Here is a 54,753-nt window from a genome sequence, read left to right on the forward strand (position 1 = left end):
TCTTCTGACACAGCCGACTGCGGTCATGGCCCTACCAAAGCCCTGTTGGCACCGAGCAGAGCCTGAGCGTGTGCGAGCACCCTGACCCCTGAACCCGCCCTGTACCCCACGGCCTCAGGATGCCCCGAGCCCCGTGTGGCCCTGCACCCCACTCCATTCCTGACCTCTGCCCTCCTGTGCCCCGGTGTGGCCTGGATTTGTGGCTGTGCTCACTCACCCATCAACTAGATGGGCCACATCGGCCCGCGCCGAGGACGGTTCCCTCCCAGCCACCACCCACTGCTCGAGATGCAGGGCACAGTCCGTGGAGGACACACCTTCAGCAGGTGACACGGGAGCTCACTGGGCAGAGGGCGACTCCTGGTGGGCAGATGTTGGGCGAGACTGCCGAGGGCCTGGCACACCCTGCTTGGGGCCCTGCATCCCCAAGAACAAAGCATGAACCCTGGTGCTGCAGTGAAGAGGCAGTTCCCTGGGCAGAGCCGGGGTAGGGCGGCGGTGGGGGGGGGGGGGGGGCAGGGCAGTGGTGCCGGCAGGGAGACGGGGGACCGCAGGTCTAGTCCCAGGCCCGGCCCAGCCACCTGCCTCCACCAGGCTGCCTCTCTGGTCATTCAAGGAACTCAGCAGCCACTGCCCTCAGCTCTCTCCCCTCAATCTGGGGGTTCAAGGCTGTGGGGACACTGAGTGAGTACAGGTTGGGCCCTGGACAGGAAGTTGGGGACAGTCCTGAGCAAGGGACAGGGCAGCAAGGTAGCTCCCCCCCCCCCCCCCCCCCCAATAACCTTAGCCCCGACCAGCCTGGGCCCTGCCTCCCTGCCTTCAGGCCCACAGAGAGGCTCCAAGGAGGCAGGTCTGAATCCACCAGGCGCCTGCTGCTCCCGGCCAGGCCCACGGGGCTTGTGGAATTGTCTTCCAGCAAAAACAACCCCAGGGAGCGCTGAGCCAGGCCAGCTGCGAGCTCTTTAGGGCTTTCCGCTCTGGCGGCCAGCGCTCCCGCGTCAAAAGAGCCATCTGGTGTGCTGGGCCAGCGCCCGGCCCCCGGAGGAGGGCCTCCGACCCCATGACCAGCACTGCTCCCCCGCTGCCCCGCAGCCTCTCCCCCGGCACCCGGAATTCAGGCCAGCCTGGGTCACGGGCACTGAGCCTGGTTGCCTGGCCTAGTGGCCCTGACAGGAAGGCATCAGCCCAGCAGTGTCCCCAACCCTCAGACCTGGGCACCGCGGCCAGAGCAGTCGTCAGCTCTGCCGCTGCACCCCGATCTCCCACCCGATCGCCCGCCACCTGCTGCTCGCTGCCGTCCTCTGCAGACCAGCGGGTGTCCCTGCCAGCGTTGCTAGACCAGCACCCTCAGCAGCTGCACCCCAGCAGCCAGTGCGTCTCCTGTTTATGAACACGAGCATCCATCACCTTCTCTCCCACACGGGCGCAGACACGGTTCTTTTGTTGTTGTTAATCCTCATCCAAGGATATTTTTTCCGTTGGTTTTTCAGAGAGAGTAGAAGGGAGGGCGGGAGGGTAAGAGAGAGAAACAACGATGGGAGAGACACAGCAACTGGTTGCCTCTGGCACGCACCCCGACCAGGGCCGGGATCCAACTTGAAACGCGGGCACTTTCCTGGAAATCGCGCCGGAGGCCCTCTGGTGCCCCAGCCCACACTAGCTCCTGGGCCACACCGGCCGGCCTCGTTCTGTCTTTACTCCCAGTGCCCTGGTGATGTCAGCACCTGGTGTCCGCAGGAGGCTGCCGTGGCCACCCCACTCCTCACCGGCCGGGTCCTCCTGTGCCTGCCCACCTGCTTTTACAGGGGCTCAGCCTGGGGCTTGCCCTTGGGCCAATCGGGGGCACAGCTCCCCACAGTGAGCTGCAGGGGTTCACAGCCGCAGCTGGGAGAGTGTTCTCCATACAGCACCCAGGCCCCGAGCCATACGCCGTGTGACTCACATCCGTGTGGGGGTGGAACGGCTCCTCTGGGCCAGCTCACATGCTGTCTCCTCATCCCAGTGGAACTGCACTGCCACGTCCCGTGTCCCATGAGTTACCTGTTCTATTTCCTATTTGGGAACCTATGGCTGGACTTTCTCTTACTGGTTTTTAAGAGCTCTGTACGAGACCTTTAACCTATAATGAGTTGTAAATGCAACTCTTCCCTTGCTGTTTACTTCATTGTTTGCTTACACACTTACCATCCCTCTCTGCCCCAATGGCCAGCCCTGGACGGCAGGGACTAACCACTGTCCAAACACAGTGTCCCCTCTCCCAGGAGCCTGCTCCAAGTTCCTCGTCCCCACGCACCCTGAAGCCCCTCCCACCCGAAGCCCCTCCCCACCGACTCAGTGGGGGCCCTGCCTTGCCCACACCTCTGAACACCCGAGTCCCTCGGGGTGGAGGCTCCCTCCTTGCTCTGTTAAGGGCCAGGGGACTCTGGTCCATGGCAGCTCATGTCTGAGGTCTCACTGGGCCCAGCAGCTAACCCCCCGGGGAGGCTGAGGCTGATGAGGGCCTGTGTGGGGCTCATGCGGCTCCGGCTCCAGGAGCAGAGCAATCCCACGTGGAGGCCAGGCCCAGGGCAGTGGCCCCTCTCTGTCCGTGAGGGTCTAGGGCGTTGTTCTCAGCTAATCACACATCCTGGGCACTGCCACTCCCCCTCAGCAGCAGGCCCTCACCTGCTCTGTCCCTCCTGGTTGTTCCAGCGTACCCCCCAGGCCCCTATACACACAGCTCCCGTCCCCACACAGCAGGGGAAGGTCCCCCTCCCTGGCTGTCTCTGGGGAGGCCCTGCTCCAGGAAGTGGCCTTCCCAGCTCCTCCCCTCGCCTGCCCCCTGACCTGCACATCTGGTATGAGCTGGGCCTCTGTCCCCTGGGGGCTGCAGCTTGGTGGGGCCAGAACAGAATGGGCCCTGCCCCCTCTGCCCAGGCCCAGGGAGGAGGGGGCGCTGGGAGGGCAGGGCAAGAGGAGGTCCTGGGGCAGGGCCAGCCCAGCTTGGGGAGAGGCCTGGGCAGGCTGAGTGGAGGCCAGGGAGAGGCCACCTCCATCTCCGTGGGAGTCGGGGCTTCCGGCCTTAGCGTCCCCATCTGAGCGGCTGGTCATGCCTCCCTGGCTTGGCCGTCTGCCCTGGGCACAGTCCCCTGCAGCACCTTGAGGTCTTGTCACCAGGACGGGGCAGCCCAGCTCAGGGCTGGGCGCCAGCTTTCCAGTCAAAGTGATGAGTGTCTCAGCAAATGGAAGGGCCTAGAAGCCGCAGGGGAAACCAGCCCTGGGCAGCCAGGCGCAGAGATGACGTGATGGTGGGAGCAGCGGCTCTCGGCTCCTGGGTCACAAAGAGGGTGCTTAGCTGGCCTGGGTGGGCTGGTCGGACCAGGCTGCGCCCTCACCTGCCCCTACCGGCCCTCTCGCTTGTCTCCTCACCGGCCTCTCCCTTCCCCTCCACCAGTGGCTGCAGACACCGCTCTCACCGCCATACCCACAGGTGGGCTTGGGTGGGTTTGACCTTCTGTGCTCCTAGTGGGGTGCTTAAACCACAGCCCTCAGGGGGCTCCCCAGCTATTCTGAGCCTTGACTGAGACCCCCCCCCCAGGACAAGGCCTGCTCCCCCTCAAGGAGCCCCTACAACTCTCTCCCAGAGGTGGGTCAAGTGCTGGGCCTGGGGGAGTCTCCTACTTGGAGGTGCTGTGAGTGCCTGCTGGGCATTGCTGTGTCTGGGCATCGGGGCACCCCTACCCCAGCAGGTGGCCAGGGCTCATGTCCCACTGAACCCCCTGTCCCCTGAGCAGACCCAGCCTCCAGTGCGCTGCTGTGGGTCCCGCCCCCACGGCCCTGTCACCCCACCCACTTCTCTCCACAGTGGCCCACATCCTCCCTGCTCTCATCAGCTGGACTCTGACCCCAGGACATCGTCCCCATGGGAGGGTGAGAACTTTGTGTGGTCAACACTGTGGTCACTCTGGTGGCAAGAGTGAATGGACAGAGTGCCCAGCAGTCAGGGGGTGGAGTGGCCGTGTAACCCCATGGCCTGGTGACCGTGGCTGTTGGCTCCCTGCCCTGGCAGAGCTGTGGCAGCTCCTGTGGGCCCTGTGTTCAGCCCAAGGGCGCTGGGGCCTGGTTGGGTTTGTGCACTGGGGGATGGGGGAGGAAGAACTCACAGGAGGAGCCATCACACCCACAATGAGAACCACATGCTGGGCTGGCCATTCCTCAAGCCCAGGCTGGTCAGTAGGATGGGGCTCCCATTCCCCACTCTTGCCTAGCCCCTTCCCAGTGGGGCTGGGGGAGGCAGAGGTCAGTGCAGGTCTCCATGTCCACTTGGTGCTTCCAGGAGAGCTCAAGGCTGGGGGTCAGGGAAGAGGTTGGTTCCTGCTGCCCCGTCCCTGGAGCCCCAAGGACCCCAATCCCTATTGGCTGCTGAGTGCTGAGCCTCCACACCCAGTTAAGTCTGTCGGCTTCAGAGGGGGCTGCCCAGGCAGGGCCCACTGGGTGGGAGCCTCGCATGGGGGCCTGGGCAGTGGCAGGCAGCCCAGGCATTTCTGGCTGGGGCGTCCGGGTGAGCGAGGACAGGTGTGTGGGGAGGCGCCTGGTGCATTGCAACTGATCAGCAACAGATGACGCCCAGCCCCCTGAAGCCACCGGCCCTGAGGCTGTGGTCCTTGAAGGGGCCACTGGTGACACATTGGGGATCTTGGCCAGGTGAGATGAGCCCAGCAGGCTCCCCTGGGGCTCTGGGGACAGTGGATGCTGGGCTGAGGTGTGGCTCCACTGACGGATTTTCAACCTCTCGTCTGTGGCTCTAAACCAGCCGTGGGCAAACTACGGCCCATGGGCCGGATTCGGCCCGTTTGAAATGAATAAAACTAAAAAAAAAAAAAAAAGACCATACCCTTTTATGTAATGATGTTTACTTTGAATTTATATTAGTTCACACAAACACTCCATCCATGCTTTTGTTCCGGCCCTCCGGTCCAGTTTAAGAACCCATTGTGGCCCTCGAGTCAAAAAGTTTGCCCACCCCTACTCTAAACTCTAATGCTCGAGCCCCACGTCCCCACCCCGGTCAGGGACTGTGCTCTCAGCCACACGGGCACAACCAGTTCCATGGAGACATGGACGGGAAAAGCAGGGTCCCGGGTATTCGCCCCGTGCAGCTGCTGAGAAGGGGCCTGGCCTGGAGGACCTCTCAGGGCGATGCCAGCACGGCCTTCTGTGCCCAGGTGCTCCAGCCTCACTCCGACTCCGTGTGCCTCCAGCCAGGACGGGGCACAGGGGCAGGATGGTCTCCACTGGCCAGGAGCCAGAAAGAGTCCAGGACACCCTGCCTCCGCCCGTAACCACGAGCAGCCCCAGGAAGGCCCCCCCACAATGCGGGCACCACAGGAGAATGCGGAGGCAGCTGTGCACAGCGAGTGCTCACCAGGAAGAGATGAGAAAGAAGGCACCGTGCACACTCGTGTGCCAGGTGCGTGCGGAAGCCCTGAGGGTGCCGAGGAGGGCAGGCTGTGACACAGGCAGGCCTGGCCTCTTCAAGGTGCCAGCTCGGCCTGAGCGTGTTGAAGTGCCACCCACCAACCACAAGCACCGAAGAGTCTCTCTATCCCTCGACGAGAAGGTCACCATCGAAAACAAACCAGGGCAGCCAAGGACATTCTGGAGCAGAAGACCCGCGAGGGAGCCACGGCCTGATGTCCACGTGCCTCCTCGGGCCACATCGCAGCCCGGAGTGGGCAGGTGTGTGAGCGGACGGGCCGCTGCCCGACAGGGCCAGGCAGAGCTCAATACACAAGCAGCAGCATCTGGGCGAGGGGCCCTGCCATCGGTGGGACCAGTGATGAGGTACACGGTGCCAGGCCACCCTCAGGTGCCCACCCTACAGCGTGTCCTCCAGCCGGTGGAGGTCACGGAACTACTCTTGGCCAAGGACAGAGCAGCAGGCATGTCTGTCACTTGCCGAGCAGGCGGCTAAAAATCGTTAGAACGCAACCACGAGTTAAAGGGACAGAGACACCGAGCAGACCTCTCTCCAGAGGACACACGGCAACAGACACATGGAAAGATGCTCCACATCACCCGTCAGACGCCAATCAAACGAGTGAGCATCCCCCCACGGGAGGGCCAGAGCCAAGAACCAGATGCCAGGTGCCGGTGCAGGCGCGGGCGGACGGCCCCCTCACTCGGCGGCGGGGGCGCATTGGGCAGACCTCACCAGGCGGGAGGCAGGGCACAGCCATCACGACCAAGGCAGGGCTCAGCCCTGGGCTTGTGCAGAAGGAAACCAAAGCCAAGGGAGCTGGGCAGGGACCAGGCCCTGAGCTGGACGGGAAGTCTCCTGTGGGGCTGGGCCAGGCCTTACAGGAGGGTCTGAACCATCCAGAATGTTCCGGCCTGTAGACCATGACTGGTGGGATCCACAGAGAGCTGGGATGCTTCGGCCAGTGGTCTAAAGGGCGGTCCATCCACCTGGATTTGGGTGCCCAAGACTACGCAGCAGGGGTGTAGGCCCCCTGACCTGGGGCCGAAGGTCCTCAATAGTCACCAGCACCTCTCCCGCTCCACCAGCCGGTGATGCCCACGGGGGGGGGGGGGGGGGGGGGATGTGCTCACCCAGCCTCCTCCTGCTCGCTGCCCTGTCTGTCTGCCCACAGGCCTGCCCTCTGCAGCTGGTCCCAGGCAGGGGTGATGGTTTTGGGGATTTGGGGATGTTCACACCTGGCCTGCAGTTAGCAGCCTTGGCTTCCTGCTGGAAAACGAGGGGCAGCCAGACCCAGGAGCCCTGATGGGGAGCAGCTGCCCGCGGCAGGCAGCCAGCGGAAACCACGTTCTCCAAGCAGTGAGCTCACGGCGGACACATTCTCAGCAGACTGAGTAGGTCATGCGGCTGGAGGCCTCCAGCTCTTCACCCAGCTCTCCTCTCCTAGCACCCCTGCCTCGGCCCCAGGCCCCCAGCTGTTTCTGAAGGACCTCCTGGCCACCATCTTCCCCAGTTCCTCATTCAGAGGCCTCTTACGTGTTCCGGACTCTATTCCGGGCGCTGGCCGATTCACCCTCCATGTCAACAGTGCACAAGTTGGACCTGCAAAGAGCACGAAGGCAGGCTGAGCTGACTCAGCTCACCAGACGCCAGCTGCGGTGGCAGGCACTGCTCATGCATCCAACTCAGTCACCCACACAACCGCCCCATCTGACAAATGTGGAAACTGAGGCACAGGGAGGCTCAGTCAGTACCAAGGTCCACAGCTGGCCACTGGCAGAGTCAGGATTTGGACAGGCCCTGACCCTCTTCTTTTTAGTTTTAATTTTAAAAAATGTAAGGATTTGAGAGAGCATGGGACAGAAACATCAATTTGTTTTTCACTTAGTTATGCATTGATTGATTTTTTTAAAAAAAGTTGGCTTTCATTTATTTATTTTTGCATTTCCCTCTTCTTTTTTTAATATATATTTTTAAATATATTTTATTGATTTTTTACAGAGAAGAAGGGAGAGAGATAAGAGAGTTAGAAACATCAATGAGAGAGGATCATGGATCAGCTGCCTCCTGCATGCCCCCTACTGGGGATTGAACCTGCAACCCAGGCATGTGCCCTTGTCCGGAATCGAACCCGGGACCCTCAGTCCCCAGGCCGACGCTCTATCCACTGAGCCAAACCAGCCAGGGCAGAATCCCAACTTTTCAAAGTGGATGCAGCAACCTTCAAATTGCTGTGGAAGAACAGTGCCTGGCACCTGAAAGGGAAAAAGAGGGGTGCCCCGGCCGGGAGTGCAGTCCATGAGAGTGTCACCCCAATGTGCCAAGATGGTGGGCTCCATCCCCTGTCAGGGCACATACAAGAACCAATCAATTGCCCAGCCGGTGTTGCTCAGTGATTGCGGGTCAACCCATGAACAGTTCGATTCCCAGTCAGGGCACATGCCCAGGTTGCAGGCTTGATACCTAGTAGGGGGTGGGCTTGAAGCAGCCGATCAATGATTCTCTTTCATCAATGTTTCTATCTCTCTCCCTCTCCCTTCCTGTCTCTAAAATAAAAATATATTGCCCTGATTGGTTTGGCTCAGTGGATAGAGCATCGGCCTGTGGACTGAAAGGTCCCAAGTTCGATTCCGGTCAAGGGCATGTACCTTGGTTGCGGGCACATCCCCAGTGGGAGGTGTGCAGGAGGCAGCTGACTGATGTTTCTCTCTCATCGATGTTTCTAACTCTCTCTCTCCCTTCTTCTCTGTAAAAAAATCAATAAAATATATTTTAAAATATATATTAAAAAAAGAAGAGGGAAATGCAAAAATAAATAAATGAAAGCCGGACCCCAGGTCCCAAAGGCCCCCTTTCCAGGTACTTCCTGGGCTGACAGGGCAGCAGAGGCTCAGGGGCTGTGGGCCCCCCTCCTCTCCTCAGCGAAGCCGGGCTGAGGGTTCCACATAGGCCCTTCCAGGCCCCATGTCCTCACCCTGCACGTCCACGCCCTCGCGAGGCTTCGGTTTTCCCTCGGCAGAGTGTGGGATGGGATGGGCTCACCAGATGGCTCAGCTGCTCCGTCCCCCACATGCCTCAGTGGCGAGATAATCCCTTCCCGCGTGACCACAGGCAGCCAAGCAGCGTTGCTGCTCTGAGTCAGCCGGCGGTCTTGGCAGCCCTTACCAGCCGGGAGGCTGACGGTGGGCCCTGGGAACGGGACTGGAGTTGGGGGCTTGTGCTCTGGTTTCGCAGTTTCTTCCTCCCCATGGACTTTCCCTCTACTGCTCCAATGACCACGAGGGCACGGGCTGCGTCTCCACAGGAAAACGTCTTTCACAGGACACATGGCGGCCGGAAGGGCCGGCCTCAGTCAGACGGAGCAGAGGGGCACACGGAAGAGGGGTCAGGCTTCCAGGTAGAGCCGGAAGCACCAGCACCCCCACCGCCAGCTCAGCCCTGGCGGCTCTGTCGTCCCACGCCCAGCAGGGCCGGCCCCCGGGAGGACCAGGGAAAGGCCTTCCTTCCCCCACAGGACCCACCCTGAGCCTGGAAAGTCTGCGCAGGTGCTGGCAGCCCATAGCCTGTGGCGGGACGGCCTGGCTCCAGCCTCCTGTGGCCGACTTCTCGCCGGCACCGTGGAAATGTGGGTCAGCGTTTGTTCACCTGGCCCGGGGCCAGAGCCAGGGAAGGAAGCACACCCAGCTGGGGCTGTCTGGGGGCCCAGCCCAACCCCAGCAGCGACCCCGTCCCCACTTCCTAATGCTCGGCCAGAGGGAGGGCCTGGCACACGCGGCTCACATGATCTCCAGAGCCCCGCCTGGGTCTCTCCTGCTGTGACTCGCCTGTGCCCTTCCTGCTGTGACTCCATGGGGTACGAGGTCGGGCTGGCTCGTCACCAAAGGCAGCACCCCACTCTCCCTGGCCCACTTCGCCCCACAAGCCTCACCCGGCTGGGCTGACCTGGAGGGCCCCTCATCCATAGCACGCAAGCCCGGTGCCTTTGCCCCCCAGGGTGTCTGCACCCTCAGCTGCCTGGGCACCTGATGCCCAGAGCTCCACTCTCCAAGGGCCAGGTGCCCTGGAGTTGCCCCTGCTCAGCCCCTGCTGCAGGTCACGGAGAGCAGAGCCTGGGGCGTGGAGCCGGGGCCCTTTGCCAGTGCCCACGCCTCCTTCTAGGAACTCCCAAAGGCTGTCTTACAGCAAAGGAAGGAGAGGCCTTGCTCACAAGGATTTAAAGCAGCGGTGGCCAATTTAAAGGACTTGGTGACCGCTGGTTTAAAGGAAGGATCAGCTCTCCCCAACCACCCAAAAGTGAGAGGGAAGAAGGAGGGAGCCCCAGCATGTCTCATCTGGGGGGTGAAGCAGTGGGGCAGGGCTGTGGAGTCCACCTCGGGGTCCTGGAGGCCTGTGTTGGGACCAAAGGGGTGGGGGGGTGGGGCATCTTCCCTCTGGTGACCAGGCAAACTCTGTGTCTTCTGCTTAGAGCTTGGGGGACAGGGGTCAGGGCTCCCGCAGGCAGATCACATAAGCCTTGCCTCCCACCAATTCTACTGCCAAGACACTTTTTTTTAAAAAAGAACACACACCTATTTCTGAAATAATTTTAGACGTACAGAAAAGTTGCAAAAATGGTGCTGTCCCCATACCCTCCGCCCAGCTTCCTCTAACGCGATGGCTTTATCCCCGCACAGCGCTGACACCTGTTGCTCCCAGTTGCAGACCTCGTCCATCCTTCAGCAGCCTTCCCACTCGTGACCCCCCCCCCCACTACACTGCAGCCAGGTCTCCTTAGAACCAGTCCTGGAGGTTTGAGGGGCTGGTCAGTTCTGTATTGGGTCTGCCTGCCAGTCCCCTGCCTGGAGTGAGGCTGGTTTGGGCAGGAATCCTAAGGGAAGAAGGGATGTCTGTCCTTCTTTTTCAGGGGTCAGGTCAGGGAATGTGCCCATTGCCAGCATGTTTTTTATTGATTTCAGAGAGGGAGAGGGAGAGGGAGAGGGAGAGGGAAAGGGAGAGGGAGAGGGAGAGGGAGAGGGAAAGGGAGAGGGAGAGGGAGAGGGAAACAGAAACATCAATGATGAGAGAGAATCATTGATCAGCTGCCTCCTGCACGCTCCCCACTGGGGATCGAGCCCACAACCCGGGCATGTGCCCCTAACCGGAATCGAACCCTGGACCCTTCAGTCCACAGGACGATGCTCTATCCACTGAGCCACACGAGCGAGGGTGATTGCCGGCATGTTAATCGCTGTGTGAAGCCCGGTGATGAGCCCTCAAGGTCGGCCACGGGGACTAGCTGGCTGGGGCCACACTCCCCACCCCACTGGGCACAGGCCCTGTGGGTGCAGATCTGACATGTGGGTGGATGGGTGGCTCTGGCCACCTTGTGCAATGAGCAAGGCCCAGTTCCCCTGGTCCTCTGCAGGTGACACTGTCAGGCTTGGCAATCAGAACATCTGATACCTGGGCACCTGTGACCACAGCCATTGGCTGGCACCATGGCTCTGGCTGTGACAAGTGGTGAGGGTTCTGGCTCAGCCAACTAGGGGCTGTGCGAGGTGCAGCCGCCCTGGGGGAGCAGTGATGGGCGGCAGAGGTGCCAGATCCAGCAGGGCCTGGCAGGGCTGCCCTCCACTCCATCGCTGAAGGCAGCACGCTTCCCCTGTGCTGTGTGATTGGAAATCTGGGGGAAGCCTCCTGTGTAGGAGGTTCAGGAGCCTGAGGCTGCCCACCCTCCAGCTTGCCTGTCACCCTCCGCCTTCTCAACTCCAGACCGTGAAGCCGCACCTGGAAGGGAGCCTGGTACCCAGCAAGGGCTCAGCGAGGGCTGCCCAGGGAAGCGTAGTCTTCTATTGGGTGCACCCCACAGGAGGCCACGAGCTCAGGGTCAGGAGGCCAGGAGATTTAGGCTCCTAACTTGCCAGCTGTGTGGCCTCAGGAGCTACCCAGCTTCTCTGGGCCTGGCTCCGCCCCATCTGAGAGCAAGAGTCTAAGGCAGCAGTGGGCAAACTACGGCCCGTTTGAAATGAATAAAACTAAAAAAAAAAAAAAAGACTGTACCCTTTTATGTAATGATGTTTACTTTGAATTTATATTAGTTCACACAAACACTCCATCCATGCTTTTGTTCCGGCCCTCCGGTCCAGTTTAAGAACCCATTGTGGCCTTCGAGTCAAAAAGTTTGCCCACCCCTGGTCTAAGGCCTGAGCTCTGTCGCCACCTCTCATGTCTGCGGTGACACCGGAAAGTGGCCACGGGCTAACAGACGAGAAGGTGCGTGGCTGTGTCCCAACACAGCATTACTGACCCCATGCGCCCAGAGAGCCCGAGGGAGGTTCTGAAAGTGGCGAAACCGTGAGTGCTGGCAGAGGGCTCGTGGGTGCTGCTGCCATGATCACAGCCACTGTGGCCATGCCCTCCAATGGGCCTCGCTCTCTCCTCTCCTCTCCTCTCCTCACCTCACCTCACCAACCCACGGCCCTCCGGGCACAGCAGGCCAGGGAGAGCTATGCGCCTGCCGACAAAAGAGTATGTGACTCCAGGGAGAAAACACCACCACCAAGGCCTGCAGCTCGTGCCTGCAGCCTGGACAGAGGACGTGGGTGACATCCGTGGGTGCGGAGGGAGGAGGACTCTGCCCCAGACGGCCGGCCCGGAAGGCCTGTGAGCACGGGAGAATTAGTCATCCCGCACCCCGTGCAAGGGAACACCCGGAGACTAGCAAAGTGGCCATGAGTCAGACAGAGGCTGCAGGACCGATGCCAAGATGGGACGACATGGACGGAGCAGGAGGGCGAGGAGCCGGTGCGTAAGCACCACCCTGGTCTGGTCACAGTGATGTACGCCAGGAAGGTCTACATGCCAGACAACGCGGACGCTGCGCACAGGCCAAGGGACAGGTAAAGGGCCCGCGCACACAGGCAGGCCAGCTCGCGGGTCTCCTCACATCCAGCTCCTGGCAACTGAGACACCAGCAGATACCGATCGTCACAGCCTCAGAGAGAAAACAGCACTTGCTCAAGGCCACGGTGTTCTGTACTCGTCTGAAGAAAGTATGTTAATCAAAATGATCTTATTGTAATCCAATAAAACTTAAAATAACAAAAGTGTCACGCACATACCCTCAGTATTAACAGTCGGAAACTAAGAGACACGCCTCTAGGTAGCTCTCAGTGGTTCTCAACCTTCTGGCCCTTTCAATACAGTTCCTCATGTTGTGACCCAACCATAAAATTCTTTTCGTTGCTACTTCATCACTGTCATGTTGCTACTGTTACGAATCATAATGTAAATATATAATAGGCAGAATGGTATGAGGCGACCCCTGTGAAAGGGTCGTTCGACCACCAAAGGGGTTGCGACCCACAGGTTGAGAACCGCTGCCTTAGATACAACAGGACATCAAATCCCAACACGCAAGCTGTCGGGAAAGCCACAGAAAGTAAATACGTCTCAGCAGAGCCAGGGGCTCAACTGACACGGAGCTCAGATGCTGGGGGAAAGGTCACAGCGAGGAACTGGGTGCCCATCTCAGGAAACCAGAATGAGGACCATAAGGAAGGGGATAAGGAAGATAAAACCAGAAATTAAGTAGAAAACAAGTACGTAAAAAGGAGAAATGATGGTGTTCTTGCTAAAACAATGAAGCAGATGTCCCGTCCCAGGGAGGCTGCTGTGTGCTGGAATCTGGAGACCCCTCTGACCAGGGAGGAGGAAGGGCCCACGGAGGGGAGGGCTGGGGCGTGCTGCAGTGCCACCATCGCATATCTGAGCCGCTGTTTGACAATCTGGGCAAACAGGCCATTTTCTAGTGAATGTAAATTACCACAATGACTTAAAACAGGGGAACATCTGAATTGCAGAACACAAGAACCTGGGAAGGTGGTTAAAGGTGAAAGAATAAAGGAGAGATCTGGGGACAGATGCTCACAGCTGAGGATGATCTGACCTTAGCTTGGAAGAGAAGTTATTCTAGTATTATTTTAACTTTCCCAAGACAAAAAAGACAAAAACTCTGCAATTCATCTCATGAAACCAGTATAATTTAATACACAAACCTGATGTGATACAAAGGAAACGACAGACAAATGTCACTTATAAATGAAGATGAGAAAAAAATTAAATAAGAGATGAGCAAAGAGAACCCAGGAAGAAACTGCAGGCCCGTCCATCAGGACTCAGCAGGTCTGCACAGGCTCCAGGGTGGCTCAGAGGAGGATGGACGTAATTTCATTAACAGCTAGCACGGAAAATTCAGAGAACCCGATCAGTAAGTACTGACGAGAAATGTGGCGAAATCCAGCAACCATTGTTAATGACACTAATTAAAACAGAAGAAGAAATCAAAGACTTAGCACACAACAGAGGCCACGCTCATTCTACACAGGAACACAAAACCGGCCCAAGACCTGCAGGCGCCTGGTGGTGCTGGCCGTTGCCATGGTTACTCAGCGTTTTCTTGGAGGGTCTAGCAAACACAATAGAATAAGAAAATCAAATAAGTGACATAAACTTTAAGAAAAATAGATAAAACCATTTGTGCTGATGACGTGATTGCAAACCTAGAGACTTCCCTTTACTTTAGTTTAAAAAATTAAAAATCGGTAAGAAAAAGTGACACAGGATGACTATACGAAAGTGAGAAACGTTCACTCCTCTAGCAACAAGCACCCAGAAGTACAAGCAGTGAAGACACCTGTCCACAGCAGTGACTGCAGTGAAGGCGAAGGTGCTGGGACCAGCGACCTGACAACAGGTGAGAACGCCAAAGGGCTCACTGCTCCTGCACCCAAGGGCCCTCTGCTCCCACAGCCCAGGGGCAGTGCCCTCCACCCGCCTCCCCTCTGCCTCCAGGGGTTTGGAAACAGCCCCTCCAGCTGCAGGAGGTGAAGAGCTGGAGGAAGTGGCCCACGCCCAGGCTTCGTTCTCTTGGGGAAAAGCTTTCATGCTGGGCGAGCTCTGAATCGAGTCAATACAGGCAGCCGTGCAGCGGGGTCTTCCCAGAAGCCACGGGCAGGTCGGGGTGGCAGCTTTCCGGGAATGCCTCTGGAACGCGTTCCCGCCCAGCCCTTTCCGTCCGGGACAGACGGGCTATTATTGGTTTCCACCACGAATGCTGCACTGAGCTGGACAGTGGGGTGAGCCTGGGTAAATTCAGCCACCTCACAGCGGCCGAGGAAGGGGAGAAATGGGAACCCTGTTCGCTGTTGGTGGGAATGCAAAATGGTACAATCACTGAGGTTCCTCAAAAAAGGAAAAGTAAAACCACCACATGACCCAGCAGCTCCACTTGCGGGCACGTCCCCAGAAGCACTGAGCAGGGTCTGGAAGAGATCTTCGTGGCGCCGGGGGACACACATGGGAGAACCCACGTGCCGGTGGGCGAATGACTGATAAGCAAGCGTGGCCCATCCGAGCAGTGGGTGTTGTTCAGCCTCGGAGAGGACACGGCACAGCTACCACACGGTGCGCCTTGAGAACACCCCTCAGCCTTCGGGTCCGAAGGGCGCACACCCTGCAATGCCCCCTCACACGAGTTCATCAGGTAGGAAGGCGGGTGCCCAGGGCTGGGCAGAGGGGGAGTGAGTGCTGAACAGGGACAGCTCCAGGTTCACAGGTGGAAAGAGTTCTGGGATGGGGTGGTGACAGCTGCCCAACAGTGTGACTGACCTAAGACCACTGAGCTGGGCACTGAAGATGGTAAAGACAAACACACACCTTACGATTCAGCCCATTTTCTAGATAAAACCCACAACCTGCTGCAAGCCTTTGACTGCCCCCACAGGCTGCTGGTCCTGCGTCCCTTGAAGATGCTCAGGAGCCTCGCCCTGACTCAGCCACCAGCCTGGGGCACAACTGCCTTTGTTTCCTGCTTTGCTTAAAGGCGCAGAACCTGTCGAGGCCAGTGGGCACTTGATGCTACTGAAAAAAGGCTTGCTCTGACCTTTCTTGCCTGTTTTCTCTTATGAAGGACGGGCATTTTCAGAAATCCCCACTTCGCCATGTTTGCTGAAGTCCTGACTTCCAGATTTGAATGAGACGCCGTGGTAAATGCAGCCGGGCACAGACAGACCTGTGTTCCCGGGAGGCGGACAAACCTGTGTTCACAGCCAGGACAGCACACCACCCAGCTCTGCGGCCCCAGAGTGTGGCCTGGCCTCCTCAGAAAAGTGGAGCTGGAGGTCACGGCCATGCTTGGCCAGAGCCCTGGGTTCCTCGACCCCCTGCACGGTCAGAGGGGGCATGGTTACTGAGCGAGGCTACAGGCACGGCCCCCGCTGGGATAGCCGTGGGGCTCCCTGGCTCGGCACCTCCCAGACCCTGAACTGCAAAGGGTGTATCAGCCCGGGACCTGGGATTCCCCGCGGGTCAGGTGCTCAGAGAAACCTGGGTCCAGAGTGGAGCTGAACGGGAGGGGGCGGCAGAGTCCCAGGCAGGGGGGCGAGGAGCAGCTGGTGGCTTCCAGGCTCAGCCCTGGCTGTCCAGCCTTAGCAACTGTGTACGCGGCTCACACCTGAGGCAAACCCTCTGCCCACACTAGGCCAGCTCCTGGCCGTGACCTGAGGGGACGCCTGGAAGACTCCTGGGACTGCCCTGGCCCAGACGGGTGCAGGGAAGATGCGGAGAGGAGGGGCTGGGTGGGGGCCGGGAAGGCTCGGCCTGCAGGACGGGAGCCGCCCTGGGGAAGCTGTGTGCGGTCTGTGGTGGCTGGCAGGAGCGGCCCCTGGTAGAATTCTGCTGAGTGGGTGAGTGAGCAGACAAACGTGTGCCTGTGTGACTGGCACTTGGTCCCCCCAGGAAGCCAGACACAGGCCTGAGTCTATGCCGAGGAGAAGCCGGGCTGTCCCCCACCCTCACCCCACCCAAGTCGGGCTTGTGCCACGCCCAGGGAGGGCCCTGAAACAGCCTGGTCAGGCCAGAGCGAGAGGGCCCCTGGGCCAGAATCCACATGACAGGGTGGCCAAGGTCATCCGGGTCCAGCTGGAGGCAGAGCACCCTGAGGGCATCCTGGGTCTGGGCTCCATGGCAGGGCCACAGCTGGGGACAGGATGACGACACAGCTTACCCAGCGCTCCCCGTATGCCAGCCTGTCCTCAGCAACTCACAAACTCAGGCTCCTGGAAACCCACACCCTCCGAGGCCATCTGAGCAGCACAAACCCACCGCCCCACGCGGGAAGGCCTGCACAACTGCCCAACGCCCACTGTTAGCAACACCCTGGGGTTAGACGCCTTTAAAAACTGCAAACATCCTCTGAAGTGAGTCTGCAGTGTCCACTCTGTAGTTACACTCATCTGAGCTACGGCAGGCGCTGAGGTCGGGGGCAGGGGATAGGGATGTCCCCTGTAGCCGTCAGAGTCACAGGGGAGGGGAGCAGACAGGGAGTGTGGGGGTGCACAGTCCTGGCCTACAGCCACACCCTGGGCCTCATTTCTCTGAAACCACCTCAGGGGTGACTGAGCACAGTGACTTACAGGAAGGGACCCTGAATCAGTGTCAACCGTTACCCAAGCACTCATTGAATAACAGAATCCCTCTAAAAAGTATCTTTTCCGTCCGCTCCAGCCCCTCCTCCTGAAGCCTTGGGGAGCAGGCTTCTATCTATTGAGGTCACTTCTGTGTCCCCACCACCAAGGCCCAGAAAGTACTCAACACTTAGTCCTCGGCAGGAGACAAGATACAGCGTCCTGTTTGTAGAAGAGGAGCCTGAGGGTCAGAGTGGTTTGCAGCAGAATCCAGGACTCACAAAGTCAGCCTCATCCCTACTCACTGGGCTCCCCACCTGAGGCCCAGCCAAGATACAGGGCCACAGGTCACATGTCCCTGGATCTCTCCTGGATGTCCCTGCCCCTCTCTGAGCACAGCAAATAATTGGGCCTGTTCCCCATCCCATGTGTCCTAAGAACTTCCTCAGGCAGATCTTGAAGAGGGGCCTCTACCACCAAAGGAAGTGCCTTCCTGGCCACCCTCCTCCCAGCCCCCACCCTGGACTAGGCCGGGCCCTGTCTCCTGGCCCCTGGTCCCCAGCAGCACATCCCAGGCGGGGACCCCGAGGGTTGTGGAGCTCTTCTGATGGGTGCGGGGGGCTGGGGAAGCAGCCCCCTGATGACGCTGGGCTGCCTCTTGGCCATCCTGGGCCTACTGTCAAGTGGGGTGAGCCCCGAGGCCCCCGGTGGCCGGTGAACAGGGGTGAGAACCGGACGATGCCTGAGTGAACAGGGGAGAGCAGACGCGATATCCCAGGCATGTCCTGCCTCTGTCCTCCAACCCGGTTGCTGCTTCTCCAAGGGGAACCAGGAGCCAGGAGCTGGAAGATGCATCTGCTCGCGCTCCCTGGAGGGTGCGGCTTTCCCAGAGCTGACGGCAGGTCCACACAGATCCCCGAGGCCATGAGAGCACTGCCCTTCTCCAGCGCGGGCCACACAGAAGCTGACCACGACACCTGTCCGCAGGCGCAGGAGCCAGACAGGAAAGATGGGCCTGAAGGCAGAGCCAGGCACTTTCTCACAAAGGTTTTTTTGAAAAATGTAGTTGCTTTCATAAAACACCGTGCTAATTCTGTGAGCGGGGGTAGGTTTGCCCGGTTATTTTTAAGTGAGTGAAGTAGCCTGGTGCCTCTCCATCGCCCATGCACAGGAGCTCTTTGGGTGTGAGGGTCCCGAGTCCACGTCTGAGCTGTGGGTCCTGCCGTCTCCACACGGTGCTCGCAGCCACTTCCCTGGGCCCGTTATTGCTTTGAAATGCAGGTGGCCACATGGCTTGTTTTTGTTTCCATTCTGTTCTTATTGATTCTTTTTCTCTCCTTTTTTTGAACACGTGAAACATCCTAAAACCAGCATGCTTTCTGCTCACGCATAAGACCTCCCAGGGCTCGTAGGAGCGAGACCACCCTGCCCTCTCTTCCAGTTCCCAGGCCTGTGACTCAGTCCTGGAAACATTCTCCTGACAGTGAGCAGAGACAGATCAGAATCTGATGGCGGTGTCCTGCGTGCCAAGCACCCCTGACCTTTGTCCCTCGAGGGATGTGGGTCAGGGACGGGCGCCTCCTGTCCCGAGGGACCTGGCAGCCCTGAGGGAGGGCCCTGGGTGGGAGGTTCTCCTCCCTGAGCACGCCCCCCACCCCCCTGTGGTTCTGATTCCCTGGAGGGGCGCCCGCCCAGCTCTGGGCGTTCTAAGCAAGCCGAGCCCTGAGGCCCCTCTTGCAGCCTGGCTCCAGCACTCCCACCAGCACAGGCTGCGGCTGTGGCTGCGGTTGGGGCTGTGGCTATAACACGCTGGCTTTGGCACCACCTCCAGGGAGACACTGGGAAGGCCTGTTGGGAAAGCAGAGAGCAGTAGGGAGAGGAAAGGGCGGGGAGGCCGGGAGGGAGGGAAAGACAAAGAAAGGGGTGCGGCAACTGGCAGGCACCCGACCAGAGCAAGAGTGACCTCAGCGCTGGAGAAGCCTCTCAGCCTCAGAGCCAGGCGGCCAGGGCAGCTGTGGGGCACTGAGTCCCTTTCTCGTCTGCTCTCTGCCGGCCGCAGTGGGGGACCTGGGCCTCGCTGGCCAGCCGGGTGCCATCCTCAGCATAAATTGGAGCTCTGGGCTCTTGCTGGGACCATCCCAGGCCACAGCCTAGCTGCCTGCCTTCCTGCTGCTCCTGCTGGGTGAGTACTGCGTGTGCGCCTCCGACCCAACCCCTAAGTCACTGGCCTCCTGGCTTCTCCCCATCCCCATACAGAAACCTGCAGCACCCCAGAGGGAGGCCCGAGTTGGCCATGCAGTTCTGGGTATAGTGAGGCCAAAAGTTGACCCTCCAGGTCTGGGTTCCCTCGGACGGCAACCCCAGAAGTGGGTAACTGGGGATGCCACGCCTGGGCGCCAGGGCTCCAAACCTGTCGGGCACCCTAGGTTCCTAGACACACACCTGCAAACCCAGCTTCTCTTTCCAGAATAGGGGCCAGGCCAAGCCTGAGCCCGGAGGTGGAGCAGGGAGGGAACTGCTTAAGGCTGTCACCTAAGCCCCGTCCGGGCTGGCACGCAGAGGGTGTCTGGGGACCAGCTCTGCAGCCTTGTGGAGCTCCCCCCACCCCCCCTTCTAGGTGATGGAAATCCGGACCCCTGCCGCCGCCCAGGGCAGGGCCCTCTGGGCTCTCCTACTGGCCACACTTGGCACCACAGCCAGCCAGCCACTGGGGGGAGACTCCGTGTGTACGGCCCGGCCCCTGGCCAAGTACAGCATCACCTTCACGGGCAAGTGGAGCCAGACGGCCTTTCCCAAGCAGTACCCGCTGTTCCGGCCGCCCGCGCAATGGTCATCCCTGCTGGGTGAGCACAGCCCTGCCCCTGCGCGTGGCCTGTCCACGCAGGGGGGATGGCACCTGGCAGCTGCACCACACCTCACAGTCCGGGGGCACTCTAACCCAGTTCACCTCAGTGCCAGCTATGTTTGCTGGACGCCTACTGCATGCTGGCCAGTGATGGCCTGGGCTCTGGGGGTGGGGGGCAGAATGGCAGTCAGGGGCAGGCCACTGAACTGGTTCCCAACAGTGTCCCTGGGCAGCACGAGGCCACAGGGTGTCCCCATGTAACAGTGGGAAGGAGGGGTGCGCCCACGCGGGGCGGCTGCTCACGCAGCAACGGGCCCACAGGGGCAGCGCACAGCTCTGACTACAGCATGTGGCGGGAGAACCAGTACGCCAGCAATGGGCTGAGGGACTTCGCGGAGCGGGGTGAGGCCTGGGCCCTGATGAAGGAGATTGAGGCGGCCGGAGAGAAGCTCCAGAGCGTGCACGAGGTGTTCTCCGCACCCGCCGTGCCCAGCGGCATGGGGCACACCTCCTCGGAGTTCGAGGTCCACGCCAGGCACTCACTGGTAAGTGGCAGATGGTGGGAAGGAGGGCAGAGGCGTGGGCTGTGGTGGCCACCCTGCTGAGCACCTGGCCCCCCAGGTGTCCTTTGTGGTCCGAATTGTCCCCAGCCCCGACTGGTTTGTGGGCGTCGACAGTCTGGACCTGTGTGATGGGAACCGTTGGAGGGAGCAGGTCACCGTGGACCTTTACCCACATGACGCGGGCACAGACAGCGGCTTCACCTTCTCCTCCCCCAACTTCGCGACCATCCCGCAGGACACAGTGACCGAGGTGAGGGCGGGGGAGGCTGTGACAGCACTGGCCACTCGGGGCCGCTCCTGTTGCCCAGCTTTCTTTCTTGTTTGGACAGCACCCCTGTCCGTAGGGTCACGGGAGCAGGTGTGTGGTCCTGCCCAGGAGGGAGATGGCTGCACTACATGATGGGGGGTACGAGGTGGGGGCCCGGAGGAGGCCAGGCCTTCCTGGTCCCTTTCCTGGACCATGGGCCAGGTGCCCAGTGAGCCGCGAAGGCCCAGTTGGGGTGCTTCCACACTGCCCTGCTGGACTCTACTGGCTCCCACCCGGGCCAAGCTCACAGCCGTGCTGACCGCCCTTCTCTCATCTCCCCAGATAACCTCCTCCTCTCCCAGCCACCCGGCAAACTCCTTCTACTACCCACGGCTGAAGGCCCTGCCCCCCATCGCCAGGGTGACCCTGGTGCGTCTCCGGCAGAGCCCCAGGGCCTTCGTGCCTCCCGCCATAGAGCTGGGCGGCAGGGGCAACGAGATTGGGGACAGCCTCTCGGGTAAGCCCAGGCCCCACCCCCACTACCGCGTTCCCTGTCCTCCACAGCCGTGCTCCTGGGCCAGTGCTCAGGCCCGCGGGAGCCGCCGTGCCCACCACTGGCGCATGGGGCAGAGAACCACTCGGAGAGTGTGTCCCACAGGCAGTGCTCAGCTCTCGAGGCAACGGACAGCTGCCGACACCCAGCCCTGCACCAGCTCTGACCTCTCACCCTGAGAGTGACCCCGAAGGAGTGTCCCAAGAGGGACTGTCTGAAGTGGCAATAACACCACCTGACACCCACCACTCTCCCGAGGCCAAGCCAGTCGCCCACATGTGACCCTACAAGGAGTGATGGTCCAGGGGCTGAGTGACGTCATCCACCCCCGCGGTGCTCCCCTATAGCAGCCCCAACTTGCCATGGAGGTCACCCCACTCTAAGCCAGGCTCTTGGGTGTGAAGTGCCCACCACCAGGCTGGGCCAGGATCCCAGCAACACCAGGGGTCAGGAAGGGAGTCAAACCAGGGAGGGCACTGATGCTCAGACAGCCCAGGGGCCCGAGCTGAGGGCACCATGAGCCTGCGTCTCTGAGCAACTTCAAACATGGGTTCGGCACCAGACCTCAGGGGTCCTGGTGGTTCACAGCATGTGGTACAAGATGATGGGGTTCTGGGGGTTCAGAGCACTCTGTGAGGATGACTAGAATTCTGGGAGACTTGGTAGTTGGTTGATTCAAGCTCTGAGCTAAAGATCAAACGGGCCCAACATGGGTAAGTGCAGCCGGAAGGAGGTGTGAGGGGGCCCAGCCCCGTGGGAGGTGGGCCACTGGCCTGTCACGGCAGACGGGAAGGGCCTCACTAAGTGGACCCCTCTGTGCCCTCCACGGCAAACGTGGAGGTGGCACTGCCCACTGGAGCGGGAAACCCGTCAGGCCCTGGGTGAGTGTGGGGCTGTGCTCCCGCGTGGTCAGCTCTGACGTGGGTCAGTGACTGGGTTCACAGCAGTGGGTGGAGCCTCAGCGTGGGGCTCCCTGAAGCACAGGTCACAGCCGGGTCCCCTCCCCCAGGAATGGGACATGGCTGAGTCCCCGGGCTCCCGTCCCACGGCTGCCTGTGGAGAGGAGCAAAGCACCGCTCGCAGCGTAGAAGCATTGAGTCCAGTCGTGTCAGTGGTTTCTCAGGAGGGTGGGCGGCATTCTCTTCGGCGGACTCTGAACCACACTGCGAAGGCGTTTCCCCTCCACCCGCCCGCAGTCTGGAGCGGGTCTCACGGGTGAACACACCCCGGTGCCCTTCTGCCACCCACTCCGCCTCCACGCGGCTCACGGGTGTCTCCTGTGCTTGGTCCAGTTCCAGAAACGCCACTGGACTGCGAGGTCTCCCTCTGGTCCTCCTGGGGGCTGTGCGAAGGTCTGTGCGGGAAGCTGGGAGCCAAGACCAGGACTCGCTATGTCCGTGTGCAGCCTGCCAACCACGGGGCGCCCTGCCCCGAGCTTGCAGAGGAGGCGGAATGCGTCCCTGACAACTGTGTGTGAGCCCTGAGCCGTGGCTGGCGGGCCCAGTCGCTTGGTTGGGACCACACAGCGAGCAGGCCGAGTGCAGCTTCATCACCTCTGAGCCGCACTGCTGACCGACCACTCTGCACAGACATGCCCGCGGGCCAGAGGGGACGTCAGGACCAGGCGTCTCCTTTCTGCAAGTTCTCCCTCGTGGCCCCCACACCCTAAGGTCCCTTCTTGTGGAGACTCAGACGTCTGCTCTAGCTCACGTCCGGTGTGTGTACCACCTGCGGCCATGGTCCTCCGTGCATGGACGTGTGTACAATGCCTGGCCGGGTGCCCTGCAGGACAGCCACCCACCCCAGGCCCAGGGGCCGAGCCTCACGTGCTGGCTGTGAAATACCTCGGTCCTGGTGCCCAGGCAGCCGCTGGCACAGGAGCCCTGAACTCATGCCTGCTCCTCAGAGCAAGGCTGCCCCGGGCACTGGCTGCTCCTGGCATCCCAGCAGTGATGCTAGGGGAGATGAATAAAGGGGAGCAGGCTGGGACACCGCACCTGGCATTGTCACATGACTGATCTGTGCACTTGAATAAAGACAATCTGTTTCCTGACATTGGTGGCCATGGTCTGGCAGGCACTGGACGAGGGCAGACAAGAGCCGCCCACCTGCCCCCCGAGTAGGGTCTCCCCCAGACTTCCTGAAGAGCACACAGCAAGCGTCAGAATATGTAAACATGGTGTCAGGCGCCCTGCACATCTGCAGTCCCCTCCCCAGGCCACTGAGCACCAGGGCCCCACCTCACTGCTTACCTACCTGCTCTGGCCCTTGTCTGAGGTTGGGGGTTCAAAACCTTGTGCTACCAGCAAGGATCCCTCAGGGACTCCCCAGTGAGTGGAGTGGAGGCTGGGTTGGGCCCTCAGAGGACGGCGGGAGATGGAGACACTTTCAGACCATTATTCCTCCCGCTTGGATTCCTGCAGTTCCCTCTCCCTCACCCATCCTGCAGCTACGGGCCTGGAGAGGGCTCCTCCCTCCCTACACAGGCTCCCCCTCCACGCCTTCAAGGACCCAGGGGCCATATTGCTAGCCTCTCAGGAACAGGGGGTTCAGCTCCCCCTTGACACAGCAAGTCCCTTTGGTCACCAGGCCCCTGCCCCATCCCCCCACTGGCCGGAAGATACCCCTTCCCCTCCCTGACAGCCTTCCTCCATCCTCTGCGAACATTCCCCTCCTCGGCCCCATTCCTCTCTCCAGAACAGACTCAGATCCCCAAAGGCCACGCTGACCCTCGGCCTGGGGAGGAAGGAGTGAAAGCAGCTGCCTGTGACCATTTGCTAAAGGAGGGAGTGAAGGCCCAGTGAGGTCCTTAAACGCGCTCACGCCTGCAAGTGCTGCTAAACAGACTGGCAGCGGCCCTGTGAGGAGGCACTTTTCTGCAGCATGTTCTGGGCATGTAATCTTGGGGCTCCCCTCAGAGATGCTTCATGACAGCGCTCCCCAGGGAAGGGTACCAAGCAAGCTCCTCAGGGAGCCCAGGAGGAGCCGAGCCCTGTGTGCACAGCCCTGCCCTCCAGCGAGACGGACACCCCCGCCCCTAGGAGCTGGCTTTGCAGGCTCCCAGCGAATGGCTGTGGGATGAAGGACATACACGTGGTGACAGCCACACAGCACTGCTTGGGCACATGGCAGACACAGCAAATTCTTGCTGCATGAGCAGGGACTCCACTCTCTTCATCTGTTTTGCAGGAGTCCTGACACTGAGCACATAAGATACCAGACAAAATGAGACACCCTTTTAAAAAAAGATAATGCCCTGACGAAGTGGTAGAAGGTACGGAATTCCTCCAAGGCCAAAACAGCAAGCAACCACTGGGTAAGTGGTATGCGCAGGAGCCAGACCCCACCCTGGATGCCCTGCTGGCCTGGGATGTCCAAGGCTCTCATCTCACAGCACGCCCCCCCCCCCCAAGTGTGGGAGCGAGCAAACAGCTGGCCCTACAAGGGCACGGCCTCTCTTACACTTGGCTCTGCAGAGAAGAAAAAAATTGTCCCTGAAAATTCCTGAATGTCAGCCCGTGCTCACACAGGCATGAGATCTGAACACCCCTCATTAAAAGTTTTGCTTGAAAAAAAAAAAAAAAAGTTTTGCTTGAAAATTCCTGGGCTGGTGACGCCCTGAGGCACCCGGAAGACATGAGCATAAGTCCTCCCTGGAGACCCTCCTGTGGATTCAGGACTCACAGAACCCCACTGTAACATGAACTCACAATCAAAGCGCACTGACACACAAGGAAGTCAGCAGTGCCCCCCTAAATCAGAGGAAACAGCCCACTACAGAGTCAGACCCACAATGCCCAGGTGCTGCAATCATCATGGGGAGTACGTGACTGAGCACATGACTGTGATGCAGCCGGAGGGCAAACTTGAGAGTTCCAGAGAACCAAGCACAGAGCCCGACCTGAACACACGGCTGCACACGCCAGTCCCATGACAGAGACTGGCAGGCAGTCTCCCAGGACCAGGTGCTACACATGGGGCGTGTACAGTCCCATAAGGACACCACACGGTGGGGGGCAGATACAGCCGTACAGACCCGTCGACACCCATGTCGCCTTCCCCTCCTTCCTGGGCAGGGGGAGAAGTGACAGTGTTATTTGGGGCCAGAACATTTACTGCTCATGTCAGATGCTCCAGACCCCAAAGTGTATGACAACATAGAGGCGCCTTCGCAGATGCCACCTGGAGCCAACACCCTCAGGACGCCCACCCTGGAGAGTGCCTAGAGCCTGCGGCCACCTTAGACAGAACCTTTGTTGTGCTGAGGCGGAGATTTGGGAGATAGACGACGGAAGTAAACAGTAAAGGAATCTTGCGTTATACAGTGCTCAGCTCTGGAGAAGAGGGGATGGAATACTTGCTGGTGGTGACGACGGTGCTGGTGCTGGTCCTGGTCCTGGTGGATAGTAGTGATGATGGTGGTGATGATGATGGTGGTGATGATGATGGTGGTGGTGGGGATGACAGTGACGGTGGTGGTGATGACAGTGGTAGTGATGATGGTGGTGGTGTCAACTCTATTCACAACATTCAGTACAGGAAGGTTTTGGCCGCCTGGGTCAGCCGGGGAGAGTGAGGGAATGGGTGAGGACAGGCTCACTCCGAGGCTCCTGTGGGTTCTGTGGTGCTGCCACATACTGGATAGCTGAAGGGCACTGGGCCAAACGTGGCTGTCCCAGCATCCACTCAGATACCCGCAGGTCTCTTGCACAGGCTGGGAATGTCTACCCTGGGCTTCAAGGGGCTGCGAGCGTGCCCAGCAGGGGCGGGACCCAGAGCTGTCACGTTGAGGAAGAGGTAGAAGTGAGGAGGAGGTAGCAGTGCAAATACGGGAGGAGGGTAGGATCATGGCAATGGTCCACCATGCTCAGCAACACCAAGCGCGGGACCAGGGGCAGGGCTGAGCAGTTGGTGGTACTGGGGGGTAAGAAGGTAGGGGTAGGACAGTGAGAAGTGATGGGATGGGTGTCCTGGCAGAGATGGTGGACTGAACACTCACATCTAACCCCACTTCTGTCCAAACTCCACTAAGACTATAGAAAAGGATGTTCAGATGGCATAACCCAGAAGGCTGCCTTGGGCACTGGGTCTGCGCAGGCGCTCTGAAGGGACACCCCTCCCCCCACTCCTTCCCCCTAGCCAGACCCTAAACCCAGGTGGAAACACCATCTGAGACACTGACATTCCATAAGAGATAGGGGAGAGCTCTCACTTCCTCTCACTTTCACAAATAAGCAAACAAAAACATTGAATTGGGCCTGGAGCAGAGGAGCTGGGGTCAGGCCAAACTATGTGAGCAGCTGGAAGGGCAAGCCACCTGGGGGCTGCTGCTGAGCACGGGCCAGAGCAGAGTCCAGAAGACAGCCTGGCGCTCTCCTGCTGAACGGGCCCTCCGAGACAGCAGTGTCCCTCGATACCAGCAAGAGAAGATGCATTCTCTCTGGAGGAAGCTTTCCCAACTCCCAGGGGGGCTCAGGCCTCCACCAATCACAATCAAGCCATGAGTGTCACCCAAAAGTCACCAGTTAAACCAAAAAACAAGTCACTATAATTGATTGAAAGTAAACAGAAAAAACCCCCAATAGATTCTGAGAGCCAAGGTAATGAAATTATCAGAACTAGAACACAGAACAGCTACAACAAAAATGACCCATCAGCAAGGGATGATTAGAAATGAACAGCTACATTCAGAAAGAAAGGACTGTGTGGACCGCCAGGCCTCAGTCAGTAGGTTAAAGAGCCGATCCAGGCTCGGCTGGAGAAGGAGCTGGGGAACTGAAAGGCGTTGCTGGGGCCATTCCCCAGAATACAGCACAGAGGAGGCAAAGAGGCAGGAAACCTCCAGAAGATGTGGGAGAGGGAATGAGAAGTGTTAACTGCGTCAAGCCCGACAGATATACGAGGGATAACGGAGAAAGCTCAAATAAAAAGGCACCTTTAGAGCCAGAAAGCATAATACATCCCAGACAGGACAGATGAAAGCCGCCACGTCTGTGCACGACATGAAACTACCCAGCCCCAACATAAGAGACGACCTTCAAAGGCCCAGAGGGGGGCAGATCACCCACGAAGGCACGTCTGTGGGAGCGACAGCCATTTTCCACAGCAGCCACGGAGTCAGAAGGCAGCCAGCACTACCTTCCGCGTGTGAGAAACTGTCCACCAGAGTTGTGAGTGCAACCCCAGCTTCCAGGGAGGAAGCTTACACACTTTCAGATGAAGAAAAGCTGAGTTTACCCCCAGGCGGCTGCCTGGGAAGGAGCTCCTTGAGCAGGAGCTTCAGCACCAACGCACCCGTCTCCGCCCCTGGAAAAGCTCAACACAGAGACAGCCCCGGGGACAAACACCCGTTACCCAGTGTCTTATTTACATCAAAGGAACCCAGGACCGGGGCCGATGGGGGAGCAGGAGGCGCAGGTCCACCGGGACCACCGCCAGCATCTGTCTGATGCAACTGTCCTGGAGCGCTGGAGTCTGTGGACGGCCAGCAACTCCCAGGGGAAGACTTGGACGGTAAACTGTGGTGAATTTTGCTCAATTTCAGCTCTTAGCACAGTAGCAGCTACGCGTCCCCCACTCCAGCCAGGGTCAGGCGGCTGCGTACCTGCTCCTGGAGCAGCCTACGTGCAGCCTGCGGGAGCCCAGGTGGGCACACAGGGTCTTGTCACCCAGGGATCTGTGAGCTGCCTGGCGACTGGTGCTTCTGATCACAGCCATGCAGACGGGGGTGGAGGGGGTGGGGGGGTACCATGGTTACAAGCCCTGCCCTCTCCAGTGGAAGTCGCTTGCAGGAGATTTAAACAGCTGGCACCCTTTTCTCTCACCTCCCCCTTAATTTTTCACTTTTTCCCCTTTCAGAGCCAAACACTGAGGAGAAGGTATTTAAAAACAACTGCGCATACAGGGAACACTAGAAAGTGCCTGGGCGTGCCCAGGGGCGTCCCAGGAGAGACCTGAGGAGGTCTTAGGGTTATTCCTCAGGTGACCTTGAGAGAGACAGCCTACAACACTGACACAACAGTAACACAACAGCACACCCTGGGCAGGGGAGGAGGTGCTTTCCAGCATCACCACGATATTGAACCCAAATAGCCAGTGTCCAACAAAGTATCAGGGGTTACAAAGAAAAGGAAGTATGGCCCATTCAGGAAAAGAATAAGTCAACAGAGTTGCCCATGAAAAAGATCTAATGGCAGATCTGGTAGACAAAGACCTTTTTTTAAAAGATGCTAAAAAAAAGACACCAGTGCAATCCCTGTCGACTTCGGTTCCAGGATGCAGTTATGTGAAACGTGGCCACTGGGTGGGGCTGGGCGATGGCACATGGGACCTCTCTGTACTGTTTCTGCAACTTTTTGTGGGTCTATAACAGCGGTTCTCAACCTATAGGTTGCGACCCCTTTGGAGGTCAAATGACCCTTTCACAGGAGTCGCCTAAGACCATCGGAAAACACATATATAATTACATATTGTTTTTGTGATTAATCACTATGCTTTAATTATGTTCAATTTGTAACAATGAAAATATATCCTGCATATCAGATATTTACGTTACGATTCCTAACAGTAGCAAAATTACAGTTAGGAAGTAGCAACGAAAATAATTTTATGGCTGGGGGCCACCACAACATGAGGAACTGTATTAAAGGGTCGCAGCGTTAGGAAGGTTGAGAACCACTGGTATATAAGTATGTAAGGATAGAAATTTTTTAAAAATTTAAATTAAATTAAAAGAAAAAAAAGAAATAAAAAAAGTAAAGCTCAAGAAAGACACTGGCTGCCAGAACTGAAGGGACCTAATGGCTCACACTGGAGACTTGGACACTTTCTTTTTTTTTTTTTTTAAATATATTTTACTAGGGGCCCGGTGCACAAAGTTCATGCACTGGGTGGGGGGGGGGAGAATGTCCCTCAGCCCAGCCTGCCCCCTCTCACATACTGGGAGCCCTCAGGCATTGACCCCCATCACTCTCTGATCGCCTGATCGGCCCCTTGCCCAGGCCTGACGCCTCCGCCAGAGGTGTCAGGCTTGGACAGGGGACCCCCATCTCCCCCCGATCACTGGCTCTGGCCCCCGCTCAGGCCTGAGGCCTCTGGCCCAGGAATCATGCCTGGGCAGGGGACTCCCATCTCCCTCTGATCGCTTGCTTCACCCCCCGCCCAAGCCTGACGCCTCTGACCCAGGCTTCAGGCCTGGGCAAGGGGACCATCATATCCCCCCAATCCCCGGCTCCGCCCCCCACCCAGGCCTGATGCCTCAGCCAGAGGAGTTGACCCTCATCACCCTCCGATCACCAATCACCGGATCGGCCCCTTGACCAGGCCTGAGGCCTCCGGCAGAGGTGTCAGGCCTGGGCAGGGGACCCCCAGCTCCCCGCGGTTGCAGGCTCCACCCCTGCCCAGGCCTAACACCTCTGACCTAGGCGTCCGGCCCAGGCAGCGGGGACCTGCAGTGGCAGCGGGGGGCGCCGCGATCGTGGGCTTCGCTTTAGGCCCAGGCAAGGGACCCCTAGCTCCTGGGACTGCCAGCTTCGACCGTGCCCAGCTCCCATCGCTGGCTCCACCCCTACTTCCTGCTATCCCTGGCCAGGGCGGCAAAGGCGCCTGATTCTCCGATCATGGCTGGGGGGCAGGGCAAAGGCGGCCCCAGGGCCGCCTTTGCCCTGCCCCCCAGCTCTTAGCTCCCCCCTGGGTTTCCGATCACTGTCAGTGGCAGGGGGCTTCTTCCTGCTTTCCCTTTCGCCTCCCTGCATTGTGCCTACATATGCAAATTAGCCGCCATCTTGTTGGCAGTTAACTGCCAATCTTAGTTGGCAGTCAATTTGCATATAGCCCTGATTAGCCAATGAAAAGGGTATCACCGTACGCCAATTACCATTTTTCTCTTTTATTAGTGTAGATTGATTTTTTACAGAGAGGAAGGGAGAGAGAGAGTTAGAAACATCGATGAGAGAGAAACATCGATCAGCTGCCTCCTGCACATCCCCTACTGGGGATATGCCCGCAACCCAGGTACATGGCCTTGACCGGAATCGAACCCAGGACCCCCCAGTCCGCAGGCCGACGCTCTATCCATTGAGCCAAACCAGTTTCGGCAAGAGACTTGGACACTTTCTTCAAAATAAGGAAACAGACTCAAGGAGTTGCGCTCAGGGCGAGCCCTCCGAGTCCAGCAGTCCCACCTCAGCAGCCGGCTGTTCCTCCGGCCACACTTCCACCGTCTCCCACTTCTCGACGCCCTCCACCCAGGACAGGCTTCACTTCCTGCTCCCCACTTCCTGCCTAGCAGTGGCAACCACCAGGAAATGGCCATGTGGGCTTGGTCCCCGGGCATCTGCTGGGCGTGGCACTTTGGTTCCCCAGGCCCGCATGATCCTCCATTCCATTAGAACTCTTTGAAACCCATAAAACAACAGATCAGAAGGCACTCTGATGTCATCAGCTTGGACAGGCCCCAGGGGACAGATGTCTTGTTCCCTGGGACTTGCTGCAGTCACCTGCCCAAGGGCAGCCACCACATGTCACTTCTCACAAAAATCAATTTACAAACTTGTGGGACGGAATGCAAACACTCCCTCAGCAGCATCCCTTGCGATCGATCCATTTCAAAGTGCTACCAGGAGTGGCTACAGCAACCGAAATGCGAGTGCTAGCGTTTCTTTTAAGTTCCTGTTTTTCACTTTCAGCTGCTTTTTATTTCCACGTCGGGGAGCGAGAGGAGAAGTGCATCATAGAAGACATTCCCAGTGACACGCTGATCACAGGTAGGTGGGTGTACTCTGAGCGCTGAACTCGGGAGGGACGCCATGCTGTGGTCGCACGCCAGCCCTGGGGTATACATTGTAGGCAGTGAGTGTCACGCTGTGCGTTTTCTCTTGAGACAGTTTTCCAAGTCATGCAAAACCAACATGAAATAGTTTGAGAGCGACTTGCATAATTCGTAAACAGGAAGCCCAGAGGCAACACCACAGGACGCAAGCTGGATTTGTTTCTCTGGTCGGTCGTCATGTTCCCTTCAGGAAAAGATTCTGATGCTCTCAGTTCTGCTAAGAACGGCTGAATTCTCTAAAGACATGTGAGGGCTCTAGACGGGTCCAGTAACGCAGACAAAACAGCAGATGCTAACACGTCCTCTGAATGTCCATGTCTCACAGGATGGGGAGGTGAGGGGCCTGATGCTGCCACCTGAGCCCACTGCCCACGAAACCTGCCTCCATCTCGGGACTTCTGCTCGCTCCTGCTCCCCACCCAGTACGCCCTGCGCGGCGAAGCTTCACTGGCCTGCTGAGAGGGAAGCACGTGGCAGGGTCTCAGGGCTGCATAGAAAATCCAGTACGTCCAACATTCAACATCAAATGCCCTGACTTTCATGCAAAAAAAGAAAAAAAGGAGCAGGTGCGAATCCGGCCGCTCCCTATCGGTGCTGGTCGTGCACGCGCACGTGCAGCTCCCTCCAAGTGCATGGGGTCAGATTCCCCTGCTTTCTTGGCCTCCACATTAGAGAGTTCTAATCACAAAGACCAATATCCATCCTGCAAAAAGCCCAACCACGCCCCACGCGAGGGGCAGAGGAAGAGGCTGCGGTGTGGGGCGGACTTTGGGGATGGGTCAACTGCAAAGCAGACACAGAGAAGCCCTGGGTCAGAGCCTCGCGGCGGTCCTGGCACGGTGGACAGAGGCTGTGTTTGGCACTGCGGAGTGCGACAGGCCGCCAGGTGCAGGTCCCAGCTCTGCCGCCCAATAACTGTGTGCCCTGGGACAAGCGATTTAACCTCTCTGCTTCTTGTGTGAACGGCATAAAATAATAGTGACAACCATTTATTTTGGTGGTGATGATGCCTGAATTAGTATCTGTAAAGCTCGTAGGACTCAACCACACACTTCCCTGACCCCAACTCTTTCACCGCAGGGATGCTCAGTGGTAGGCGATCGTTTTCCCAGGAACCTGTGAGCCTTTCCGCCTGCATTTGAAGGGGTGGCGGAGCAGTAAGAGAAACAGGAGCAGCCTACCTCCCCCTTCGCCTGCTGCCTTGAGGCCCACGAGCTGGATGGACTTGGCCCAGGGCACTCTTGCCGGCAGTGAGCCCGAGCATCACCTGACCCACTAGGCAGCGGTTCTCAACCTTCCTCATGCCGCGACCCTTTAATACAGCTCCTCATGTTGTGGTGACCCCCAATTTCATTGTTACAAATTGAACATCATTAAAGCATAGTGATTAATCACAAAACAATATGTAATTATATATGTGTTTTCCAATGGTCTTAGGCGACCCCTGTGAAAGGGTCGTTCGATTCCCAAAGGGGTCGCGACCCACAGGTTGAGAACCACTGCACTAGAGGGTCTGAGGCAGGAGGTCAAGGAGGCCAGCAGTGTTCTGTAGCTGCCAGGAGCACAGACCTCAGTTTGGCCAGCCCCTCTTCCCAAATCAGGGGCCTCTTTTAGTCCTGGTCCCCCATGGACATTGGGTCTCCCCCTTTCTGGTCCTCCCTACCTCCAACTGCCCCTTCTCCCCTGCCTGCCCAGGCCTCCGGCTCTGCTCTCCCCTCTGTCCTCTCTGGAGCCATCACCCCGAGCAATTATTTAGTCAGTGTCCAAAGTCTACTGGAGCTACAGGGGCAACTTGGACACGTGTCAGGTCACATGCTTAGATTGTTCTTTAACAGAGAATGTGGTCCTAAAGCCCAGAATGTATCATGTGCTAATAGAGAACAATGGGAAAAGGCAGGAAAGAAGGGGTAAACAGGACAAAAAAACAAACAGCAAGAAAGTAGGCTGAAGCCCAATCCATCTTACATTGCACTCGGTGACAATGGACAAAGCTGCAAGGAAAAGACGCAAATCCACTGGGTTTAAAACAAAACAAGGGTACATTGCTTCCAAATGAAACACTTTCAACATAAGAATGAAAGGGAAAGAACGGAAAGATGCACATGTGAACGGAAGCTCAGAAAACCAGTCTCCCGAGAGTTCAGGGACGGTGGGTTGAGTGCTAGGAAGACGCCTGGACGCGCTTCCTGCTTGACTCTTAGGCACCTGTGGAAAGGAACCTGAGCACACACGCTTGTGATAATGTTCCTTTCGCTACAGCCATGCCTCTAATCAGTAGCCAAGTAACTACACAGCATACCTCAAGATACAATTCTTAGACACTGCTTTAAAACCCGTTATGAAAAGTTGTGTTTCCTGTTTACCCTATGCTGTGTTCACTGTATGTTACAAACCCATGTCTGAAGCGAGGACCTGCCGAGTTCACCTGCTTGCAGCGTGGACACGCTCCTGACTGCTGTGGGCCAGGAGCTCAGCCGCCTGTGCTGCTAGTGCCAGGAAGTGGCTCCACGTTCCCCCCACAGCTCACTGAACCATCACAAAACCTTCGCCACCTGTGAAGTCCCCGATTTCTGTTGGTGCACACTCGATCATGAACATACTCGGTTAAGAAAAGCTGATCCAGAGGACACATATTTAATTTTTAGGTCACCCTAAAGGGAGAAACAGACTCGACGTATTCCTGGGTACCTGTGGGGCCCTGAGACCAGGAAGAGCACAGCCAGCACTCGCCTCTCTGCACAGCTCTGAGGGCCAATGGTGTCCATTGAAACACACCCGCCGAGAGTGCCAGAGAGAGACCTCAGAGCCAGGCATCCAAACCCACCTGGGAGTGCGGTTTTGCTCATGGGGACTAAACACAGACTGCGGGGAATGTGAGAGCTCGGCCGCCTCCCCCACAGGGGAACAGAGACCTGATCTGGGAGTCAATGAGGCGTGCTTTGCAGCTGCCTTTGTTGCCCAATAGCTGGTGACTTTGAGCTGTTTTCTTATCTGTAAGTTGGAGCTACACCTGCCCTGGAGGACACCTGGCATGGAGGTGACCAGCCGCAGGTGTTTGTCAGTGTCAGTTCCCACCCTCTTGGACTCCGTCTCCAACCTTGTCACCTGGCCTCCCAGTGTCGGCCCTAAGCTACTAGAGAAGCAGGTGTGGCTGCAACTCTGGCTCATGTTCCTCCCAAAGGAAGAAAATTTCCTGAGAAGCAGAGAAGAGGTGGGCAGTCCCCTCCTGGGAGCTGAGAGGGTGACAACAGAAGCTGAGCACCGCACGGTCCAGGGCGCTGGAGTCAAACACAGTTGCTCGGGAATTTGCTTAGCAGCTTCAAAGTCAAAAGTACTCTGCTTTTTTATAGAGCTTCTCTTAGCTCTCTCAGTAATGCTCTCTGCTAATACATTCCCGAGTGTCTTGAATGAAGAAAGGGAGAGAGGTCTCTCAGGGAGAGAGGAGGAGCAGGGAGGGAACTCTGGAGGGGCCTCGGGGTAGGTTCCGGCTGCCAGCTGGATGAGTTTTAAAACCACCTGCTGGTCCTTGCACACACTTTTTTCTTTTTAAAACAAGGCTGTTAGTCCCTTATAAAAGGCAGGCACTGAGAGCAATGGAGAGGTGCCACGGAGCACAGTGATCATGAAAAATAAAATAATTAGCTTGGCTGGTGTGGCGCAGTGGTTGAGCATTGATCTATGAATCAGGAGGTCACAGTTCGATTCCCAGTTGAAGAACATGTCTGGGTTTCGGGCTCGGTCCCCAGTGTGGGGCATGCAGGAGGCAGGCAATCAATGATTCTCTCTCATCATTAATGTTTCTCTCTCTCCCTCCCTCTCCCTTCCTCTCTGAAATAAACAAAAGTACATTTTTCAAAAGGTAATTAGAATTCTGAACCAATGCGTTTGCTCCTGGTTGCTCCCTTTCAAAGGTCCCAGGTAGGACTTGCACTCAGCCATATACCAGGGTTGCTGCGTGTTTTTTCTTTAGAGCAAAACTTATTAGGCAGTAGGAAAAAGTAAAGGATTGTTATGAATCATCACTCCCATTCGTGTCTTCGCAGAAGACCACACCACACCTCGGGGTGTCTGAGGTTGGGTGCTCTCTGGAGCGACCCTGAGACAAGGACTCAAGTACAAGTGATGGATGAAGGAGGAGCTCCCAGGAACCAGGGAAAGAAGCCAGGAGAGGTGAGATTTCAGGTGAAGCCCAGACTCAGACTGAGCTGGGGCCTCAGGAACATAAGATGATAATGCGCACACGACCCAGCACTTTGCCCAAAGGAACAGAAAGCAGGGACTCAGGGATCTGCACGCCCAAGTTCACAGCAGCAGCACTCGCAGCAGCCAAGAGCTGGAAGCCACCCAGTGTCCACCGACAGGTGACAGGTGACTGGATAAACAAACGCGACACAGTATTACTCAGCCATAAAAGGAAGGGATTCGGACACCTGCTACAACACGATGAACCTTGAGGACATCACGCTCCGTAAAGTCAGCCAGTCACAAAAGACAAATACTGTCTGGTCTCACTTCCGTGAGGTCCCTACAGAGGCAAATTCAAAAGCGAAAAGCACAAGAGAGCTCGCCAGGAGCTGGGGGAGGGGATGGGAGGCTTGCCTCTAATGAGGACAGTTTCTGTTGAGGGTAATGGAAAAGTTCTGGAAATGATGGTGGTGGCTGCACCATAATATGAGTGCACTTAATGTACCTGAATGGCACACTTAAAATGGTTAGGATGTTCGGCTTTGTTATATGTATTGCCATGATTTTTTAAAACATTAAAACATAGTCAGAAAAAAGAAAAGAAAGAAAAAAAAAACAGTTGGAAGAGATACCCACAGAGTTTGGGCCACCTCCAGGCAAAGGAGCTGGGCGTTGTCCCCTCACCATTCACTCCCGGCCGGGGCAGGTCACAGGTCCCTGCAAAGCGTGTGGCGTGGGGCACGCACAGTGTCCACCAGGGCCGGGCCAGCACGCGCCATGGCAGATGCTCCTCCTGCTGGAAGTGCTTCTGCGCCCGGGAGCTTGCTCCGACTCCTGACACCTCGCCCTCCAATGCCCACAGTGTCTGAGGACACTGGTTTGGGGAGGGGTCTGCACTTCCAATCATCGTCCTCAGTGAAAACGTGACAAGTACCTGAGAATGAGTGTGAAGAGACTCACCAGCACGGAGGACTGTCCCGTGTGGCTGGGACAGAACCGGGCAGAGACAGACAGATGCCCCACCAGAGAGGAGACCCAGGCGTCCGGAGAGCGGACGGAAGGCGCTCAGCTCCCTTCGTCTTCAGGGAACACAGAGCAGAGCCCAGTGAGAGGCACACTGCAGGCTCCGGCCTGGACTCCGCTGCACGGCCTCCACGGGAGTTCAACACAGGCACACCCGTGACCCAGGCCAACAGCAAGCTCCCCACGGAAACGCACGCATGTGCTCACCTGCACGAGACGCTTCATGGCGGCACTACCTGTAACGCTGGAAAACAGCAGCCACCTATGCAGAGCGAAGCACTGGGCAGCGGACGGGCCTCCCAAACACAGGCTGATCAGGTGCCGACACGCGTGCACATCCTTACACGAGGGTTAGTCGGACAGAAGTAACCTGTCTTCAGAAGTCGGGTGGCGGTTGCATTCGGGGAGGGGGTGAGTGGCAGGGCGTTTGGGATGCTGACCATGTTTTGAACAGGGTGAGCTGGCGAGCGATACACCGATGGTGCGTGTGACGCGTGGTGTGCGTATGCACTGCCTCTCAGCCACACAGCACCTGCCTGCCCTCCCCGCTACATGCTATCTCAGAAAGGGTCACAGGTTACAGGGAAGCCCACGGTCCCTGGGGAACCTGGAGCATTCTAGAAGGGACCGCTCTGTGTTCATAGCGACTCAAGAGCAACTGCTTTCCATGCCCAGGTCTTACCAGGGGTCAACCAGACGACGGGGCCTTTGACCCGACCCCTTCACGCTTTTACTCATGCGTCCAACACCACCAGACACCCAATTCCTGTCTGCAGAACTCCGCACTCAGCTCTCGATCTTCCTTCCGCTCTGAGCAGACCTCAGCTTAGGTGATAGAAGAGCGTTTAAGGATCTAGGAAGACGGCCACAAAATAGGGTGGAAAAATCAAGTGACAGATAGTAGGTGCAGTATCATCTCATCTTTTTAAAATATATTTTTTATTGACTTCAGAGAGGAAGGAAAAGGACAGATAGAAACATCAATGATGAGAGAGAATCATCGATCAGCTGCCTCCCGCACACCCCTATTGGGGACTGAGCCAGCAACCCAGGCAGGTGCCCTGACCAGGAATCCAACCATGACCTCCTGGTTCATAGGTTGGTGCTCACACTGGCTAGGCAGTATCACCTTGTTTTTTATAAAATATATAATTTGTACTTATAGGAAAAGGGTCTGGATCACATTGAGCACAGAAAACTCACAGCAGGGATTTTTACTTCCTAAAATCCCTACAAAGGATGCATTTTATTTTCTAATACTGAGTCGAGTCCCCAGGGCCCTAGCCTCAAGGACAGGTCAGGAGGGGAGGGACAAGCACATCAGGTCACAGGAAGGGACGAGAGCCTGAACAGGGCGTGCACTGCACTCGGGAGACCAGAGAGGCATCTGTGTGCTTGGGGTCACTGGCCTGCACATGCCCAGCTCTCAGCCAGTGTCCACTGAATGGACACCCAGAGGAAGAGTGCCTGGGCAGTGAGGCTGGCCCGCCTGCTGTGTACAGAGTCCCGGCTGTGGGGTGAACGTACTTTGTGGTGAGGGTGCAAGGCCTTCGATTCCGGGACCGCGCTGTTTGCATTTGTTCAGCCTTTGGCTGTTGGGGTGGTTCCAGAGGAGTCGCTTGGGCCCTGGGGCCTCAGCCTCCTGCCTGTGGCAGTGGGGACTGTTGTACCAGCTTACAGGGAGCTCACAAAAACACTGCACACTGAAAGCCCACGATACTATCCGGAATCATGTATCAAGACGTGCATAGAGCCTACAATGTGCCAAGTTCTGTGTTAAGCAGTTTACAAATATTAAATCACTCTTTAAAAGTTGTTATTTATTGATTTTAGAGAGAGAGGAAGAGAGGGGAAGTGAGGGAGAGGAACATCAATTTGTTGTTCCGCTTATCTATGCATTCATTGGTTGACTCTTGTACATGCCCTGACCAGGTATCGAACCACAACCTTGGCATCCTGGGACGACACTCTAACCAACTCAGCTACCGGCCAGGGCTTAAATCACTCTTCATACCCTAAGATATTTACCTTTATTATCCTGGTTTTACAAGATGGGGAAACTGAGGCATGCAGTTCAGTGTCTTGCCCACGTGTTCATTTCTAGCCAGAAGCCCCTGCCCCTGTCTCGCCAAGCGGTGAGAAGCATGAGGGGGCAGCCTGTCCCTGCCCTGTACATGAGCTCTGTCCCTGGGCAGCTCCATCCACACTGAGGCTGGCTCTCCCAGGCTGTGCCCAGCATGCTTCTCTTCTGCCATCTGGTGGTAACTGAGGAACATGACATCTCCCTCCAGGCTCCCCTCCCACCCAGGGCCTGTGGGGGGCTGAGGGCTGGGGGGTTATGGTGAAAGCAAACAGAAACCACCCCACTTGTTCTGATTACTCAGGCAGTGTGCCAAGTACACTGGCGTTTTAACAACGGGCCACTGACAGTCATTCAAAACCCTTCATTGAACATGTACCGGGGGGCATTTCCACCCCCGCCCCCGCCAAAGCCTTACCCAGCTTCCACCCTGGAGCCAGACGCTGCCCTGGGCTGACTGCCAGGCCCCAAGCCCACAGAAGAGGACACAGCATGTGCCTGTGCTCCAGAACCTCAGAGTGCAGACACGGATGGCCACAGAGCAGCCGGCACAATGACAAGACCCGGAGTGGGCAAGTGTGGGAGAGTGACAAGAGCCAAGCCCCAGAAGAGGGCAGGGGAGGGAAGGGCAGCCACTGGCGGAGCAGGGGCACCCCGCCCAGAGGCAGGCAGAAAGGGAGTTGCACGGGTGAGCACCTTGGTGGTGGAAAGATGCTGTCTCCGCGGAGGCCAGGTAACCATCTCAGGTGTGTGGGCTGTGAGAAGGGCACAGCATGGACCAGGGGACACGTGGCTGTGTTCTTTTATTCAAGAAAGCCCCGCGTTCACTCAGCCTCTTCAATCTGTGGGCTTTTTTCTTTCAACAAATGTGGGGTTTTCAGCCATCAATTCTTCCAATTTGCTTTACTGTGCTTTGCAGATGTTGCATTTTTTACAAACTGAAGGTAAGACTCTCCACCAGCAAAAAGATTGTAACTCGCTGAAGGCTCAGATGATGTCAGCATGTTTAGTGCTGAAGTATTTTTAATTAAGGTATGCATGCTTTTTAGACATATGCTGTTACACACTTGTACTGCAGCACAGTGCACACATACTTCCCATGCACTAGGACACCAGGAAGGTTGCATGGCTCGCTGCATTGCCATGTGCACGTGACTGGGTGGTCTGGGCTGGTCCTGCAGCATCTCCGAGGCGTGGCTGTCCTTCTCTCCTCTGGGACCTTGTTCCACAGGTTCATGGGGCTCTTTTCCCCCATCTCTTTTCTTTTCATTGAATAGATTTGATTATTTCTATTGATCTAATTTCAAGATCACTGACTCGTTTTTTGGTTGTCTTTTAGTGAGCCTCTTTGGTAAGTTTTTAATGTCAAATATTGTATTTTTCCTATTCGGTGTCCACTTTTTCTTTTTATACCTTCTACTCTTTTGCTGAGAATTCCTATTTTTCCATTATTTAAAGGGTGTTCAACTTCTAGTTGATGCATTTTTATGGCTGCTGTTTAGAATTCTTGTCAGATAATTCCAACATCTATGTCATTCTGAGGTTGGTGTCTTTAACCATCTTTTCTCATTCAAGTTGAGATTTTCCTGGTTCTTAGTGTGGAGAGTAATTCTGTAATGTCATGTATCCTGGACAGTTGAGTATTATGTATGACTCTGAATTCCACTTAATTACTGTTTCAGTCGGCAGCAAACCCATTTAGAATCAGAGACTTTGCACTACTGATGTGGTCTATCCTGCTGTGTGCTGCACGCTGGCCAACCTAACACCTGGGCAGCATTACACACCCCAGGTGGGTTCTCAGACTCCGGCCACGCTGATCCTAGTTGGCTGCAGCACAGGCTGTTCAGGAGTGTGTGCAGGACATCAGGCAGGTCTTAAAGGTCCCTTTCTCCAGTTCCCTCCTCTCGGCAATCCTCCCTCAGCGCTCTGGGGTGGAAGTGGGATTCTGCCCCTTTACCGTCCTCTACTGCAGGGCGGGCATCTCCTACCTCAACATGGGAAGTGTCCAGGGGGAGGGAGCAATTTCTTCCCCCTGGAGCAGAGCAGGCAGACTTGGAGGGCTCCACCCTGCGGAACACCTGTCGCAGATCCTTTGGCTGGAGAGACGTGTTGTGAGTGGGTTTTCTCACTTCCTCCTCTCTCTCTCTCTCTCTCTCTCTCTCTCTCTCTCTCTCTCTCTCTCTCTTAGTTTGGTCTGCAGCTGCATACTGCTCTAGCTGCCAGGTAAGGACACGTAGGTGTGGGGAAAACAAACTGCACTGCTGAGTCGTGGTGAGTCATGAGGTCCTTAGCCAGTGAGCTTGGTTTTCCACCTTCCAGAGTTTCCTGACAGCTGCCTGGTACTCAGTTGTAATTAGCAGGAGGAAGAGGGTGGAATAGACTTGGTCCATCTTTTCCAGAATCACCTATGATACTTTTTAAAGACCTTAAGGTGGACCATTCTAGAAACGACAGAGTATACAGTCAGCAGACGTCTAAAGGGAAGAGGCAGGTCTATTCAAAAGATGCTGAAGGTTAGTTACTCAAGGTGCAGGCTGCAGCCTTCGTCCCAGGAAATGCTCGCTCACTGTCCCCCTGGGCCCCCCACTCTCCAAAGCTGCCCCTACAGCTGCGTGAGGGTGGGGCTCTCACCTCAGGTCCCTCCCAGGAAGGCAGTGTGCACTGGAGGCGGTCTGGGCTTTCGAAGCAGGTGGCCTTGGTGGCAATTCTGCCTCTGCAGCTTATTCCTGGGTGGCTCTGGGCTGTGCCTCTACCTCTGAGACTGAGTTCCCATTGCATAACAGGGACAGCAATACAGACTCCAGCGTTTTGTGCAGCCTCCACACTAGCACCTGGTCCACACCACCTGGATTACGACAGCCTCCCCACTTCCACTCCTGATCCTCTTCATCGTTTTCTCCACGCAATGAAAATTTCAAAATGAAAACCACAGCATTTCACTCCTCCAACCAATTGCTTCCCCAAATCCTTACAACGGACCTGTAGGCCCTCCCTGGTCTGGCCCTGGCTATCCCGTCAACCTCATCTCCCGCTAACCTCACTCCAGCCACTCTGCTGTTCCTCAAACAGCAAGCATGCTCCTGGCCCAGGACCTCTGCCGTGCTGCTGCACAGAAGGACCTTTCCTGGGGGGTGGGGGTGGGGGGTGATTGCATCATGTGGTGCTGAGGAAAAAGGCACACGCTGCCTGGGTCTGAGCCCTGAGTCTGCCACGTGTTAGGTATGTGACCTTTAGCAAATCACTTTTTCTATGCTTTGGTTTCAACATATATAAAATCATCGTAAGAATAGTATCTAGCAGCCCTGGCAGGGTAGCTCAGTTGGTTAGAGCAGTGGTCGGCAAACTGCAGCTCGCGAGCCACATGCGGCTCTTTGGCCCCTTGAGTGTGGCTCTTCCATAAAATACTGACTTCTGCACATGGGCCACGAAGTTTCAATCGCGCTATACGTGCGCGCCCACACGTGGTATTTTGTGGAAGAGCCACATTCAAGGGGCCAAAGAGCCACATGTGGCTCGCAAGCCGCAGTTTGCCGACCACTGGGTTAGAGCATTGTCCTGATACTCCCAAGTTTTGAGTTCTATCCTGATCGGGGCACATACAAGAGTCAACCAATGAACGCATAAATACCTGTAAGTGGACAACAAATCGATGTTTCTTTCTCTCTCCCTTCTTCTCGCTCTCTAAAAATCAATAAAAAAAAAATAGTATCTAACTACATAATGTTGTCATTAAAACTCAGATTATATGTGTGAATTCCTTAGAAAGGTGCTTGGCACATAATTAGCACTGAGTGTGATAGAAATATAATTTTCATATTACATTTCTAAGTATAAATATTATAAAATTGTGTATTTTACTCCCCTATTCCTTCAGGCTGTGCTCAATGTCAGCAAGCCCTCCCCTAGCTTGTCTACCTCCACCTGCTTCTTTCGGCATCAGCACTCCCGACATTAGGCACCTGCCTGCTCGCTGCCTGACTGCCTGCAGGAAAGCTCCTCGGGACAGAGCCATTGCCTGTTCTGCTCACTTCTGTCCTCAGCCTCTGGAGCAGGCTTCCCGAGGAAGGTGCTGTTACATATTGTCACACCACTGGGGGAATGAATGGATACAAATACTTTTCTAAGAGCAGCTGTGAGAAGGCATGAGATAGTCAATGTTAAATGCTAACACAGTACCTGGCATACATAAGGTACAGTGGGGCCTTGACTTACAAGTTTAATTCGTTCCATGACCGAGCTCGTAACTCAAATTACTCATATGTCAAATCATAAAGTGAACGAGTGAGACACGTGATGCTGGGCTGATGTTGTGGCGTTCACTGTGACGTTCGCTGCGCCAACTAGCGGTGGGGTATTTGAAGCTGGCTCGTAACCCAAATTTTAGCTCGCAACTCAAAGCAAAAAATCGGCCGAGAGACGGCTCGTATCTCGAAAAACTCGTTAGTCGGGACACTCGTAAGTCAAGGCCCCACTGTACTGTTAGATCTTTTCCAACCAACGTTAGCTAGTTCTTCCTTCGTATCGTACTTCTGAAGGCTATGAGGAGAAAGCTGAGCCATATGATGCTGATCGGGACCTAAAGGGAGAAGGTGGGGGGCCCTTCAGCAACCCACATTTTAGTAGGAGCCTTTGGAGGCAAAAGGATCAGGCATGAACACACCTAAGCTTGAAGAAGGAATTATGCCGGGAGTGTTCAGGGTACGTTGGGGGTGGGGGGGACACTGAGGCAGAACCACTGAGAAGGTGCTGGAGGGGGGCCTGCATGACCCAGGCCAAGTCATGCTCTGATGGAAAGCTTCATAGGCTACCTTCCCCCACAGCCCCATGGCTGAGACCTCAGAGGACTAGGAACTGTCCCCTCCTCACTTCACTGCACAGAAACGCAGACTCAGAGCGGTGAAACCACTGCAGACAAGAGAGACGGGGCCCAGAGCTCAAACCTTCCTACATATTCCAGTTTTCCGCCTCTGCTACGTGACCTACTCAGGGTATAAACTGCTCAGAAGCAAGATATTGTCACGCTCAAACACAAGCTCGTGTGTTGGCAGTCATGTGTAGCCGCTCCTCACATTCACTCGGTAACCTGTCTTGTCTCACACTTTTCCAACAGGCACTTTCAAGATGCAGCAATGGGACATGGGCAGACAGGACTTCCTGGAGTCTGCTCCTGGTCTGGGGCTCTTTGTGACGGTTACAACTTACAACGAGGAGGTAAAACATTCTTTACATTTTCTTACTAAAATGTTTCCGTCGCTAAAATTCACAAGGCATGTATCCCGACAAACTGGGAAGCACTCACTAAGCAGCACTTACACTTTGCACACTCCGTCAGGCACTGCAGACATAGAAGGTGCCTGCTTTCGTGAGCCTCGTCTAGGCGACGCCCGGGCAGAGAGAGTTTTGAAACAATACAAACTGAGTTTTGCTGGGCTTGCTGGGCAGAGGGCACCCACAGGGTCAAGGCGTCCCAATGCTTCTGTAGAGGCCAGGCTTCGTCTGCTCTGCCTGGCCACATACCACACCCTCCCCCGAGAGGGCCAGACAGGACACCTCCCCCTTGGGTCCTGGCAGGGCTCTCTGGGTCTGCCTGGTCTCGCTGGGAGCTGGCGAAGGAGCAAGACAGGCATCCTGATCAAGGGGACAGAACATGGGTTTTGGAATCAGAGCCAAGTTACAGTGTAGACTGCCTCTAAGCTGAATCTTGAGCAGGATCCTTGCCTGCTTTGATCCTCCACTTTCCCGTCTGCACAATGGATATAACGGGTGTCCACTCCTGACCATGCAGCTCAAGGTGCTCTGACCCGCTCAGTCAGTAACTCAAACACAGCTGCGGGCACTACTTCTGTCTGGACTGGAGCCGTCCTGCACGGTGCTCATGGGTGCAGGGTGGCGGTGCAGCACCGCCTTGTAGGACGGGCACCTCCTCTCTGCGGAGAGGGCTTGGTGTAGGCAGGACCACGTTCCTATTCTCCTGAAAACTAGGTGACACCTGGGCCTGAGCTGAGGGCAGACATAGGACACCCCTCTCATGGGGAGGCTGGAGCTGAGTCACTGGAGACTCCATTCCAACTGGATACTGGACACTTGGTACTTGCCTGTGGTAGCGTTCTTCTCCTGGCGCACTTGGCACCTCCCTCATAACAGTTCCACTGGGACCCTTCCCACCTCCAGTCACCTGTCCTCCCTGCACCCCCCCCCCATGTCCCTTGTCCGGGGATACCAGCGTCCAGGTCTCTTGCTCTTTCCCAGTAGTACTTCAGGAGCAATCTGGAACTGACTCCAAGGTTTATTAAACCAGAACCCAAGCCCTAGTTTGGCTAAAAACTGTCACAGAAAAATCTGTTTACTGTTATTAAGACAGAGAAGGTCTGTTCTTCAAAAGCACAATTGCCTAAGAGAAGAGATATGTTTCTGTTCATTCTGCAAACATCCAACAAATTTTATCATGGGCTAATATATGCTCAGCCCTCTTCTTGGCCTAGGAGAGACAAAACTCTCACCTTCAGGCCTTATTTTCAGGAAAGCCCTTCCGTTTGGAATATGATAAGAAATGGTATGCCCTACCAGTTTGGCTCAGTGGATAGAACATCGTCGGCCTGCAGACTGAAAGGTCCCAGGTTTGATTCCGATCGAGGGCACACGCCCGGGTTGTGGGCTTGATCCCCAGTGTGGGGCGTGCAGGAGGCAGCCAATCAATGATTCTCTCTCTTCATTGATGTTTCTATCTCTCTTTCCCTCTCCCTTCCTCTCTGAAATCAATAAAAATATATTTCGTACAAGGTCAGATCCCCATTTACTAGTAAGATACCTGTCAGCACCCCCACAAGGACACTGGGGGCTTGGGGTCCTCTTAAGTTGGCCCCAATCATGTGTCCATTCCTATGCATGTGACTGATAGCCCAACAGAACAGCATGTGCACGCAGGGCAGATCACATCAACGATGCACATGTACCACACAAACATGTCTTCTGTGCTCCATTTCCCACTGCTCCATGTCCAATATTCCTATTCCATTTTGTAGAAGAAAACCTGTTGTTCTGAGAGGCTACATGACAGACAAGAGCTCACCATCAGCAAGTGGCAAGAATGATATTTAAACTCGTATGTGTGTGTTTTCCAATACACCAATCAGCAGGCATTCAGAGGGTGTGCTGACTTGACTATCCACGGGGAATAGACAATGCAGAGCCTGGACATGAAACTAAAGCTCAGACACTGACTGTGATAACCAGCAGTCACAATGCTTTTTCAGAGCAGAGTTCTCTGTTATTCACTTAAAATCAGAAATCAATTGTAAAATCAGACCTTTGAATGTAGTCTTATTTAATAAAATTTCCCAATCAAGCCTGGCTGGTGTGGCGTAATGGACTGAGCGCTGTCCCATGCAAAGGTCACCAGTTTGATTCCCAGTCAGGGCACATTCTAGGATTGGGGGCTTGATCCCCAGTCAGGGTGTGCAGGAGGCAGCTGCTCTCATTGATTTTTTTTAAAAAAAATATTTTAAAAATATTTTTTATTGCCCTAGCTGGTTTGGCTCAGTGGATAGAGCGTTGGCCTGTGGACTGAAAGGTCCCAGGTTCAATTCCGGTCAAGGGCATGTACCTTGGTTGCGGGCACATCCCCAGTAGGAGGTGTGCAGGAGGCAGCTGATCAATGTTTCTAACTCTCTGTCCCTCTCCCTTCCTTTCTGTAAAATATCAATAAAATATAATTTTTAAAAAAATATTTTATTGATTTCAGAGAGGGAGGGAGAGGGAGAAAGAGACAGAAACATCAATGATGAGAGAGGATCATTGATCGGCTGCCTCTTGCATGCCCCACACTGGGGATTGAGCCCACAACCCATGCATGTGCCCTGACTGGGAATCGAACCCTGACATCCTGGTTCATATGTCAATGTTCAACCGCTGAGCCACACCAGCCAGGCTTCATATATTTTTATTGATTTCAGAGAGATGGAGAGACAGAAACATCAATGATGAGAGAGAATCATCAGTTACACTTTTTTATAAACATTTTTTAGTGGTTGCCCTAGTGTTTGCAATATATATATATGCAACTAGTCCAAGTCCACTTTCAAGCAACGTCCTATCACTTCACAAGTACAGCACATGCCTTATAATCACTAGGTATCCCCAAGTCTTCCTTCCCTTGCATCACTGCTGCCATTCACGTCACTGATACATAAACTATAATCATTACTGCTGTTATTTTGAACAGACTGTGATGTATTAGATCAGTAAAGAAAAATTAAATTTTAAAGTTTACTTTCACTTATTCCTCCTCTAATGCTCTTCTGTTCTTTATGTAGATCCAAGTTTCTGAACTATATTGTTTTCTTTTTCTCCAAAGAACTTCTTTAACATCTCTTGCCTGGCAGGTCTATCAGTAACAAATCCCCTCAATTTTTGCTTGTTTGAGGAAATCTTTATTTCTCCTTCACTTTTGAAGGAGAATTTTGCAGGATACAGAATTCCATATTGGCACGGTTTTTTTTCTCTCTCTCAACACTGTTCCACTCCCCTCTCTACTTACTTGATGGTTGCTGAGGGGTTTTCCCCTCTGGTTTCTTTCATGATTGTATCTTTAATATCTGCAGTTTCAACATAATATGCTTGGGCACTTATCCTGCTTGATGTTCTCTGAGCTTCCTGGCTCTGTGGCTTGGAATATGACATGAATTTGGAGGAAGTTCTCAGTCATTGATGCTTTAAAAATGTCTTCTGTTCCTCTCTTTCTTCTCCCTCAGGTGTTCCCATTATGTGTGTGTTACACCTTCTGCAGTTGTCCCATGGTTCTTGGATATTCTGTCCCTCTTTTTTCTCTTTGCTTTTTAGTTTTGGAAGTTCCTGTTGACCTACCCTCAAGCTCAGAGCTTCTTTTCTCAGCTGTGTCAGGTCTACTAAGGAGTCCATCAGAGGCATTCTTCACTTCTGCTGCAGCATTTTTAACTCTAGAGTTTCCTTCTGATTTCTTCTTCGGATTTCCACCTCTCTGCTTGCACTGCCATCTGTTCTAGCATAGTGTCTACTTGTTTCATTAGAGCCCTTAGCATATTAGTCATAGTTTTTCTGAATTCCTGTTCTGATAATTCCAATATCCCAGCATGTCTGAATCTGATTCTGATGCTGGCTCTGTCTCTTCAAACTGTGTCTTCTTGCCTTTTAATGTGCCTTGTAATTGTTGTAAGCTGCACATGATGTAATGGGTAAAGGGAACCCAGTACTGGTTCCCACAGAGGTTCTTCTCTGGTAAATTGTATTCTTTGTATTTGCTTGTTCTTCTCTCCATTTTTGGAGGCAACAGTTTGCCCTGTGACCTCAATTCTCTGACAGATCTAAGAAGTGATTTTTTTCTTCTTCACATTTTTACTTGTTGTTAGGACAAAATGACAACTTCTAAGCTCCTTATATGCCAGACTAGAAGTCCTATACCTGTTTTAAAATCCCAAACAATATATAAATAAGCAGAAAAATCAAAGTTCCCCAACAAATATAACCATGTAACAATCTGGTGTGTGTTCTTTACAATTCTCTTATAAGCACACAGAAACATATATGTGTATGTGTTCTTTTACAAATGATGCTTCTTTTACAAAAAGAGGATCCTACACAGACTGCTCTACCAGAGGATATGATGGACACCTTCTATACAGATATGGATATCCTATATAATAAAAGGCTAATATGCAAATTGTCCCCTAGGGGGTTCTACTGACTGAGAGTTCAACCACTTGCTATGATGTGTGCTGACCACCAGGGGGCAGTGCAGAACGAAGGAAGGCCCCAATCGGCCCTGATTGCCAGCCAGGCCTAGGGATCCTACCCATGCACAAATTTCGTGCACTGCGCCTCTAGTAATATATAATATTCTCTTTTAATGCTACATGTTTCTTTATTTGGCTTTGCCTGAATTTAATCAACCCCCTTCACTGAAAGGTGTTAAAATTATTTCAAAATTGCAATTTTGGCCTGGCCAGATGGCTCAGTTGGTTGAGCATCATCATCACCACACACACACACACACACACAAAAGGTGGCAGATCTGATTCCCAGTCAGGGCACATACGTGAGTTATAGGTTCGATTCCCATTGGGGCACATACAGAGGGCAACTGATCAATATTTCTCTCCCACATCAATGTTTCCTTCTTTCTCCCCTCCCTCTCTCTCTAAAACTAATGAATATATGCTCAGATGAAGATTTTAAAAAATTTAATGTAATTTTGCTACTATGACTAACATCACACTGAATATCCTTTTACATATAACTTTATCTACATGTGCATTTCTATAGGGTAAATTTTCATAGGTAGAACTGCTGGGTCATTGGTCACACACATTTTAATAATCAATATATAGTGCCAAAGTGCTCTCCAGTATGGTTGTTCAATTCCCAAAACAGTGTTTGGAGATAGTATTTCTCAATACATCCTTGGGCACTTTTAAATTGTTGCCAACCTGGTAACAAACAAGGATATCCTACTGTGGTTTGTATTTTTTTATTATTAGGAAGTCTGAATATTTTTCATGTTTGTTGGCCATTGGATTTCTTCTTTAGGAATTGCACACTTTTTACTAAATACAGAGGAGATTTATTTGTAAGAATGGCAACTAGAGAATAATAAGCTTACACTGTGGAAATCCTCCATCCTAGGTACTATTGTCAAAGTTATATGGCCCACAAGGAACATTCTATTTCACTTCACATTCACCTGGCGAACACATCATTTGCTTAGAATCTAATTCCACGCAGCTTGTGTCGTTTGGAGGGAGTAGGCTGGTAAGTACCCGCCCCCACGTCGCTGCTGATGAACACAGTGTCAGCACTATTCAGGCATGACATCAGTATGCAGAGCCATGACACCCGGGCCGGCTAGAGACTTATTAAAGTCCTGCACCCAGATCTCAGCGCTGCCACCACAGAGGGAGCTGGAAAGCTTGGAAGGGGTTCAAAGGAGCGCCACAAAGTTGATTAAAGGGCTTGAGTAAGAACTGTGAGGGGAGGTTAAAAGCACTGTGATTATTCAGGCTTGAAAACAAGTGAGGGCTGAGGGTGAATTAATAATGGAATTCCAATAAATAAAACTCTTCACGGTAGATGGTGATTGGCTATTTCCTAAATGTGCTGAGAACTAACGAGGAGAATGTGTACTTTAGCATCAGAAACTCAGTTGTGTGTAAAGAAACTTTGCTGGGAGTAATCAGATTCTCAACACCCAACGCATTTGCCTGATAGTAAATGTGAGGTCCCGGAGGGTGTAAGTGCCTCAGTCAGTAGATGAGCAGTCCGTGCATTATTATTACAGAGGACTGCTGAGTAAAACGGGGGACAGAGTGGCAGTGAGAGGAAGGGAAGATGGAGAACGCGGGGCTGCCTGCTCTTAAAAGGGGGGAAAGGAAGGAGAGAGGAACTGAGGATGCGCAGAGGGAGAGAAGGAGAAAGGGGAGCTCTTTTAAAATGCACTTCTTCCTTCTCCCTGTTGGCACAGCGGGTCCACTTAGACATCCGCGTTGGAGAACATGACCTCGATGCTGCCATTGCTCAAGCCAAGGACAAAGTTAATGAAGTTAGCTTCAAGCTTGAACATCTAATTGAGCAAATTGAGCAAATAGTCAAAGAACAAAACTATCAAAGGGTCAGTTTGCCTGTTCAGCTCATTTTATCTCTTCCTGCCAGGAACGTAATTCCGCAGACGAAGTCCCTGAACCAAGGAAAGAATAAACTCTGCTCCTTGGTCTTTCTCCCTGAGCCACACTGCGCGGAAACTCGGGGTGTGGGGGAAGGGCCATTCTGTCCCCTGGACAGCAGGTTCCTCTAGGACTGGAGGCTGCAGCCATTCACCTTAGGGGTATGAGCTTACAGAATGAATACGTAAGTGCTTCCAAAGGCAGCCCACGGGTCCGAAGAGGCTAAGTATGCCCACTTCCTCAGTCACACCTGTGCTCCTGTGACAACACGGGTTTTCTGGGTCACTGTGCTCATGGACCGTGGTCAGACGAGGGCTCACATATGCTCCACCAGTCACTACCCTGGTGTCATCTCTAGGCCTCAGTTCCCTCATCTGGAAAATAAGATGAGGGCAGGTGTGCTGACACAGAGTCCAGCTTAAAGTAAAGTAAGAATTCAAACCATGAAAACCCACAACTATTGGGTAATGTTCACTCTGCTTAACAGTGACAAATAAAGTAATAGATCAAATACCTGATATTTTACACCAAAATACAAAAATGTCTTACAAGGTTGATTCTTAATCCTTGTCTTTGCTAACACCACAGCTGGCTTAGAAAATCAGAGATGACACTTTGGTATAAGATATTAATTGAGAAACATCAAATACTTTGGTTTTTGTTTGCATTGTGTGTGTGTGTTTTATTTTATATCAAATACTTTGAATGCAAACAGCACCTTCCCCTCAAACTCATGCAGTAAGCTCTTTAAGAAACTGCCCTGGTGTGCTAAGTGGTTAAAGCTTCAGCCCCCACAAAAAAGGGTTGTGGGTTCAATTCCCAGTCAAGGGCATCTACCTGGGTTGCAGGTTCAATCCCCCACTCTCTCTCTCTCTCTCCACCCCTCCCTTCCTTCCACTCTCTCTAAGAAAAGATCAATGGAAATAATATCCTGGGTGAGGATTAACAACAACAGCAAAAAAAAGAGAGAGAGAGAGAGAAAGAAAAAGAAACTAAAAACTAAACCTGCCTATTTTTCTTCTGTACAGGATCGTGAAGAAAATTTTCGAATGACCAGTGAAGACACAAATAGCAATGTTTTATGGTGGGCTTTTGCACAAACATTAATCTTTATCTCAGTTGGAATTTTCCAAATGAAGTACCTTAAAGACTTCTTTATAGCTAAGAAGCTTGTTTAAAATGCTAATAAAGACAGATAACTACCTGCTGATTTGCATAACATGAGTTAATAAATCAAAATACATTCATAAATGTGTATTACAAGAGATCCTCAAATAATATCATTTTGTTCAATGTCATCTATATATATAAAATCCTAATGTGCAAATAGACCGAACGGCGGAACTGAACAACCGAACAACCAGTTGCTATGACGTGCACTGACCACCAGGGGGCACATGTGGAACATGGTGGGCATTGGCTGCAGCAGGATGGTGGAGCAGGTGGACAGACTAAAGCGGGGTGGGGTGCTGGTCGCTGTCATTGGGCGAGCCTCTGGTGGTTACTGAAAATTCTTTGTTCCCGTGCGCTGTGGTTCCGCCTGGCACTTGCACCTGCTGCCGGTACCAGCCCCACTCACACCCACTGCCGGTGCCTGGTGCTAGCCCCAATCACTCAGCGCTGTTAGTCAGTGCGAGCAGAGGCTGCTGGCCCCAGTCGCCCGAGGGCTTCTCTACCTCCCCTTGCTCCTGAGGGGTGATCGGGGCAGCAGCCACCGCTCATACCTGCTGCTGGCACCGGCCCCAATCATTCCGTGCTGTCAGCGGGTGCGAGTAGGGCCGGTGCATGGGAGCAGCTGTGGCAAGAGGAGGGCTGACAACAGACAGGAGATCGGGGGGCCACGGCAGGAGGAGCCAGGCGGGGGCGCGGAGGATGGGGAGAGACCCGCCCCTGTGCCCACCGCAGCCTCGCAGCCCACAGTTCCTTTCAAGGTGCACAAATTATTGCACTGGGCCCCTAGTTTTGTTATAATGTTGATGAGAAGAAAAATGTTTCCCAGCTGGGCTCACTATCTGTGGAATTTACACATTCTCCCCGTGTGTGGGGGGAGGGGAGATCCTTCCACATCCCAATGACGTGCACAGATGCACATGTGAGGTGAATGGTGTATCCACACTATCCCAGTCAGAGGGAGTGTGGGCGCCGGTGTGGGTGACCCTGCGATGGAAGGGCATCCTGACTGGGTGGGGTCCCACCTTGCACCCGGAGCTGTCGGGTTGGACTGGCCACCAGTGATCCTAAATGGGAATAAGCAGTTGGAAATAATGATTTTACTTGTTTCCATTAATCTTTTTGTTTGTTTGTTTTGTCTTTTTTTCATTAATCTTTCTTCAATGTATATATAGCTTACATTTACTTCAATGGTTAATATGAGAAGTGTTTGGGGTCTTTATTTAGAAGTTAGGTGTTTTTCTGACCAGAAATATGCTTTAGGAACCTAATTCTTGTTAATATCAATTAGCCTAGACCAGCAATGGCGAACCTTGTGAGCTCGGCGTGCCAGCATTTTGAAAAACCCTAACTTAACTCTGGTGCCGAGTCACAGATAGACATTTTTTGATATTTGCAACCATAGTAAAACAAAGACTTATATTTCTGATATTTATTTTATATATTTAAATGCCATTTAACAGAGAAAAATCAACCAAAAAAATGAGTTTGCGTGTCACCTCTGACACGCGTGTCACAGGTTCGCCATCACTGGCCTAGACCCTAGGGTGAAACTGGTTTCATTATATGTCATTTTGTTTAAAGTTACAAGTTCGAAGAACCTGTCGACGACGTTAAGTGAGGAGTACTGTACTTTCATGACCCCAGACATCAGAGGTGGCAGTTACAGAACTCTAACACGGATAACAGGTTGCTTTGACAACGTAGCTCCTGGGGGAGGTAGGTCGGCGCATCCTCAGTTCTTATTTCAAACTTGGTGTATGCCAGCACTGCCCAACAGAAGTCAAGTCTCAGGACCCAGGCGAAATGTAAGTTTCCTGCCTGCCACACAACGAAGGTTTTAAAAACCAGCAAAACCAACCCTAGAGACACCTATGTCACCCATCGCATCAAAAATGGGCCGGCTGTGGTGGCTCAGTGGGTTGAGCATCGTCCCATGGACCAGGAGGTCCCAGGTTCGATTCCCAGTCAGGACACCTGCCGGGTTGGGCCCGACCCCGTGTGGGGTGAGCAGGGGCAGCAAACCAATGACTCTCTCATCATCGATGTCCCTCTGTCTCTCCCTCTCCCCTCCTCTCCCTAAAACCCTTACACACAGAGCTTTTTAATGTTACCACTTACGGAATCAGCACAATGGTTACTGCACTCCTTTTCCCACAGGTCTTGGGAACGTGGGCATTATTTTATATTACTTTGCACTAGGCACACACCGCAGCTTGGACCAGGCACATCTCAGGTCACAGCCACGTCCCAGGGGTCACAGCCACGTCTCAGGGGTCACAGCCACGTCCCAGGGGTCACAGCCACGTCCCAGGGGTCACAGCCACATCTCAGGGGTCACAGCCCTGTCCCAGGGGTCACAGCCACATCTCAGGGGTCACAGCCCTGTCCCAGGGGTCACAGCCACGTCCCAGGGGTCACAGCCACATCTCAGGGGTCACAGCCCTGTCCCAGGGGTCACAGCCACATCTCAGGGGTCACAGCCACGTCTCGGGGGTCACAGCCACGTCCCAGGGGTCACAGCCACGTCCCAGGGGTCACAGCCACATCTCAGGGGTCACAGCCACATCTCAGGGGTCACAGCCACGTCTCAGGGGTCACAGCCACGTCCCAGGGGTCACAGCCACGTCCCAGGGGTCACAGCCACATCTCAGGGGTCACAGCCCTGTCCCAGGGGTCACAGCCACATCTCAGGGGTCACAGCCCTGTCCCAGGGGTCACAGCCACGTCCCAGGGGTCACAGCCACATCTCAGGGGTCACAGCCCTGTCCCAGGGGTCACAGCCACATCTCAGGGGTCACAGCCACGTCTCGGGGGTCACAGCCACGTCCCAGGGGTCACAGCCACGTCCCAGGGGTCACAGCCACATCTCAGGGGTCACAGCCACATCTCAGGGGTCACAGCCACGTCTCAGGGGTCACAGCCACGTCCCAGGGGTCACAGCCACGTCCCAGGGGTCACAGCCACATCTCAGGGGTCACAGCCCTGTCCCAGGGGTCACAGCCCTGTCCCAGGGGTCACAGCCACATCTCAGGGGTCACAGCCACATCTCAGGGGTCACAGCCCTGTCCCAGGGGTCACAGCCACATCTCAGGGGTCACAGCCACATCTCAGGGGTCACAGCCCTGTCCCAGGGGTCACAGCCCCAGTAGGACCGGCCCACGCTGGGCGCAGAGTCAGCCTGAACCCCCGCTTCTCTGGACTCCCCAGGAGGCACCACCTTCCTCACAGCAGCCGCCGCCCAGGCCCTCCCGACGGAGGACCAGCCCCGGGCCGCAGGCCAGGCGCGGCTCCCACCTGCTTCCTGTTCCCGCCGCGCGGAGCAGCCCAGCCCCGGCCAGGCCCCAGGTGCCGAGAGTAGGCGGCCCGCGGCGCACCAGCCCTCAGGCCCCGCCCGCTCCTCCGCTCCTCCGCCCCCAGCGCCGCGTCCCCAGCACCCTTCCCGAACCTCCGGACACCCGTGTGCCCGCCAAGCACCCACACTGACGGAGAGACGGCAGATGCGGGGCCCCTGGTGCCCCCCGCCGGGCCGCGCCGTGTCCCGCAGTCGCAGTCGCGCCTCACCTGACCCTGCGGCCGTGCTGACGACGACTTTGCTGTGGCCGGGCCTGCGACCCGCTGCCCTCGGACGTCCCAGCGGCGGGAGGAGGCGCCAGTCCTCCG

At 55.1% G+C, this 54,753-nt stretch overlaps 2 protein-coding genes across 3 annotated transcripts; both read left to right on the top strand.

The window, feature by feature from the left end:
- The first annotated feature begins 18,255 nt into the window (after positions 1-18,255).
- Positions 18,256-23,164, top strand: SPON2 (spondin 2). 2 transcript variants are annotated; one of them, XM_081111212.1, is made up of 6 exons: positions 18,256-19,084; positions 19,520-19,745; positions 20,069-20,292; positions 20,369-20,560; positions 20,900-21,074; positions 22,403-23,164. In XM_081111212.1, the coding sequence occupies exons 2-6, from the start codon at positions 19,523-19,525 to the stop codon at positions 22,585-22,587; spliced, it is 999 nt and encodes a 332-aa protein (XP_080967338.1). In that variant the 5' UTR covers positions 18,256-19,084; positions 19,520-19,522; the 3' UTR covers positions 22,588-23,164. The 2 variants fall into 2 exon arrangements, with proteins under 2 accessions (XP_080967338.1, XP_080967339.1); XM_081111213.1 differs by lacking the exon at positions 18,256-19,084 and having other exon boundaries at positions 19,480-19,745.
- A 7,464-nt stretch (positions 23,165-30,628) lies between these two features.
- LOC308533468 (transmembrane emp24 domain-containing protein 11-like) lies at positions 30,629-51,098 on the top strand (the record flags this gene model as incomplete). Its single annotated transcript, XM_081111513.1, is given in 6 exon segments — positions 30,629-30,713; positions 30,716-30,874; positions 43,341-43,441; positions 48,887-49,012; positions 49,722-49,868; positions 50,949-51,098. Coding segments are annotated over 6 exon segments (768 nt in total).
- Positions 51,099-54,753: the final 3,655 nt, after the last annotated feature.

Source organism: Myotis nattereri, assembly GCF_964212035.1.
Source record: "Myotis nattereri genome assembly, chromosome: 1".
NCBI lineage: Eukaryota > Metazoa > Chordata > Mammalia > Chiroptera > Vespertilionidae > Myotis > Myotis nattereri.

What these genes read in the sequence shown, in the direction of transcription:
- SPON2 (XM_081111212.1), top strand. Translation starts at nt 19,523, where the DNA reads ATGGAAATCCGGACCCCTGCCGCCGCCCAGGGCAGGGCCCTCTGGGCT. An exon ending in TCCACGCCAGGCACTCACTG is followed by an intron (nt 20,293 to 20,368) that starts GTAAGTGGCAGA and finishes CTGGCCCCCCAG; the next exon opens with GTGTCCTTTGTGGTCCGAAT. An exon ending in GATTGGGGACAGCCTCTCGG is followed by an intron (nt 21,075 to 22,402) that starts GTAAGCCCAGGC and finishes TGCTTGGTCCAG; the next exon opens with TTCCAGAAACGCCACTGGAC.